General features: G+C 35.0%; 4 protein-coding genes and 1 non-coding gene across 9 annotated transcripts in view; 3 read left to right on the forward strand and 2 right to left on the reverse strand.

Moving 5' to 3' along the window:
* The window catches only part of LOC115964080 (CBS domain-containing protein CBSCBSPB1-like), a 7265-nt gene extending 1097 nt beyond the window's left edge, over nucleotides 1-6168 (forward strand). Inside the window, exons 3-15 of one of the 4 annotated variants that reach the window (XM_031083384.1) lie at nucleotides 1215-1383; nucleotides 1513-1645; nucleotides 1753-1920; nucleotides 2026-2104; nucleotides 2232-2345; nucleotides 2524-2590; nucleotides 2784-2889; nucleotides 2972-3039; nucleotides 4185-4294; nucleotides 4381-4523; nucleotides 4919-5004; nucleotides 5101-5190; nucleotides 5667-6168. In XM_031083384.1, the coding sequence (XP_030939244.1) occupies nucleotides 1215-1383; nucleotides 1513-1645; nucleotides 1753-1920; nucleotides 2026-2104; nucleotides 2232-2345; nucleotides 2524-2590; nucleotides 2784-2889; nucleotides 2972-3039; nucleotides 4185-4294; nucleotides 4381-4523; nucleotides 4919-5004; nucleotides 5101-5190; nucleotides 5667-5846 (1513 nt within the window). In that variant the 3' untranslated portion in view covers nucleotides 5847-6168. The remainder of the gene's footprint in view (nucleotides 1-1214; nucleotides 1384-1512; nucleotides 1646-1752; nucleotides 1921-2025; nucleotides 2105-2231; nucleotides 2346-2523; nucleotides 2591-2783; nucleotides 2890-2971; nucleotides 3040-4184; nucleotides 4295-4380; nucleotides 4524-4918; nucleotides 5005-5100; nucleotides 5191-5666) is intronic. The other 3 variants (XM_031083386.1, XM_031083385.1, XM_031083387.1) reach the window with 3 other exon arrangements.
* A 32624-nt stretch (nucleotides 6169-38792) lies between these two features.
* LOC115963703 (non-specific phospholipase C6) lies at nucleotides 38793-41512 on the forward strand. Its single transcript, XM_031082821.1, has 3 exons — nucleotides 38793-40204; nucleotides 40703-40879; nucleotides 41078-41512. Exons 1-3 carry the CDS (start codon nucleotides 39073-39075, stop codon nucleotides 41374-41376), a joined length of 1608 nt encoding a protein of 535 aa, XP_030938681.1. The 5' UTR covers nucleotides 38793-39072; the 3' UTR covers nucleotides 41377-41512.
* A 2567-nt stretch (nucleotides 41513-44079) lies between these two features.
* LOC115963704 (mediator of RNA polymerase II transcription subunit 30) lies at nucleotides 44080-47408 on the reverse strand. The gene is made up of 3 exons (XM_031082822.1): nucleotides 46864-47408; nucleotides 44800-44895; nucleotides 44080-44544 (listed from the first exon to the last, which is right to left on the reverse strand). The coding sequence occupies exons 1-3, from the start codon at nucleotides 47233-47235 to the stop codon at nucleotides 44446-44448; spliced, it is 567 nt and encodes a 188-aa protein (XP_030938682.1). The 5' UTR covers nucleotides 47236-47408; the 3' UTR covers nucleotides 44080-44445.
* On the reverse strand, nucleotides 47385-47466 carry TRNAS-UGA. Its single transcript has one exon. It is a non-coding gene; the product is annotated as a tRNA-Ser (tRNA).
* Nucleotides 47467-51997: 4531 nt separating this feature from the next.
* Nucleotides 51998-57293, forward strand: LOC115962475 (thylakoid lumenal 17.9 kDa protein, chloroplastic). 2 transcript variants are annotated; one of them, XM_031081320.1, is made up of 5 exons: nucleotides 51998-52321; nucleotides 52770-52884; nucleotides 55878-55947; nucleotides 56643-56835; nucleotides 56984-57293. In XM_031081320.1, the coding sequence occupies exons 1-5, from the start codon at nucleotides 52035-52037 to the stop codon at nucleotides 56988-56990; spliced, it is 672 nt and encodes a 223-aa protein (XP_030937180.1). In that variant the 5' UTR covers nucleotides 51998-52034; the 3' UTR covers nucleotides 56991-57293. The 2 variants fall into 2 exon arrangements, with proteins under 2 accessions (XP_030937180.1, XP_030937179.1); XM_031081319.1 differs by having other exon boundaries at nucleotides 56643-57293.
* The last annotated feature ends 14796 nt before the right edge of the window (nucleotides 57294-72089 follow it).

A 72089-nucleotide genomic window follows, 5' to 3' on the forward strand; every position in this document is an offset into this window, starting at 1 on the left:
AAATAAACCAGAATAGCTAATGTAAGATCCCAACAATCAATTTAAGGAAAATAGATAAAGGTAAAATTAAAAGTAAAGTATGACGGTGATGATGCAATGGTGGCACTGTGGTAGAGAGTTCAAAGACGAAAGTAAATAATGACGACTAGGGTTTCAAGTGATAGAAAGAAGCAAAAGACGAGGGCAACAGAAGGCTGATGGTGGCTAAGAGAATACGGTGAGATTGAGGTTTGAGAGGGAGAGGCGGCCATGGGGCTTGGGAGAATGCAACTTGGAAAAAAAAAAGTTTATTTACCTACATTTTTTATTGTTAAATTGGTAAAATAACATTTAGTTAAATGGGTTTCATGAGTTGGACACAAACCCAACATGTTTAATAAATGGGTCAATCGTGTCAACCCGAAATGCCACAAGCCCGTTAAACCTCAACCCATAACCTGCTAACTTCCTGTTGTGTCAGGTCGTGTTATGTTCGTGGGTTGTGTCGGATTTTGCCACCTAGCCCACCCCTATGTATGAAAACACTTGCAATAATAATAATAATAATAATTTGTTTCATGATTCTTTGTACTTTAGCTGTGATGAATTAGCTTGGATGGGGTTTCTGAAAAATGTTCTTAAGAATAGAGGTGAATAGCCATCTTATATTACGTAGTAAATTTGAATCGTTAAATATCATACATATTGTGATGAATTTGAATTCAAGTTAGTTAGTAGCTATGTATTTGTAGTGTTGTAGGCCCTTAAAGTTGGATGTATCACTTTTTCAATGAATTTTCTGTTAGGAAGAGTTATTGTGAGTTCTTTCATGTTTCTGTGTTTATGAGTCAATCTTGCCAAGAGCCTTGTAGCTCAACTAGCACCTTGTGTGTTTTCAATGGAAACATCTTGGGTTCAAATCCCCCCATCCTCTCTTTTTTGTTTGCTAAACACTTCATGTCCTAAGGCTTTTAGAATTATTAGTACTTTTATTTTGGTCTCGAGAGTTGAATCACTTGTCCTCTTTAACAGCTTAATATTATGGAGCATGCACATTCATGTGTCAAACAAGATGCTTATTGAAAACAAAGCACTATTGTAAGCATACAGATAGGCACACACAGCTACATCCACACCAACTCTACACCACCATAAAAGCCAGATGGCTAATAGGTCAACTCAATTTAACTTTTGTAAAATGAAATTCTAGTAATAAAATTTCCGTTTCTCAACAGGGGGCTAACTGTAGAGCGTACTGTGAAACGACTGCGGCTGTCAAAAGCCCTAACAGTACCCGAAAATACAACTCTTCTTGAGGCTTGCCGTCGGATGGCTGCTCGTAGAGTTGATGCTTTGTTGCTAACTGACTCCAATGCATTACTTTGTGGAATCCTTACAGACAAGGTATGACTTGAATTCATTGTGCAATCACTTCTCCAAGAAAAGAAGTGTCTTAAATGCTAGGTTTACCTGGATTTTAAAGATTGTAGTGATATGTTTCATTTAACATTTAACTATTTTTTGTGGTTGAAGGATATAACAACTAGGGTTATTGCCCATGAGCTTAACCTTGAGGACACACCTGTTTCCAAAGTAATGACAAGGAACCCAGTATTTGTTCTTTCTGACGCTCTTGCTGTGGAAGCCCTCCAGAAGATGGTGCAAGGTTGATAGTAATTTGAGAGTCACATCCATTATTTTTTCCTTTGTAACATAGTAAATACTGTTTTATGTCTTGCTTTTTGAACATGAGCCTTATCTCTGTCTCTACAGGGAAATTCAGACATTTGCCTGTGGTAGAGAATGGGGAGGTCATTGCTTTACTTGATATAGCAAAGTGTTTATATGATGCTATTGCTCGTCTGGAAAGGGCAGCCGAAAAGGGAAAGGCTATTGTTGCAGCTGTTGAAGGTGTTGAAAAACATTGGGGGACATCTTCTGGTTAGTAGAGTTATGTAGAATACCTTATTATATGGTTTTGTAATAGTAATTTAGATATTCTCCAGAAAAACAAAATTCATTCTATTATCTTTTGGTTATGTGCAGGTTCCAATACCTTCATAGAGACACTTCGAGAGCGGATGTTTAGGCCGTCTTTGTCGACCATCATTCCAGAGAATTCAAAGTAGGTAATATCTCTTTAATTTCTTATGTGGTTATAATATGGTTATACAGTTATGCAAGCTATTTTGTCAACTATGTTCTTAAAAGCCAAAAAGTTGCTTTATTAAACAGATGGTGTCGTCTTTCAGGATTGCAACAGTTTCCCCAACAGAAACAGTTTTAGTGGCAACTAAGAAGATGCTTGAATTTCGAACAAGCTCTGCAGTTGTGACAATTGATGACAAACCACGGGGAATTATAACGTAAGTCTCTTATTGATAAAGCTGCACTTCACCCTTGAGCAGCCCCCAAGAAAAAAGTTCACATCACCCGTCAATTATCTGTTTCTTAGAGAAGAATTTTTAAATTTTATCATTGTGATGCATCTTAGTTGCTTTATAATTAATACATGTCATAATTTTTTCATCATACTCTTGTCAGTTCAAGGGATATCTTGATGCGGGTAACAGCACAAAATCTTCCTCCACAGTCCACTTTAGTGGAGAAGGTATTGTTTCTTACATCTGAGAAAATTTATTTGGGTCACTGTCTCAGGAAAAATAGGAACTTTTTACTGTGGGTCTTTTTTCATTGCTAGAAGTTGGAATATCAGCTACTGCGAAGGGGCACCTAGGCTTTGGTTATACAATTAATAAAAGAATATAACTTGATTCTTGGTGCACCATGCTTTTGATTTACAGGTCATGACTCCAAATCCAGAATGTGCAACAATAGATACACCAATTGTTGATGCACTGCATACAATGCATGATGGGAAGTTTTTGCATATTCCTGTTGTAGATAGAGGTAATACACTTCTATGAGTTTAGAACAAAAATGCTTTGTAAAACTAGTGTAGTTTCTGATAACTATTGGTTGATGAATACAGATGGAAAAGTAGTTGCTGTAGTGGATGTACTACAGATCACTCATGCTGCTGTATCCGCAGTAAGTCAAGTCTGTACCTTTCTGGGACTACATAATGCTCAATTATTTTTAAGTTAACACTGTTTGTGTTAATCTTTCATGAATTTATGGGAGAAATGTCCCAATATATGCATACAATCACATTTCAGCATTTTCAAAGAGAACCAAACCCTTAGGAGCACTCATGTCTTTATTGTAGTTTTTATTTGATTATTGTATTTAACTAATAAATTGCTAGTTTTATTGAGGAAACATCAATTAACTTTTTTTTTTAATTTTAATTAACCACTATTATAATAAAATAGTTTTTTTTTTTTTTTTTCAAGATAAAGGGGTTGAGGGACTAGACCCCTTGAAATTTCCCTCACAAGGGTGCCAATTGGCATAATATATAGTTTTCAATGTTATCCTGAAAGTAACAGATTCACAAATATTCAGCATGTTTAGCTGTCTAGGATGCATTATGATGCCTGACCAGGTGCCATGCCTCTACATGTTTGTCCTAACCTAGAACATGTTGCCTTCACTGTTTAATTTTAAGTACTCTGTTGTGAGGAACAAGGGAGTGCACCACTACTGAATGGTTGATGGTTTAATAGAACTAGAAATATAGAGCTATTCTACCAATACATGCATAATTATTTATAGTGACTTATCAGGAAGATAATAATGGCAAATTGGCATCTTATGCTATTCGCTAGGGTGGCAAGTTATATTTCTTTCCTTAGTTAAAAGAATAATATGGCACTAGTTGCCAACAAGTTATGCTCCCATCTTATATGCCGCTTCTTTCACTAAAAGCATGTGTTTGTAATTTTGGAAATTAAATTTCTATTTACTTCCAGTCTCCGCTTTTTTTAGTACCCCGTCCTTCTGTTGCCCATCTAATTTCAGACTTGGGGTGATTCAGAAATTTTCTTTGAACTGAAAATTTTGGAAGTAATGTTCAGTTATGCATACAAAAGATATTATTTAGCAGGCACCTTTAGAAAATTACTTGATCAAAATAGATACCAAAGTTGTGCTATGGATTCTCATTTTGAAGAAGCATATGATGCCTCCCCAACACCACACCCCCCCCCCCCCCCTTTTTCTCCCCCTCCCTTATTGGACTTCTTGAAAAACTGAGTGTTGTGGAGGATAATATGGTTTTACCATTTTTGTTCACTAACTAGGTTGGGGGTACTGCTGGCATAAGTACTGAAGCAACAAACAGTATGATGCAAAAGTTCTGGGATTCTGCCATGGCCTTAACCTCTAATGAGGATGAAGAAGATGCACGAAGGTTATTTACATGCAATTGTAACATTTTTATTATAATGGTATTATTCTCACATGGCCATTGATATGTACTGACACATATTTTTGAAGTCTCAGTGAAGGTTCCTTAAAGTTGGCTTCAGAGGGAGGAACAGAGACAGGACGAGCACTTTCCTATCCTTTGTCAGCCCCCCCTAATACATTTGCTTTTAAAATCCAAGATAAAAAGGGCAGGATGCATAGGTTTACTTGCGGTATGTTACTTGCTTTGCTTATCATATAAGGCACCCATGAAATGGTTATAATATGTGGTATTTCATTTTCCATGTGACACACATAGCTTCTGGATCTGATCTTTGTCCCCATTTGGTCCACCTGAGTGACTCACTCGAATAAATGGCTCTGTGTTGGTCCTGAGTTCTGAACTTGGCTGTCCACTACTGTATATATAGCTAGTAACGCTACACTGTTAGGACTATAGTAGTCTGGAGAAAGGACACGGGCTGCTAGATCTTTATGTTTTTTGAATAATGGATAAGGATTTTTGTTTAGGAGATTATCCGCCCTAGTGTTCATTCTCAGCATCTAAATATAGCAATGCACTTATATTTGGTAGTTGACTGGGTTTTGTCTTGTTGCTTGACTTCAGAGACACATAGTTTGGCAGATCTTATAGCCGCGATCATTCAGAGGGTGGGGGATGACATTGACCCCCACAAACTACCTCAGCTTCTGGTATATTTTAAGATCATCATATTTCACTTTCATTTGGTTGGATTTTTTATTGTCCCTACTCCCAATTTAATGCTAATTGTTAGCCACATTCTGTAGTATGAAGATGAAGACCAGGATAAAGTTGTACTAGCATCGGATAGTGATCTTGCAACTGCTGTGGACCATGCAAGGTCAGCTGGTTGGAAGGTATGATTGATCTGTCTGTTGGTCCTTAATGCAACCATTGGGTGTTATCCTATAGAATGAAAGGACATGTTTATGGAACATTAGAAGATAGTTTAAAATATAGATACCCTTTTTTCTTTGGGAAGGTACCTGTTTTTTTGGGTGATCTTCAAAAATGGTCCTCTCCATTGGGTTTGAAATGGACATTATCCATTTCATGGCTTAGATTTAGATTCTCATAAATCTATGGGGTACATAGTGCCATGTTGTTTTAAATCTCTTTCCACCAAAAATGGAATGAGAATTGAGTTTAATCACATGGTACAATATAAAATGGACTATCTCCATTTCAAACCAAATAATGAGGATTTTGGTCTAATTTTCTCTCTAGCATTTTTCATTCCAAGCACAATGGACTCTTTCTCCATAGAAAGGACTTTTGTTTTGTTATAGCTACTCAAACAAACTTTGACATTTGAGTATTTTAAACCTTCCAGGGCTTGAGATTGCATTTAGACTATTCAGGAAAACGTGGTCGTGGGAGAGCTTACGGTTCGGGAGCTATGGACTTTGCTGAAACACATGCAGACGCATGGGCTTCTGCTTACAGTGCTGTCGCAGCTGGAGCAGCACTTGTTGCTGGGTTAGGAGTAATGACATATATGAAGAGGTCCTAAATATTGTGAAACATGTTAATTCTATAAATGAGTTTTCAAATTTTAGCATGTCTGATTTGATCCTAGACTAGAGAGCCAAAATGGAATTGGTTGTGAGGGCATGTCTTGTGCTTGATACCCGTTCTCGTAGAACTGTATACATAATACATGAGGAAAATCATTTTTTGTGTACTGGCTAAGTGGCTATTGCACTGGTTATATGCGTGACACTTTGGTGGCTTGAGTTCTTGTCCACTAAGGTATTGCAGCTTCGCTGACCTGTAGTATAATTATAACAATAAATGGTGACATCAAATCTATACTGTGTTTTAGATTTCTGATATTCTAAATTCTTAACATATTAGGAAACCATGGATCTCTAAAAAAAACCCAAAATTTATTCGAAGTCAATTTCACTCTTCACCTTATACTATGCGGTTAGCATTGATCCTCAGTCTGCTTGGGATTTATCTAATATTAGAATCTGTATTAACTCTTTAATATTTGTGTTTTTGTCACTTCTGCTAGTGTTATAAGTGTTTCTCTTTTAACTTTTTTTGACCAATTATATTAAGCAGTGTGGGAAAACCTACGCAAAGAATATCTAAAGGGGACAACTTTTTAGAATTTGTTAATGGTGGAAGGGCCCATATCATACGTCTCTTTTTGTTTGAAAGACTTTCTTGGCTTGGGTCTTATTCCTATTTTCCAATTGGGTGGCGAATACATCAAAGTTTCTTTTAATGAAATCTTTTAAAGATGGAAAAATGTGAAGGAAACACATTTCTATTATTAACTACAGAGGTCCGGTTTTAAATCCAAGGTAACACATTTCACGTGTATGAACTATATAAATAACAAAATGCCGAACATCACAAAAATAAAATAAAAATAAAAATAAAAATAAATTTGCTAGTGCACATGAACTATTTATGTATGTATGGACAAAATCTAAGTATAGTACCTTAGGTGTTGTTTCTTACGTTCATCTCTTAAAACTCATTCATGTGGCCATTTTACTAAAAAATACACTATCATCCATGAGAAAAAATTCACATGACAGAATTTTAAAAAAAAAACTTAAAAAATAACTTTTAAGTACTGTACCTAAATCTTACTCTATATATATGCATGCCTTATTTTTACATGGTTTTGTTGGGTTTTGGAATTTGAACTTTGTACTATATATAGTATATTGAGGAACTGAAATCCAATATTTTATGATATAGACTGTGTCGTGGCTATGGTTACTGCTATGATAGGGCCTGTACAAAAATAAAAATAAAAAACGTGGCTAAAAAACCCTTAAAATGCCGGTATAGACCGTAATTTTTGCAAAGTGCCGCTAAGTCAGGCAATTACAGTAGCGTTTTTCAAAAACTCCGTCATAGTTTACCCATAAACGGTGTCTAAAAAATACGGTTATAGACCTGTTTTTTTGTAGTGCGGCATGTTTAAGCATTGATGCTGCTGATTTGCTTAATGTCTCGTGATTATGCTATATATCCAGTACTGTTGTATTTGGACATGGTATTTTCTTTTACCTGGTTATGATAGAATATAATTCTGAAGAGTTGATCTATGCGCTTATTTGTCAGACGAATCAAGGGAATACTTAGTATTATGAAGATCATTAGATCTTTGTAACTCCAGTCCGTTGCGAATATGATAACTATTTTACATCTGGGTGGCATAATTTTGACATTCCAAAAAGGAAAAGTCCATTGGAGGAAGAATACGTAAGTTGCCACTTTGGGTTATTGAACACTCGTTGTTGCTTTTGAAGCATGAAAATTGTGTTTAGAATTGATCTTTTAATTATTACTTTCTAATATTGAATCAGGTGAAAAAGGTGGGAATTGCATTATTCAAGTTGCCCTCAGTTGGCGTGGAACCCCCTCAAGAATACAGGGATATGTAAGAGTCATCGCCGAATCTAATAAAAAGGACTCTTCTTCCTTTTCACTTCCAACAATTGCAACTTTCGAATGCTAATAATTGTTGTTTGTAAGTGAAATAGCAAGAGAGAAATAATAAAGAGGGGAGTGTGTAGAAAAGTGTGTGTAATGTTTTAAGTATTAATAAAATTGCTATTTTATTCGTAATTAGTCGCAAACTTATGCATAATTATCTTTTAATTGTGGTGTAATATATAATTTATTCTCTAAAATTTGTTGAAGGTAATTTGTTCTCCTTAAAAATTCAACAATTTCTAAAATTATTTATCATTTTTCTATCTCTACTAATATATTATTTTATTATTTTGGCTATGTTTGATTAATATTACTCCTTTATGAGATGATCTATATTCTTAGAAATTATGTTATATTGTGCTATGTTTTTTTTTTTAATTTAATTTAATTTAATTTTTTTATGTATGACTAAACTTTTTAAATTTCAAATAAATGATTCAAATTGCTTATTCTCTTATCATGATATTAATCAAAACTAATAACAAAATTACCTTTTAATATTACTCAAATAATTGATAGACACGTTCAAATTAATAGCAAAAATTGTGTTTTGATATAAATTCAAATTCTCACTTCCAAAATAAGACCAAATTATCTTACTCAAACAAAAATCAAACCAAAACTATAAGAGGGAGAGATATTACTTGTGATGGAGAACTAAAAAATATAAGGGTATGTGATGCAGGACAACCTAGGCTTCCCACCTAGATTAGTTCTACCATAAAACCTTAGGCTTCCCACCTAAGGTGTTTGGAATCACCACCAAACAAATCGATGAAAATAATCTCAATAATAATAATAATAATCTGTAAAAATACAAAAGGAACCGTCTGGAGCTTTATATACAGCTTCTAGGAATCATAATGATAAAGATAAACTCTCCTAAACAAATCCTAAACAATCTCAAATACTAATACGATAATCCTAACAATCTCAAATACTAATCCAATACTAAAGATAAACCCAAATAAAGATAACATAAATGATAAAGATAATCTCCACAGATGTGCCATCATGTGGTGTCCGCACCAACTCCCCTGGGGTGGGAGAAACTCGACCCCGTCGAGTAAAGCTCATAAGGATCAAGTGACATCAGAACAAACTCCATCAAGCCACAAGCTCACTGGATCAGCATGGTGCCTCCGTCGACGCTCATATGTGCGAGTGATAGGAGGTAGAGATGAGGTGGTAGCAAGTGTATCCAAGTAAGCCTCCAAAAGAGCAGGATCAAGCTGCTGCAACTCCTCTCTGGTGATCCATGTACAGTCAGAATCAGGCCTTCCTCGCCACCGAACCAAGAAGCGCTAAACTGTTCCATCCCTAGTGAAAAGAGACTGCTCATCCAAAATAACATCAATAATATCTTTATGTGCCTTTTGGAAACAAGATGGTGTAGGGCTAAGGACAGGGTTAGCCAAAGAAGAAGAGGGAGGATCATCAAAAGGGTTATAGGGAATAACTGTTGGACCTTTAAAAGCAAGTAAATCAGCAATATTAAAAGTAGAACTAATACCATAATTTGAAGGTATATCAATCACATAAGCATTAGGTCCAAGTTTCTTTAATACCTTGAATGGGCCAGCATTGCGGGCCTGCAGTTTCTTAACGGTTCTTGAAGGATACCGTTCAGGCCTGATACGAATCATAACATAATCTCCTACATCAATAAATGACGTCGATGTAAATCAGCCTGAGTCTTATACTTAAGATTACTAGCATGAATTTGTTTGTTGATCTCTTTATGCAGCTCATGCATGTGACTAGCAAACTCTACTGCAGACACAGAAACCCTATCATGTGAGGACATTGGGAGAAGGTCTAAAGGTCTCCTAGGTGTATAACCATGAACAACTTCAAATGGGCTCATACCTATGGACCTATTGACTGAGTTATTGTAAGCAAATTGGGCTACAGGGAGTATAGATTCCCAAGTCTTACCATTCTCACCTATGAGACACCTTAAAAGATTTCCTAGATTCCTATTGACAACCTTAGTTTGACCATCAGTTTGAGGATGGTATGTTGTGGAGAATTTCAACTTTGTTCCCATCATGTGCCAAAGGGTCTTCCAAAAATAGCTCATGAATTTAACATCCCTATCTGACACAATTGATTTAGGCAACCCATACAACTTAACAATCTCATCAAAGAAAATCTTGGCTACCTTGGATGCATCAGAAGTCTTAGAGCATGGAAGAAAGTGTCTCAGCTACTTCTTGATTGATGACTCTACTTTGATGACTCTACTATTTAGTTCTCAGAGATGACTCTACTTTTGATGACTCTACTATTTAGTTCTCAGAGATAACTCTACTTTGAGTACTAGTAAGATTCTTAGGTGATTTTCTCTGACGTTTAGGTGATTTTTTTTTTTTGAGGTTGCTTTATTAAATGGATTTTACTAACATGTGCAAAATTTTGGAAAGGGTCCGGTTAATGTATGCTTTAATAAATTCATTTTTGGATAAGTTTTATTGGAAACTGAAAAAGTTGTCAAAACTTTTTCAATTTCTGATAAAACTTTTTTAAAATTGGTTTAATCTTAGAGAACCGGTCTACCACTACAAGGATGGAATCAAACTTCCTAAGGGTACAGGGAAGACCTAATATAAAGTCCATGCTAATATCCTACCAAGGACGGTATGGAATTGGTAAAGGAGTGTAAAGGCCAGTATTTTGCTTGTAATGCTTAGCCAGTTGACATTGACGACATTGACCAATTATTTTGGCAACATCTCTCTTAAAGCTTGGCCAATAGAATTGCCTCTCTACCTCTTCAATTGTCTTATCACGTCCAAAACGTCCTGAAAGTCCTCCCGCGTGTACTTCCCAAACCAAAAAGTCTCTAACTGATGTGCGGGGGATACAAAACTTATTGGCTTTAAACAATTAGCCATCTCGGAGGATAAAATCATCAACAACCTGAAGATGCCCAGTCTTAAGTGTAGTGTACACTTCTCCAAAATCTGGGCAAGATTCATACTTTTCTTGCAACTTCTCAAACCCTATGACTTTTGTGCTCATCACAGACAGTAAGGTGACTCGGCAACTCAAAGCATCAGCTACCTTATTCTCAACACCAGATTTATGTCTCAACACAAAAGAGAATCTTTGCAAAAACTCAACCCAAGGGACATGCCGAGCATTTAATTTCTTTTGGGAATTGATGTGGCAGAGAGCATCATGATCCGAATAAATGACAAACTCATGGGGTGTCAAATAATGACTCCAATATCTTAAAGCTTGTACCACAGCATAGAGTTCTTTGTCATATGTTGAATACTTCTTCTTAGCCTCATTTAATTTCTCACTAAAGTAAGCTATAGGGTGACAATCTTGGCTAAGAACTCCTCCTATGCCTACACCAGACGCATCACATTCCACTTCAAAGACCTTATCAAAGTCTGGTAGACGCATCACCGGTGCTTCTGTCATCTTCTTTTTGATTTCTTGAAATGCTTTACCAGCAGCATTGGACCATTGGAATTCGCCTTGCTTCATACAATCAGTGATTGGTGCCATAATTATACTAAATTCACGTATGAAGCGGCAATAGAAAGTTGCAAGCCCATGAAAACTGCGAACCTCATGAATGTTCTTGGGTTCGGGCCAATCCACTATGGCTTTGACCTTTTGTGGGTCAGCAAAAACTCCTTTAGATGAAACCACAAAACCTAAGAAAATGACACTATCAGTGAAGAAAGAGCATTTCTTTAGGTTGGCATACAAGTTTTCTCTCCTCAAAGTGGAACAAACTTGTTTAAGATGGTCCAAATGTTGCTCTTTTGAGTTACTATAAATGAGGATGTCATCAAAGTACACTACCACAAATTTGCCCATGAAAGGCCTTAGTACTTGTGTCATCATTCTCATAAACGTACTAGGAGCATTTGATAACCCAAAAGGCATCACAAGCCACTCATATAGACCATCCTTTGTCTTAAAAGCAGTTTTCCATTCATCACTTGGGCGAATCCTAATCTGGTGGTATCCACTTTTCAAATCAATCTTCGAAAAGATTGTGGCTCCTGACATCATATCAAACATATCATCTAACCTAGGGATAGGAAAATGATACTTCACAGTAATCTTATTGATTGCGCAACTATCCACGCACATTCTCCAGGATTCTCTTTTCTTTGGGGTCAAGAGTGCAGGGACTGCACATGGGCTTAAGCTTTCACGCACAAATCCTTTGTGCAAGAGCTCATCCACTTGTCTAACCATCTCATCATGTTGAGGAGGGCTCAATCATCACTTTCTTCGGACTGTGCTAGAGCACACCTAACAACACTCATTACAGAAGTATCAAGACTACCTTTGTTGAGGTTATCAAAAGATGGTAGGGCTCTAATGCAAGCTAATTGGGTGGGATCATCCTCTCCTATTTCTACAATGTCTTCAATGTTAGGCTCATAGACTACTTCTTCTACCTCTTCCTCTCCATCCAATTCTTCAATCAACAAAGTCTTATTAGGACATTGGGCAGCCATATGACCAAAGCCTTGACACTTAAAGCACTGGATTCTAAAATTTGGCCTAAATGTCTCTCTAACCACACTCTTCCCTTTGTCTTTTGGACGTAAGGGCCTATTGTTGGGATTGGGTCTAGTTTGAGGACCTTGTTGGTATCTACCTTGAGGATTTTCTTCTATGTGTAAGGGTCTGTTGTTGAGATAAGACCTATTTTAGGTACCTTGAAGGTATCTACCTTGGGGACCATCAAAATTGTTGCGAGGCAACATGCGATTGTCAAATCTCCTTCCACCTTGGGGCCTAGGGATTAGCTCTAAATCTTGCACTAAGGTATAAGCATCATCAAGAGTTGAGATTTGTCGAGCCACCAATTCTCTTTGAAGATCATAATTGAGACCTTTCCTAAATCTACTCAAGGTAATTGGCTCATCCTCAGTTGCATTGCTACGTATCCTGTACTCTTCAAATTGTTCTACATACTCAGTAGCAGACCTATTGTCTTGTCTCAAATCATGCCATTGATCCAACAAGTTGCCTTGATGAGAGACTGGGAAGTACTTTTCATTGAGCTTGGCCTTCATTTCTTCCCAAAGAGTTATGGGTGGTTGGCAGGTCTTACGGAGGTGGTTGACAACACTATCCCAATGGAGTTTTGCTCTTCCTACAAGTTTCATTTTGGCAAACCTAACCTTTCCATCCTCAGACAGGTCATACCACTCAAAAAAATGCTCCATCTCTCGCATCCAATCATTGTAAACCTCAGGGTTCCTAACACCATCGAAGGTAGGGGCCTCTACTTTGATATGCTTAGCGGAGTTGTCTTCATTGTCTCTATGGTCTTGCCTAGGGTGAGGGCCATGCCTATTATTATTTCTTCCATTATGTGCATTTTCCTCATCATACCTAGCCTCTAAGTGGCCTAGACGGGTAGTAAGCTCTGCAATGGCTTGTCTTAATTCATCTTGGGGAGGAGGATCCATGTTTATGCGGGATTGTGGACTAGACTGGGATTCAGAACTAGACTCTGATTTGGAATTAGACTGTTCTTCAGAACTAGTTACTAGACGACCACTACGCAAATGCATGCAAAGAGATCAACAAACTAATTCTAGCAAGTGAATAGTAAGGATAATACTCAAGTTAAATTATATGTGAAGAGAAGTCATGAATTCCATAGGTTGTTGCATTCAAGCAGTACTAGCTTCAACAAGAATTAAATTAAAAAAGGACCTAATTATGACAATGTGATTAGGCTAGTTCAACCACTAATACTGAGAAGTAATTACTTTAAAGGATTTTTTTTTTTTGGGTTTTTTTTTGTGTTTTTTGTGTTTTTTTTTTTTGGCTAAAATAAAATACTGAAAGAAAATAAACCAGCAGCTAAAATAATAAATTCATATGAAAATTTAAGCAGAACAAAGGACAAAGGCAGTAGCATGTTACTGAAGGTAAAGTTTGAGGCACATAGTAGACATATTGATATTAAATCTGAAAGTGCATTTCAATCCATTAAGTTTGGAGAGTCCACACCTTGGTTGGGTTGACTTAACAATTTGGGCCTCACTGGACAGTGGGTCACGCTACTAATCAATGGGGAAATTGGGCCTCACTTGTTGGTCGTCACGTGGAGTGCACTGGACCTTCCTGAAGCTTCTGCTTGATTTGACTTGAGTTTTTTAGTTTTTTTTTTTTAATATAATAATACAATAAAGAAATAACTAGAATATAAAGTTAAAGTGTTATCTGCCAAGTCCAAAACTAAACACCGAAACTAGAGAAACAAAGGGAAACTAAAAGAGAAGAAGTGGTGGAGCAAAGCACGAAGCATCTTTGGGGTCGACGGCGAAGAGATGGCTGGGCTCGTCAGCAATGACTGTCAGCGGCACTCGAAGGTGGAGATCGGAGCTGGTGAGTCAGATCTCAGAACCCGGGAAGCGGCATGGTGGAAGCGAAGGTGACTGCGTATCGGCGGCGGGTTGTGTGATGACGTCATTCTATTGGTGGGATCGGCGGCTTTGATGGTGGGCTTTCAACTCTCTTTTGTCTTTGTCTCTGATCTGGTGGGAGTGAAGTTGTGAATCTGAATTTTTTTTTTTTTGGGTTCTGTGATCAGAGGCGGGCACGAATGGTGGTCAACGGTTTAGGAGGTGTTGCTGGCTTCTTTGTTGGCTTGGGAATGAAAAACTCATGTGGGGCTGCAGGGTATATACGAATTGCCGGGGTTGGCTTGCAGATCTCGTGAGGTAGGGATTTGGGTTGCTTTGGTTTGCAAATCTCATGGGGTAAGTATTTGAGTAATGGCATGTCTGGAGGTTTATTTGTTTGTTGATGGTGAGTGTGGTTGTGGGATGTCAGTCGTGATTTTGGTTACTGAAAAGGAGATCGGGTTGGGCTCTGATACCAAGTTGATGCAGGACAACCTAGGCTTCCCACCTAGATTAGTCCTACCGTAAAACCTTAGGCTTCCCACCTAAGGTGTTTGGAATCACCACCAAACAAATCAATGAAAATAATCTCAATAATAATAATAATCTGTAAAAATACAAAAGGAACCGTCTGGAGCTTTATATACAGCTTCCAGGAATCATAATGATAAAGATAAACTCTCCTAAACAAATCCTAAACAATCTCAAATACTAATACAATAATCCTAACAATCTCAAATACTAATACAATAATCCTAACAATCTCAAATACTAATACTAAAGATAAACCCAAATAAAGATAACATAAATGATAAAGATAATCTCCACAGATGTGCCATCATGTGGTGTCTACACTAGTATGGCTTCAGTCTAGTGCCTCCAGTGCACTGGACTCATTGCGATCATGACACGTGTCTATTTTCGGACACGTGTCATGATCGCAACGAATCCAGTGTCACAGGACACTGGACAGAAGCTAGACCCAAAATATAACACCAAAATGTATCAAAACCAAATACAATTATAAGAATAAGAGCAGAACAGCTTCGTTGACTCCTGTGCTTATATATTGCTCATTTTTTTTGGGACACGTGTCATGATCGCAACGAATCCAGTGTCACAGGACACTGGACAGAAGCTAGACCCAAAATATAACACCAAAATGTATCAAAACCAAATACAATTATAAGAATAAGAACAGAACAGCTTCGTTGACTCCTGTGCTTATATATTGCTCATTTTGAGACATTCACCGAAAATGATAATGACAAATGGGCTTTTAAGTTGTAGGGATCAAGTATGTTGAACATGCTTGAATAAAATTCTTTATGAACTACCCTTTTGCAAAATTGAATGCTTCTATGAGAACTCGGGAACCATTTATTCGATGAAATTATACACTTCTATGAGAACTAGGGAACCATTCAAGCATATATATATATATATATATATATACATATATATTAATATATATAGCCTTTGAAGTGATTCTATAGGTGACACCAACACAATTAATTGTAAATATTACAGTACCAAATATTGGTTGCAAGTTAAATGCAAGGGCAAGGAATGCAAGTGTCTTTCACAAAAAAAAGACACGTAATTCAAGTTTGGAAATTAATCTCTTAGAAAAGGACCGGCCGCTGGAGGGGTGGGGCAAAATTTTTTTACTTTTTAAAACTTTTTTAAAATATTGGCTTATATCAAAAGGTAACTTTTTAATTTTTGTTCTGAACCATTTAAAAGGTATTGCACCAAATCTCAATCCGGTTATATCAAAAGCCCTAAATATTGCACTTGATCTCAGTCTTGTTAAGTCCGCCTACTAATTAATCAACTCTCTCTCCTCACAAAATGAAAGCTTAATACAGTGTAAGACCTTTTTTATTTGTTTAAAATTGCATGGTCCAGTGGTTAGCACTTGGCATGCAGGATTAGGCAGAATGGGGAGACAAACTTGCAGGGAAAAATAGACGCATGGGCTTCTGCATAGAGTGCTGTTGCAGCAGGAGCAGCACTTGTTGCTGGGTTAGGCGTATTGACATATATGAAGAGGTCCTAAAGATTGTGAAACATGTTGATTCTATAAATGAGTTTTCAAATTTTAGCATCGCTGATTTGATCCTAGACTAGAGGACCAAAATGGAATTGGCTGTGAGGGCATGTCTTGTGCTTGATACCCGTTCTCGTAGAACCATATACATAATACATTAGGAAAATCAATTTTTGTGTACTGGCTAAGTGGGTGGCAATTGCACTGGTTCCATGTGCGACACTTTGGTGGCTTGTATTCTTGTCCACTAAGGTATTGCAGCTTCGCTGACCCTGGAGAATGCTTATAACAATAAATGGTGACATCAAATCTATACTTTTTTTTTTTTTTGAACAAAAAAAAGGCTCATACGACACGGTATCATTATCTTAGCTCACTTAAATATGAATTTTATAGCATGGGACCACTGAAGCTACTTGGAGTTATCTATGTGGGCACAAAATTTTAAATTTAAGCGCCATGACTCAAATCACAACCTTTGGACTTGCAAGGGTGATGGGCTGCCAACCTTCAGTGGTAGCATCAAGGGTCTGTTTGGATAGAACTTATTTTGTGAAACTGAAAACTAAAAACACTGTAGTAAAATAATTTTTAAATATGTTAATAGTACCGTGGGACCCATTTTTAATGAAAAATTGATAAAAAAATGAAATTTGTAGGTCCGTGAACAGTGCATCAGTGCATCCGTGAACAGTGCACGGATGTACTGTTCACGGAAAACTGGTCAAATGTTGCGGCTACTATTCGTGCACTGTTCACGAAAAACTGGTCAAATGTTGCGGCTACTATTCATGTACAGTACATGAACAGTAGCCGCTTGTGAGGGGGAAAACGCGTGGAAAAAAAAAAAAGAAAAAAAAGAAGGAGAAAACGCAGAAACGGAGCAAACACACTATCCAAACATTACCCAAATCTATACTGTGTTTTAGATTTTGGATATTCTAAATTATTAATATATTTGTAAACTATGTATCTCTTTCTCTCTCTAAAAACAATAAAAATAAAAGAAAAAAAAAAACCAAAATTTTTTCAAAGTCAATTTCACTCGAACCAATGGTTGGGAATGGGGGTATAAAATAAAGTTTGTCTTAAAACTATACTGTTAGTATTAATGGTCTGTTTGGGATTTATCTAATATTAGAGTCTTTATTACCTCTTTAATTTATGTTTTTGTCACTTCTACCATTGTTATAAGTTTTTTTCTTAAACCTCAAGAGGTTAACTTAGCAGTTTCTATGGCCTCATAATATTTATGAGATTTTGGATTTGAAACTTCTTGCAAGCATCTTGAGGCCATCCTCAAGGGACTCCTTCCTTAATAACACAGTGTGTGTGGGACGGAAGACTGCACATGCTTAAGAAAATAGTTAGATACTTAAAGATGTCTGTCTGGATATCTTGTTTATCCCAAAAAAAAAAAAAAAAAAAGTGATTCTCTTAACTTTTTTTTTACCAATTATATACAATAAATCAAATTATATTAAGCAATAAGCAGTGTGAGAAACCTACGTATCTAAAGGGGATAACTTTTTAGAATTTGTTAGTGTTAGACTATCCCCATGTCATACGTCCCTTTTTGTTTGAAGACCTGGGTCTTATTCCTAATTTCCTATTGGGAGGCGAATACATCAAAGTTTCTTTTAATGAAATCTTTTAAAGAGAGAAAAAAAAATGTAAAAGAAGGAAACACATTTTTATTATGGGAAATGTTAACAAATGTCCTAAGAATATTAGTTTAGGAATTATTTTTAGAAATATTTATGGAAAAATAATAACGCAATTAATTTTTTTTGATAGCTTTTTATATTTCTCATAAAAAGTGGTATAAAATTTTTTTCTAGTATAGTTTATTAACAACTACTCTAAGAGCATCTATTAACATGACCTTTTTATTATTGACTACGGAGGTCCAATTTTAATCCAAAGCAATACATTTCACGTGTATGAACTATATAAATAACAAAATGCCAAAAATAAAAAAATAAATTAATAATAAAAATAAATTTGCTTGTGCTATACATGAACTATAGATTGCATTGCCCTATTTGCATTTTTTTTTTTTTTTTTGAGAAACTTAATAGAGTTTCAACCTATAGTGTTTGCTTATGATAATTGTACTCTTTATTATCATACCAAAATGTCAATCATTTTTTGGTGTAAACGGAAATTGAATCCCAAATCTTTTATTTAACCATCAAAGACTTTACTAGTTGAGCTAATTAAAATTCACCTATTTGCATAAATTAATTGCAATTTTTTTTCCTTTTTTTGTTTGTTTGAGAATCATTAATTACAACAAATTGAGTTAAGGTTGGGGCCTTTATGGAAAATTTGTACTTACTTGGCAGAGTTTTAACGTATAAGGAGTTATGGACAAACCCCAATCTGGGCCTTCCACCCCATCAGGGTTGGATTGCGATTCAAATTCCAGCACACATTGTCGGTGTGTGGGCTCCATTGGGCCATGTCCACTTATTTTCCTCTTACATTATTTCTTCTTCTTCTTCTTCTTCTTCTTCTTCTTCTTTTTTGGGCGGGGGGTGGGGGGTATAATTTAGTCAATTTACCTTTCTTCTTGACACTTTGTGGTAGAAAATTTTGATTCTGTCCCTTAAGTTACAAAGAACCATCCCGACTATAATACTTCATGCCTTTATTTTTTTAGTGTTCAAATCCACATTTTTCATTGTAAAAAGTATATCTGAATATGTCAAAGAATAACACTCAGATTATTTTGATGAAAACTTTATATAAAGATAGTTTTTCATATTTTTTAGTGTTCGGTATCATAAAAAAAAAATAGTAAAAGAAAAATTATTTTTGGTCAATAAAAAAAGTATGACTTATTTTTAACGATTGTTTTTTCCACTAAATTTTTTTAGAAAACAACTCTATCTTATAGCAAGCTAAATAAGAGAAATTATAAGATTATTTTTCAGCTCATTTAAAATTACTAACAAACATTAAAAAAATGATATAATTTTATCGAAAATACTTTTTAGAAAATAATTTATTTTCTTGAAAACATCATCACCGAAACAAATCTAAAATGATCCAAACTTAAAACAAATTATACAAGCTTCACGTGCATGTCTAGGCGGAGAATTCAATAGAGCACCATTGTTACTACAGACGTACGGAGCCATCAAATAGCTCCTTCCCTGGATAGGACGAAATACTATAGAAATTTGCTTAATTTCTTATTGAATGACACTTGGGTATGACGTGTATACTTTGCATGCTTAGACATCTATGGCTTGTTTGGATAGAAGGGGAAAGAAGGGGATGAAGGGGAGTAGAGTAATGTTAGTTAAAAATAAGTTAATTTTATAATAAATCTACTCTACTCTACTTCTCCTCCTTCTCCTTCAATCCAAACGGACCACTAGTTTTTCAATTGCTTCTTTCGTCGATTGCAAATTACATTTTTAACGTTACGTACTTATATAAATAGAGCTAGTACGTAATAGAGCTAGTATTTTCATCTTCAGCAAAAGGAGAATTAAGCACCACTCTCAGATTCCTCCTACTAACTATATTCATTGCACAAGCTTGGTTTTTGATATCTCTCTCACACACAGCTTTGGGCGTGGATTCTTGGGTTTCTAGCCCCTTGTTCAACAACATGATCATAGCTTTGTCCATCAACATCATCATAGTTTCTTTCTTCTCTACACTCCCAAATGTGTGAATTCAAAATCTGTGCTGTCCGGACAACAAGAAGATCAGTGGTACTGTGGTCCAAACGCCTGTCGCCCCACTTTCGTGGGCTTTATAAATACAACCACGCTTGAGTGGGAAGGCGGTTGATTCAGGGACAACAAGGCTAGGTTGGAGTTGCAAGACACGCGAAATGGTGTTGCCACCGTTTCCCTCCAGGTCTGCATATCCAATTAGTTACTACCTTTACTGTTTTACATGGTTTTGTTGGGTTTTGGAATTTGAACTTTGCACTATAGTATCTAGAGGAACTGAAATCCATTATTTTATGATATAGATCAACATGTTTTAGCATTGTCTCATGATTATTCTGTATATGCAGCATTGTATTTGGACATGCATGGTATTTTCTTTTTCTTGGTTATAATAGAATATAATTCTAAGAGTTGTTTATCTATGTGATTTTTTGTCAGACGAAAGACAGGAATAATTGGTATTGTGAAGATAAATATATGTTTGTAACTCCATCTCGTTGTAAATATGATTACTATTTTAAATCCGGGAAGCATAGTTGTGACATTCAAAACTGGGAAACACCATTGGAGGAAGAATTCGTAAGTTGCCACTTTGGGTTATTGAAGACTCACTGCATGTGTTAGTTTGTTTTGAAGAATGAATATTGTGTTTAGATTTGATCTTTTAATTATTACTTTCTAATATTGAATCAGGTGGAAAAGTTGGGAGTTGCATTATTGAAGCTGCCATCACTTGGTACGGAACCCCCTCAAGGATATAGGGATACGTAACTATGTAAGAGTCATCACCGACTCTAGCACAAGGCCGGTGATACAAGCAAGGTGCCAAGAAAATATGAAGAATGCCAAAAAAAAGACTCTTTCTTCCTTTCACTTCAACAGTTGCAACTTTCGAATGCTAATAAGTGTTGTTTTTGAAAGTGAAACAGTAAGAGAGAAATAATAAAGAGCGGAGTGTATAGCGAAGTATGTGTAATGTTTTAAGTATTAATAAAACAACTGTTTTATTGATAACTAGTCGCAGACTCATGCATAATTGTTTCCTAATTGTAGTATAATTGATAAGCATGTTCAAATTAATAGCAAAGATTGTGATATAAATTCAAATTCTCACTTCCAAAATAAGACTAAATTATCTAAATCAAACAAAAATTAAACCAAAACTATAAGAGGGAGAAATATTACTTGTGATGGAGAACTAAAAAAATACAACACCAAAATGTATTAACGCCGAATACAGTTGTAAAAAACACAATGATTCATCAACCTATGGAGTTGAAATAAAGAATAAAAAATTGAGAGAGAGAATAATCATTTTTCCAAGAGAGAATGTGAGAAAGAATAACAAATTTATAGAAACTAAGATGAGAAGAAAAATAGTAAAAATAGAAAATATAGTAATATACACCGAATTATCTAAGTTATGCTATGTAATATATAACATTATATTCTTGTATACTATCTTTATAATGCAATAGGATAAAATTTATGAAAACAAATAAAATACAAAAAATAAAAACTTAGAAACACAAAACTAAATCACATCAACCCAAAGTATAGTTCTAAAGAACACAAAAATTACTTATCCTAAAGTAGAGATGTAAGATATAAAAAAAATACACACAAAAAAAAAATTAAACAAAATTGAGAGAGAGAGAGAGATATAAACTTTTTTGTGGAAAAATTATTGATAGAATAGCAGAGAGAATCACAAATTTATAGCAAGTAAATGGGAATAAGAAATGTCAAAAATAATGTAAGGTAAAACGGTAGAGAAAGAGTGACATTAAGATGGATAATAGTAGGGAGATGGAAAGGTAAAATGGATGGAAAAAGTTGGAAAAAGTGCAATAATATATAAGTTGAGAAATTAATAAGAATAAAAATAGCTAAGAGATAGAAAGTTTTAAATAAATGATAATATGGCTACTGACATGGTTCAATAAAAGTGTACCAGAATTTGTTTAAAGTCAATTTCACTCTTCACCCATGGAGGGGGGGGGGGGGGTATACAAAAAAATTTTTCTTAAAACTATGCGGTTAGTATTGATACTCATATAATCTGTTTGGGATTTATCTAATATGAGATATTAGTTTATTACCTCTTTAATTTATGTTTTGTTCACTTCTGTCAGTGTTATAAGTGTTTTTCTTAAACTTCAAGGGGTTGGCTTGGTGATTCCTAAGCCCTCATGATATTTATGAGATCCTAAATTTAAAACTTTTTACCTGCATCTTGGGGTTACTCTCAAAAGATTCATCCCTGTAATAACCCTTGTGTGTGGGATAGAAGGACTGCACATGTTCAAGAGAATAATCAGATATTCGAAGAGATATAAATACTTTGTTAAAAAAAATAAAAAGTTTCTCTTAACTTTTTTTTGAACAACCATATGCCATAAATGAAAATTATATTAGCAGGTGGGAAAACCTATGCGAAGAATATCTAAAGAGGATAAACTCTTTAGAATTTGTTAGCGGTGGAAGCCCCATGTCATACATCTCTTTTTGTTTGAAAGACTTTCTTGGCATGGGCCTTATTCCTAATTTCCAATTGGGAGGTGAATACATCAAAGTTTCTTTTAATGAAATCTTTTAAAGATGGTAAAAATGTGAAGTAAGGAAACACATTTTTATTATTAACTGCAGAGGTCTAGTTTTAAATCCAAGTTAACACATTTCTCGTGTATGAACTATATAAATAACAAAATGCCGACAATCACAAAAATAAAATAAAATAAATAAATTTGCTAGTGCTATACATGAACTATAGATTAAGCTGCACTATTAGCATAAATTAATTGCAACAGATTGAGTTTTTTTTGGTATTAGAGTTTCACTTAAAGTAAATTATGTTGATCAATTTTGTTTTTTTAGAAAGCTTCAACCAAGATACCAATTGATTTTTGATAGAAGTAAGGATCAACTCTCAAATTTCTTATTCAACCATTAGAAACTTTATTGAAAGCCACTCATTAGATTGAGTTAAGGTTGCAGCTTTGATGGAAAATGTGAACTTACCTAGGCAGAGTTTTAATGTATATATAAGGAGTTATTATAGACACACCCACTAAAGCCCCAATCTGGGCCTTCCGGCCCATCAGGGTTGGATTGTGATTCTAATTCCAGCACACATTGTCGGTGTGTGGGCTCCATTGGACCATATCCACTTATTTTTCCATCTTACTTTTCTTCTTCTTTTTTTGATTGAAGTTATCTTTCTTCTTGACGCTTTTGTGGTAGAAAATTTTGACTTTCTGTTCCCTTGAGTATTCATGTATATGATAAGCCTTATCCCTTAAGTTACAAAGAACCATCCTGACTTTTAATACTTCATGCCTTTATTTGTTAGAACATAATCAATCACCTTAAATCATGGTTTTCTTTTTGAGACGCACTGAAAAAAGATTTGACAACTTTTTTTTTTTTGTACAATTCTGAAAGATGGTATATAGTTATTGATCTATGAATTATTATAAGATATGTAACAACTTATTGTATTTATTCTATTTCTAACCCTCTGATTCTTTAGATTAAAGTATATTTGAATAGTCAAGGTTTTTGTAGCTCATCTAGTTAGTACCGGGCATTCATATCAGCTAGTGCAAAAATTTCTATCTATTTTAGTATAGAACTTAATTTTTTATTTTGCATATCTACTTTTCAAAAATACTCACATCAGATTATCTATTCTATATTCTATTTTATTTAAACAATCATTTTTCAATCTTTGTTTATTATTATCTTGAGAGAGAGAGAGGAATTTGATAAGATAAGAGGTGAGATTAAAACGTGAATGTGTAAATTTGACACATTTTCTTATTATACACTTACTGATGTGGTTAAGTCCACATTTTTACCACTCACATCCTTAATACGATGATCACTTTACAAATAAAAGTACTTGTGAAATATAAAAGACAAAACCAGGATTCAAGTTTAAAAAAAAAAATTTCAAATACATATATACTTAATTTAAACATATATACTTAATTTAGACTACAGTACAATTTTAACTATCCCAACAAAATTCCGCGTTTTCCAGCTGCAAAAAAGTACATAAATATGTCAAAGAATAAGAGGCTCTTACAGTCCCGCGTTCACATTACACTGTTCAATACTATATTATATATTGTTTCTTTTTGTATCTTTTTTTTTTTTTGTTTCTTTTTGTATCTTTATAGAATAAAAGCACGGCACTGTACAGTCCATGACATGAAAATCTCAAATTATCCAAACTTATTATAACATTTTTTACACGCTTCACGTGGTTCACTTTGAGTGAGAAACTGATGAGAATTCAACAGAGCACCATTGTTACTACAGCTTCAATTAATTAATGTCAGTGGCAGTGACACCACAACAACAATTTTCCCGCGGAACCGTGTGTAAATCAAATGTTGGTGTTGAATAAAGTAGAACTTATTTTCTTAGTGATAGATGCGAAGTGTGGTGGTGTCTTTGTCCACAATTCCACATGATAGTCACTCAAGCTAAAGCAGAGCAGTGCATGATATAGTGGACCGACAAAGTGGTTGACAGTGATGTCTACATTATTGAAGTTACTTGTGTTGATTGAATTCAACAGTGATTGCTTTTTCTTCCCTTCAAAAAAATACAAAAATAAGGTTCTTCTTTAAAAAAAATTCTTAGTTATTGATTGATGTGAATCCTTCGAAATCACAAGAATCTTTTGAGTCGAAATGAGATTCAAAATCAACATCGTAAGATTATCCGTACTTAGCTCACTTCTCAGTTCTCACCTATTGTTTTGAAATATACTACAGGGCCTAGTGGTGAGGAGTTAAAAAAGTGTAAACAATCCGTTTGGAATACTCTTATTTTATTAAAACTAAAATATGATAGATAAAGATAAAAATTAATTAAAATAATACAATGAGACTTATAAATAGTACTAAAAATTACAATAGGATTTATGAATAATAGTAAAAATAAGCTGAATAGTAAAATAAATTGACAAAAATAATCTTTACCAAATGAACACTTAAAAGTATTAATTATACCTGTAAAAGTGATTTTAATCCAATCATAATTATTAATTTGTTTGTCATAATAAAAGTCATCTTCTATACACAACTCTCACCTCTGTAAAAGCTAGGTGATGCGTAAATAGTTTGGATTTTTTTTCAAAATAACATAAATTTTCAAACAATTTTATTAAAGAGCATGTTTTCAAAACTATTTAGGAAACTAACATCTCGAGTGCAAACAACTCGATTTTGGAGTGCTAAAATCGAGTCCATTGAACTCAGTTTCATTTAAATTGAATCGAGCCTTACAGACTCGATTTCTCAACCATTCTCTTTGTCACACTCCATCAACAAACCCAACGAAATTCACAGAGAAACATCAAGAATCAAGAAACGTGTTTCCTCAACAAACCCAATGAAACATCAAGAATCAAGAAACCCAAAGACCAAGAATCAAGAAACCCACCCAAAGATCCAGAGAGAAACATCAACAAACCTCGTCGCCGTCGCCTGGAGCCTTCGCTATTGCCGCCTGGGTTCAATTGTCGCCACCTCTCTGGTTTGTTTTTTTAGTCTTCATGGAAGGTTTGTTCTTCGTGGATTTCTGTTTGGGTTTCTGTCTTCAATCTTCATGATTTCTGGGTTTGGGTTTCTGGTTGTGATTGGGTTCAATCGTCACCGCCTCTCTAGTTTGTTTTTTAAGTCTTCGTGGATTTCTGTTTGGGTTTTTGTCTTCGTGATTTCTGGTTGTGAGTGAGAGACAAAGTGTAACAGAAAGGCATGGATGAGAAATTGAGTTTGTAGGACTCAATTTCAACCTAAATGAAATCGAGTTCTACAAACTCGATTTAGCACTCCCAAAATCGACTCTGTTATACTCGAGATGTTAGTTTCCTAAATAGTTATGAAAAATTCTAACTAACAAAATTGTTTGAAATTAATGTTATTTTGAAAAAAAATCCAAATAGTTTCACACCTTCCATCCCTTCTCCCTGCGAAAAATGTTAATTCTCATATTCAAATTAGGACATGCTGCTTCACCTGCGAAAATAATTGTCTCATCTGAATTGCTTGTGCTAATGTGGAATTGTTCTAATCTATGTATTGTTCTTCAATAAATTTGTAGAGTCAAAGATGATTTGGGTTTTAATTTGGATGTTAATAAAATTACTATAATTTAAACGTCTAATATATTTTTTTATCAATTACTAAAACTTTAAGGTTTAATAAACATATTTATTTGGCACTAATAACAAATTCCGTTGTCTCAATAATAAATATTAATAAGATTCAAGTGATACACCATTGGTAATGACAATTATTAGTGGTGAGAATTTCTTCTATTAGGGAGATCCTTATCATGGAGGGGTTTTGAGTGCTAGTGTGGATTATTAGATTGAGACCATTCCTCCTCTATGACTTCCTGCGAACATTGATAGAACACCGTGTTCCTTTTTGATGATCCTTGGAGGGACTATTGAGAAGGCTCTAATATTAAAGTTAGCGTATAGTGTGTGAATTATCAAGTGTTTAAGTTAGGAAAATTGCATACTTTGTCTTAGGAGTCCAAATCTTTTGTCCCACTTTTCTCTAGAGACAGGGTCCCTATTTATATTGGTTTGGTATTCTTGAATTTGCTCTCATCCTAGGGTCTTTTGAACCTGTTGCTCTAGCAATTTGACTCTTATCCCATCAATTCTACTCGAGCCCATCCCTTGTCAAGTAAAGTATGTGATTACACGATTAATGTAGATTAAATTGCTTGCCTGTTCAACACGTTTCCTAGTTCTTATTTTTGGATTGAAATCAAATGCAATAGCAATATGCACACTGTGCAATTCACCTTAAGTTATGAGAGAGAAGTTGAAAAAATAAGTGAAAAAGTAAAATGGTAAAAAATGAAAGGTTAAAAAAAAATTATTTAGGAGCTAAGATTAAAAGTAACTTTTGAAACTTTCAATCTCAACATTTTATTTGCAAATGCACAAGCTATTGCACCTAATTTCAATCTCTTCTTTCTATCGCATTACACAGATTGATCTATATTGCCTTATTTGACTATCCTTTTAAGTGCTCATAGACCTTAGAAGGGTAGAAGGGTAGTCAAGTATGTCCTCATTGGATTAGTCTCTTCAGTAACTTCTGTTGTATCCTATGAATGTGATTTGAATCCTACATTTTCCTCTTCAACCATCTATGAACTAATAATAATAATAAAAAAGTCACTTGATTTTTACGTACTTAAAGTCACTTACCCTTTATTAAAAACCTTGTAGCTGAATTGGTACCTCCTTATACACAAAGCGCTTGGAGGTTTAGGAGAGAAAGGGTTCAAGCTGCGGGATTAACAACATATTATAATTATCTCTCAAAATTTTTTTTTATAAAAAAAGTCACTTACCCTTGTTTCTTTCTTTGAGAGGAAAAAAATCCATTAAGAAGGCACAATGCATACAAAAAGCCAGTGAGTCATGCTTGATTGATTGTCCAAAGCAAGCAATTATGATTGTCAATTTGTCCTAAATAGTCTACGCGTACGTTATGGCTCTATTGCTTATGGGCGTTTTTTTTTTTTTTGGGATAATTATAAGAAAAGGTTCAAACTTGATTCTTTTTTGATGAACAGGTTCAAACTTGATTCTTTTTCTAAAGGGTAACGTCCGAGTATTCTTGATGTTTATGGCCATTGCTTGTAAATTTGTAAAAACTAATTATTATTATTATTATTTTATGAATGTTAATATGACATATTCTAATTAAAGTATAATAAAAATAATATTATGAAACTGATTCTGACAGTGAAATGGATAATTATAACTATAATAATGGTAACACAAATAATTGGAGTAATTTAATAGAAGATAAAATCAACCGACAGACTAATAAACACAATAATAGTTTTTTAGACAAAATTAATAGAAAATTGGAAGCCTTGGAAAATATTGACAGATTTGCTATATATACTAAAGTTGAAAAGAAAAATGATAGCTTTTTGGACCTCTATGAAAGAATGAAAGCTTTAAATTCACATTATAAAAAAGAAATAGAATTTGGACCCCATCATAGATCATCTTTTACAGAAACTATGACAGATAATTGGTTTAATAATAGTAATTCAAAAGAAGTTATAGATAAGAATTTACAGATGTTAAAAACAACTGATAAAAAAGTTGACCCTATTAAGGAAAGAGTAACACGTATAAAAGATACAAGTACTATAGAAAGTATCAGATAGACAGACAGTGGAAAAGATAGCTTAATAGATAATGATAATAATACTTTAACAAATTCAAAAGTAACTGACAGAGCTATATCTATAACTTACAAAGACAAAGAAAATGACAGACTAAAAGAAATTTCTAGTTCAGTACTAGACACAGATAGACAAAGAAGCCTAATAGAGACAGACAAGAAAGAATCTCTATATGAGAAGTTGATAGATAATGAGAAAGTAATAAAGACAAATGATAGAAGAAGAATTGAAAGACATACAGATGAAGGTGTTATATGTAGAAAGCTAGAAAAAGAAATAGTGATAGATGATAGTTTTAGAAATCATGATGATAGCTTGAAAGAATTGCATGAAAAACAAAATAGGAAAGATGTAGGGAAAGTAAAGGACATGCAAAAACCAAAACCAAATAGTAGTGAAGAATCCCTACGTAGGAAGATAGAAATAGAAGAAAAGATAAGACATGAAAGAGAAAAAGTCAAAGTCCACAATAGTAGGCAAAATAATTATGGTAATAGTGATAGTGTAGTAAAAGTAAAGATGGAAGTAAAAGACAAAAAGAGTAATAGTTTTAAAGAAGAAATTGATGAGAGACTTAAAATAATTGACAGAACTGAAAACCACAGTTTAATAGAATTGGCTAAAAAGATAGAACTTTTAAGTTTACCTTTAGAAACAGACAGATTAAGAGACATAACAGTTTTAAATATTACAGAGTTATCAGATAATGAGAAAACTGACAGACAGGTTAATAATACTATTTGTCATAAATGCAAAAAATATGGACATACTAAAAAACAATGTGACAGACATAATAGAATTATTAAACACATTAGTAAATTAGAATTTGCGAAAGATATAATAAATGAATTAATGGAAATATTTAATGTTAGTCAAAAAGAGATAGATCAAGTAAAGAAAGAGTTAAAATCAACCAATCCACTTAAAATTAATAAAAGAAAAAGAAAACAAAAAGACATAATAATGAAACTGATAGAAAATCTACCCAATCACTATAAAGACAAGAAAGAATATTTATTAAAATTGAAAGACACTATAGAAATACCTATTGCTTGCATTAGGTGCAGGAAATATGGTCACCATGTTACGGATTGTAGAAAGAAAGAAAAAGACAAGAAAGAAAAGGTAAAAATGAAATTAATACAAGATGGTGTAGAGATAAAACCAATAGCTCTACTGACAGAAGAAGAAATGGTAAAAAAGGAAATTAAAGAAATTAAAGAAGAAAATCTGACAGACATAAATGAACATAATATTGTAAAAGAATTTTCTAATTCCATGATAGACCCCCTTGTTCCTCCTACAGATAAAGAAGTTACAGATATTAATGTTTCAAACAATAGTAATAAATTTGATAGACAGAATTTCTTAAGTTTAATTGACAGAGTAATTCTCCAAATACGGTATACAGAAATTACTAAACAGTTTTCTTTGACAGAAATTGCTTTGACAGATTCAGGTGCTGATATAAATTGTATACAAGAAAGATTAATACCCTTAAAGTATTATGATAAATCATCTGAAAGATTAATTTCAAGGAGAAAAACTGATAATTAATTATAAAATACCTAATGATTATATATGCCATGACAGAATATATTTTGAGACAGCCTTTGTTTTAATTAAAGACTTTCCTTCTAAAATTATTTTAGGAACTCCTTTTATGAATTTAATTTATCCCTTTTTAGTGACAGATGAAGGAATTAAAACTAATATATGGGAAAAAGATATATTCTTTAAATTGATTTTACCACTTGTCCTGAAAGAAATACACTCTTCCAAAAAGGTTACTATTTTAACAGATATCAACGATAGAGGAATCTATAGAACTGAAAGAAGTTTGTCATCTTTAAAGACAGAAATGCTACTTGTTAATCAATTGACAGAAAATGACAAAAGGAAAGATAAACAAGACAAAGAGACAGAGATATGTTTTATTCTCCTATTGCTTTCTTACATAAAATCCAATCTACAGAAGAATTCATAAAAGACGGAGATATGAATATAGTCTTTTGTAATCAATATGTATGGATTAATAGTTTATGGACTGACAGATGGCAATTTGAGACTATTGCCCCCACACAAAATATAGATGGTACAACAACTATTATTTCTTTTAATGACAGACATATTGATAGACTGATAGAAGTACTAAATGACAAAGGTATACCCTTTATAGCATTTTTAAATATTCATATAACAGATATTTTAATAAAAGAAGCTTTGACAGACTCTCCTTTATTAATCATTAAAGAAAACATTAATTATGGTAATTTCTTGAATAATGACAGATTTAATTTCCTAACAGGTAGAATTAATCCCTTGATAGATTGTCCTATTAATGAAAGACTTTACGAAGAGATATATAATAGTACATGCATGGATAGAATCATACTAGATTTAAGGAATCTCATTTACCTTGACAGATCCCATCATGACTACTCTAATATTATTGCTACTCAGCAAGAGCACAAAAGTGTACAAAGAAAAGTTTGTTTTATAAATGTTGTTTGTTTTGTAAATGCTTTTATTACTTTTCTTATAAAATATTTCAAAAGAATTTCACAGAAAGACATTGACAGAAGAATTTCAAAAGAAGTTTTTATTTGTTCCAAATATAATCCTTTCCCAAAAACCCAATTGCAGACTACCATGAGTAAAAGATTCTCTCAGACAGACAAGGGCAAGGCACCAGCGGTGCAACCCAGAGGTTTCCGAAAGCCCTCAGTCAAAATTTCGGATATGCATGAAGGCGTCTCGAAAGAGACAATATCCCTTCAGGATACACTGCTAACAGAGGCAATGTATTCATGTGGTGATAAAAGTGTAATTTTGCAAAAAGTGCCCGACAGTGATTTTATGTTTCAAGACGGAAAATTTACAGACCTTCCTTTTCATATTAAACTACTTCTTGATAATTTACAGGCAGCATTCACCCTCAGACAGAAACCCTTATTCCAAATGACCCTTCAGGCTTTGGAATTACATCTTGTTAGCACCGGGGCATTTATTGAAGCACTCGGTTGTCAACTCCCTGGCAAGGAGGATGGAGATTCAAGCTCCACAAAGACAGAACTACAGTCTCTAAAAAGCTATCTTATGGGAACAAGCTTTTCAAAGCTCCACCCTAAGATTCAGCAAATAACGAGACTTGCTATTAGAACCTTACCCCCTGAAATCCAACAGAATATATTAACTCATAAAGCTATAACAAGTTCTTATGACAGATGGATGTATCTTTTTAAAGTATTAGTCTCTACAGCATTTATCAGAACAGAAGACATGACAGGTGATATATGGTTATCTCATAAGGCTAAATGGTATGACAGTTTTGGAAATTCAGACAGAGTTTATGAAAGAACAGGAGACAGATTTGATCCCTACCCGGGATTACTTATCAACACAAAGACAGAAGATCCAGTAATCTGTGATCCTTTATGGTTATCTGAAATGCTAGAAGCAGGGTTTATCAGCAAATTAACCATTACTTCTGCAAATCAGATTAGTTTATTTCCCATAGTCATCCAAGAAGCAGCAGCACAGATTGAAGGACTTAATTATATGAAGATGGAAATCTGGAGTACTCTTCCAGTTTGGGACAGTAGCTATTATATGGAAGTTCAGCCAGCACATATTTTAGTCCTTATCCATGATTGGTGTGGTATCCCTGAATATAACTGGTACACAGGAGATACTTATTTATCATTTGATGATCCAGGTGCTCTGGCTCAAGAATGGTCTAATTTCATGAGTAATAAGATTTATGAAGTACAGAAAGAATTAGACAGAGGTTTCCATTTATATGGCTACACTGACAGAATAGCTGTGTATGGCCCAAAACCTTCAGCAGGAAGGATCATTGGGAAAAGAAGGATTGTTAAAGACCCCAGATTGATGACAGCCAAGGATCATGTTCCTGTTTTCGTTCCTATTTCATACTGTGCCCTATGTAATGATTATGGAGTGCTCCACGAGCATGAGCAGTATGAGGATAACACTGATCCGCTAGATTATGATAACTACGCGGATACAGATTGACAGAAGGCACAGACAGACAGAATACTCTTCCGACAGACAACAGCGACAGATCACTATTCACCAGCGACAGATCATTATTCATCGACATGCATGAATAGCTTCCAGACAGATCCATTACAGTCCAAACAGATGCAGACAGATCCAGAAAGATATTTTCAAAGATATTTTGGCAGAATATTATTCACATGCAGACAGACTTTTACTGTTCAAGATTCTGCCGACAGATTAACTTGAGTTCACTTCACCTAACTCAGGTTACTTTTGAAGACTTACGATAGTTCACTTTATCTATAAATAGACAGACTTCGAAGGCAGAAGACAGGTCCAGAATTAAGGTCCAAAATTTTAGGTTCAAAATTCCAGGTCCAAAACTTAGGTCCATTTCCAAGGTCCAATCTTCAGAAAGACTTTAGCTTTCCTTTCCCTTTCCCCGAAAGACTTTTGTACTCTCCCTTTAGAAAGACTTTTGTACTTTACTTTCTTTTGTAATCTTGTAACCTTACCTTTCCAGACAGACAATCTTGTAACCCTTTACAGATTTTACTTTGTAATCTTGTAACTCTTCAGACAGCTCTTATTTTCAAAGCTTGTAAGAAAGACAGTTTGTTTTCAAGTTTAATCAAAGACAGAAGTATTTTCAAGTAAGATTTTATTTGTTTCAGTTTTCATATTCCATACTCTGTTTTAATCTATTTTGACTATATCTATTTTGCTATCTTCTTCTTTATCAACTATTTTATCATTGTTTATGCTTCTATATTACTGCTGTGCTCACTCCTGGGTAGTCAATGGTATCAGAGCCATGGGTGGTAGGTGTATGAGTTTTATTTCTTTGCAATTAAGAAGTTACTAGGAACTTATATTACTACATAGCCACTACTTGCTCCTTGTTAGCGTTGGTCAGCCTAGAGACTCGTTGGCAAACCATAGTTTCGCGTTGGTCAGCCCCTTTGTTGTAGCCGACGGACAGGCGTTGTTTGGGTGGTCCCGCAATGGAGTTTCCCGAGGAGGTGGTCCCGATAGCAAGGATACCAGTGGTTAGTAATAGTTCCGCCAGTAATTATTAATTGCTTAGAAAGAGAATAAATACATTTATCAGTTCATCATCTGTTTGCTTGTTCACACTTAGGCTAGGCACACACTAATTTGAAACATGGACTATGATGATATAGTTTATGATGAAGGCTATAGCATGACAGATATAGATGATAATTGGTCAAATAGTGATATGGATTATGAAACTGATTCTGACAGTGAAATGGATAATTATTATAATGGTAACACAAATAATTGGAGTAATTTAACAGGAGATAAAATCAACCGACAGACTAATAACCACAATAATAGTTTTTTAGACAGAATTAATAGAAAATTGGAGTCCTTGGAAAATATTGACAGATCTAAAATATATATTAAAGTTGAAAAGAAAAATGATAGCTTTTTGAACCTCTATGAAAGAATGAATGCTTTAAATTCACATTTTGAAAAAGAAGTAGAATTTGGACCCCATCAAAGATTATCTTTTACAGAAACTATGACAGATAATTGGTTTAATAATAATAATTCAAAAGAAGTTATAGATAAGAATTTACAGATGTTAAAAGCAACTGATAGAAAAGTTGACCCAATTAAGGAAAAAGTAACACGTATAAAAGATAGAAGTACTATAGAAAATATAGAAAATGACAGACTAAAAGAAATTTCTAGTTCAGTACTAGAGACTGATAGACAAAGAGCCTAATAGGGACAGACAAGTTGATAGATAATAATAAAGAAATAATAAAAAAGGGAATAGTAAAAGAGATGAAGGAAATATATGAAAGACAGAATAGTGAACAAACCAATTCAAAAGATAGAACTCTACGTAAAGGCTTAGACATAGTAAAACAAAGAAAGATGACAATGATAGAGAGAAAAGATGATAGTTTTAGAAGTGATAGTTTTAGAAGTTATGATGATAGTTTGAAAAAATTACATGAAAGACAAAATAGTAAAGATGTAGAGAAAGACATGCCAAAAGAAAATAGTAGTAAGGACACACTACGTAGGAAGATAGAAATAGAGGAAGAGATGAGACATGAAAGACAAAAAGAAAAAGTCAACAATAGTAGGCAAAATAATTATGGTAATAGTAATAGTATAGGGAAAGTAAAGATGGAAGTAAAAGACAAAAAGAGTAATAGTCTTAAAGAAGAAATTGATGAGAGACTTAAAATAATTGACAGAACTGAAAACCACAGTTTAATAGAATTGGCTAAAAAGATAGAACTTTTAAGTTTACCTTTAGAAATAGACAGATTAAGAGACATAACAGTTTTAAATACTACAGAACTATCAGATAATGAGAAAACTGACAGACATGTTAATAGTACTATTTGTCATAAATGTAAAAGATATGGACATACTAAAAAACAATGTGACAGACATAATAGAATTATCAAACAAATTAGTAAATTAGAATTTAAGAAAGACATAACAATTGGATTAATGAAAATATTTAATGTTAATAAAAAAGAAATAGATCAAGTAAAGAAAGAATTAAAATCAACCAACCCACTTAAAATTAATAAAAGAAAAAGAAAACAAAAAGACATAATAATGAAACTGATAGAAAATCTACCAAATCACTATAAAGACAAGAAAGAATATTTATTAAAGTTGAAAGACACTATAGAAATACCTATTGCTTGCATTAGGTGCAGGAAATATGGTCACCATGTTACGAATTGTAGAAAGAAAGAAAAAGACAAGAAAGAAAAGGTAAGGTTACAAGATTACAAAAGAAAGTAAAGTACAAAAGTCTTTCTAAAGGGAGAGTACAAAAGTCTTTCGGGGAAAGGGAAAGGAAAGCTAAAGTCTTTCTGAGTATTGGACCTTGGAAATGGACCTGTAATTTTTGAACCTATATTTTGAACCTGAAATTTGAACCTGTCTTCTGTCTTCGAAGTCTGTCTATTTATAGATGAAGTGAACCATGGTAAGTCTTCAAAAGTAACCTGAGTTAAGTGAAGTGAACTCAAGTTAATCTGTCGGTAGAATCTTGAACAGTAAAAGTCAAAAGTCTATCTTGAATAGTCTGTCTGCACGTGAATAATATTCTGTCAAAATATCTTTCAAAATATCTTTCTGGATCTTTCTGTATCTGTCTAGACTGTAATGGATCTTCCTGGAAGCTATTCATGCATGCCGGTGAATAGTGATCTGTCGTTGGTGAATAGTGATCTGTCGCCGGTGAATAGTAATCTGTCGCCGTTGTCTATCGGAAGAGTATTCTGTCTGTCTGTGCCTTCTGTCTATCAATCTGTATCTGCGTAGTTATCATAATCTAGCAGATCAGAGTTGTCCTCATCATGCTCGTGGTACACTCCATAACTATTACATAGGGCACAATATGAAATAAGACGGTAAATAGGACCACGATCCTTTGCTGTCATCAATCTGGGATCTTTAACAATCTTTCTTTGCCCAATAAGCTTTCTTGCTGAAGGTCTTGGACCATATACAGCTATCCTGTTGGTGTAGCCATATAAGTGGAAGCCTTCTCTGTCTAATTCTTTCTGTACATCATTAATCTTGTTACTCATGAAATTGGACCATTCTTGAGCCAGAGTACCTGGATCATCAAGTGATAAATAAGTATCTCCTGTATACCAATTATGTTCAGGGATACAACCCCAATCATGGATAAGAACTAAAATGTGGGCTGGTTGAACTTCCATATAATAGCTATTATTCCAGGCTGGAAGAGTACTCCAGATTAGTAATTTCATATAATTAAGTCCTCCAATCTGCATGGCTGCTTTTCGGATGACATTAGGAAATAAACTGATCTGATCTGCAGAAGTTATGGTTAATTTGCTGATAAACCCAGCTTCTAGCATTTCAGATAGCCAAAAAGGATCACAAATTACTGGATCTTCTGTCTCTGTATTGATAAGTAATCCCGGGTAAGGATTGTATCTGTCTCCTAGTCCTTCATAAACTCTGTCTGTATTTCCAAAACTTTCATACCATGTAGCTTTATGAGATAGCCATGTATCGTCTGTCATATCGTCTGTCCTGATAATTGCTGTAGAAACTAATACTGTGAAAAGATGAATCCATCTGTCATAAGAACTTGTTAGGGCTTTATGAGTCAATATTTTCTGTTGAATTTCAGGAAGTAAAGCTGTGATGGCAAGTCTCGTATTTTGCTAAATCTTAGGGTGGAGCCTTGAAAAGCTTGTTCCCATAAGATAGCTTTTTAGAGACTGTGATTCTGTCATTGTGGAGCTTGAATCTCCATCCTCCTTGCCAGGGAGTTGACAACTAAGTGCTTCAATAACTGCACCAGTGTTAACAAGATGTAATTCCAAAGCCTGAAGGGTCATTTGGAATAAGGGTTTCTGTCTGAGGGTAAAGGCTGCCTGTAAATTATCAAGAAGTAGTTTAATATGAAAATGAAGGTCTGTAAATTCTCCGTCTTGAAACATAAATTCACTGTCGGGCACTTTTTGCAAAATTACACTTTTATCACCACATGAATACATTGCCTTTGTTAGCAGTGTATCCTGAAGGGATATTGTCTCTTTCGAGACGCCTTCATGCATTTCCGAAATTTTTACTGAAGGTTTTCGGGTACCTTTGGGTTGCACCGCTGGTGCTTTGCCCTTGTCTTTCTGAGAGAATCTTTTACTCATGGTAGTCTGCAATTGGGTTTTTGGAAAAGGATTATATTTGGAACAAATAAAAACTTCTTTCGAAATTCTTCTGTCAATGTCTTTCTGTGAAATTCTTTTGAAATATTCTATAAGGAAAACAATAAAAACATTTATAAAACAAATAAAATTTATAAAACAAACTTTTCGTTGTTCACTTTTGTGCTCTTTCTGAGTAGCAATAATATTAGAGTAGTCATGATGGGATCTGTCAAGGTAAATGGGATTTAGAATATTCCTTAAATCTAGTATGATTCTGTCCATGCATGTACTACTATATATCTCTTCGTAATGTCTTTCATTAATAGGACAATCTATCAGGGGATTAATTCTGTCTGTTAGGAAATTGAATCTGTCATTATTCAAGAAATTATCACAAATAATATTTTCTTTAATGATTAATAAAGAAGAGTCTGTCAAAGATTCTTTTATTAAAATATCTGTTATATGAATATTTAAAAATGCTATAAAGGGTGTACATTTGTCATTTAGTACTTCTATCAGTCTATCAGTATGTCTGTCATTATTATTAAAAGAAATAATAATTTTACCATCTATATTCTGTGTGGGGGCAATAGTCTCAAATTGCCATCTGTCAGTCCATATACTATTAGTCCATGCATATTGATTACAAAAGACTATATTCATATCTTCGTCTTTTATGCATTCGTCTGTAGATTGGACTTTTTGTAAGAAAGGAGAATGAAAACATATCTCTGTCTCTTTGTCTTTCTTTTTGTCATTTTCTGTCAATTGATTAACAAGTAGCATTTCTGTCTGTAAAGATGACAAACTTCTTTCAATTCTATAGATTCCTCTATCGTTGATATCTGTTAAAATAGTAACCTTTTTTCACAACAAATTTTAAGTGACTAATTGTTATTAGCTTTAATCGAATCCACTATAAAAATTATTTTTTTATCTACTAGTAACCGTCAGTAACAATCTATTATAATATTCCCACAACTAACCTTAGATAGTTAGTTGTTTTTAAGTTATAATTTCAACACACAAATAAACAGGCCAGCAATTATAAATAAATATAATAAATAAAAAAGATAGAGATACAGCGTCAGTCAAAGGTGGCTGACATACTTGACATTCTACTGCGCTAGATTAGAGTAGTCGGTTCATAATACATTTACGGAAGGCAGTTACCAAAGTCAAATACCTTTTGACATTCTTGCTCTGTTTCCATACAAAGTACGTTCATTAATAGTTTCAGCCAATTCCTAGGTGTTGCTTTCGATTTCCTTATCAATCAATTTATACGCATCATGACCTATCAAAAAAAAAAATTTTATACGCATCATCGTATCAAAAAAAAAAAAAAATTACACGCATCATATTTTTAAAATAAAAATTCACACAATACTTATATCTTTTGAGAAAATGAATACTTATATAAAAAAGAAAAGTGAAATTTTATAAAATTGTACATTCTTTTTAAAAGAAAAAATGATAAATTTTATAGTTCAATTAACATTTTATTTAATGCTTTTAATAAGGATGTCAAGAGTTTAAAATTTAGAATTTAGTTTTTTTCTTCTTTTTTTAATCTATCAAAAGAATACAAATTCACCAGCAAACTGTTCATGTTCCGCTTTATAATCCATCTAATTTTGACCCATTAGTATCAATTTTTATTCTCTCAACTAGGCCATTTTGCCTATTCAAGATCCTAAAATCACGTATCATGGTGTGTAAAACTGTGATCTTTACACTATACTGGTAACTGAAGCAGTGAAAGACGTGTGGCTGTTTTGATAATGACTATGTCACAGCATAGCAAGTAGCAACAGTGCAATACTTTTTACAGTTTTACTTTCCAAAAGAAGACAGATCATATCTCTCTTTTCCTTTATTCCTTTCTCCTTTATCAAAGCACCATTTTTAAAGCAAGACCACAAAAACCAGAAGCTTCTCAATTCATTTACTCAGTCTGTACTATACACCCCAAATCAAAAATTGTAACTCCCTCTCTCTCTGAAAAATATCTGACAAAACAGTCATGTCTGGTTAGAACTTAGATTTAGATTCTTCTCCACACACCACTTTGCTTTACTATCAGTTCTTGAATCCCCCATAACCAAAAAAAAAAAAAAGAAGAGAGCAAAAGCAAAACACCCACTTGCCAAAAACACTCATGTATTTCACAGAGCCAAGTATGGGATTGGGAGGTTGTTCCAAAACCAAGCCAACAAGTCCACCTTCATTGGCCTCAATATTTTTCTTGCTCTTGCTCACACTCTCAAATGTTTCCTCAGCAAACCCACCACCAAACCAACCCATCAAAACCATTGTGGTTTTGGTCTTGGAAAACAGGTCCTTTGACCACATGCTTGGGTGGATGAAAAAAGCCATTAACCCATTAATCAATGGAGTCACAGGTGATGAATGCAACCCTTTGTCCACCAATAACACAACCCCAAAAGAAGAGTCCATTTGTTTCACTGATGATGCTGAGTTTGTGGATCCGGATCCGGGTCATTCATTTGAAGCAGTGGAGCAACAGGTATTTGGGTCTAGTTCAATTCCCTCTATGTCTGGTTTTGTACAACAAGCATTGTCCTTGTCACCAAACCTCTCAGAAACAGTTATGAAAGGCTTTAGGCCTCAATCTGTGCCAGTCTATGAAGCTTTAGTACGAGAATTTGCTGTCTTTGACAGGTGGTTCTCTTCAATTCCTGGTCCAACACAACCCAATAGGTTGTTTGTGTACTCAGCTACTTCTCATGGTTCAATAAGCCATGTTAAGAAGCAGTTGGCTCATGGGTACCCGCAAAAAACCATCTTTGATTCACTTCATGAGAATGGTATGGACTTTGGAGTTTATTTCCAAAACATACCCACAACGTTTTTTTATAGGAATTTGAGGAAGTTGAAGTACATTTTTAAGTTCCATCAGTTTGATTTGAAATTCAAGAAAGATGCTAGAAATGGTAAGCTTCCAAGCTTGACTGTGATTGAGCCAAGGTATTTTGATCTTAAAGGAATGCCTGCAAATGATGACCACCCTTCTCATGATGTGGCTAGTGGGCAAAAACTAGTTAAAGAGGTGTATGAGGCATTGAGAGCTAGTCCTCAATGGAATGAGACCCTTCTGGTCATTACCTATGATGAACATGGTGGGTTCTATGATCATGTCAAAACTCCTTATGTTAATGTTCCTAACCCAGATGGGAACACAGGGCCTGCTCCTTATTTCTTCAAGTTTGATAGGCTTGGTGTTCGTGTGCCAACAATTATGGTCTCTCCTTGGATCAAGAAAGGGACTGGTAAGCTCAAATTTTCATGCTTTAACCTTTGTTTAGTTTGTCAATCCAGTTAAAAGTCTTTTTGTGTTGAACTGTTGATGTTAGAAATTCGTTGAGATACATAGAATTGTGTTTGGTATTTAATTGCTTTTGAACTATATTATTATATTATAGAATGCTAGCTTTTACGGTTGGTAAGGTTCCAATTCTATTTTGATATTGCTGAGATAAAGTTGGATTAGGTAGTGCTTAATTTTGGTTAATTTTCCAAATGCTTGTCTTCTGTACACATTTGAGTATTTGGGTTGAAGTCAAATTTATTTTACAAGTTGGAAATTGATTCTTGATTAACACCAGAAAGGGTGGTTATTGATGATTTGGTTGTTATAGTGCTTTAATTGCTACCTAATGCCTTGGTCCATATTTTCGCCTGAGTGTTTGAAGCTTCAAACTTGAGTTTACATGTTTTGTAGTCTCACTTTCACTTTTTATTGTACTGATTTGCATCTGTTTTCACAGTGATAAGTGGCCCAAAAGGGCCTGCTCCAAACTCTGAGTTCGAGCACTCTTCAATCCCTGCCACCATTAAGAAGATGTTCAACCTCTCCTCTAATTTCTTGACTCACAGGGATGCATGGGCTGGGACATTTGAGCAGGTTGTTGGGGAATTAACCTCTCCTAGAACTGATTGCCCAGGTATCTATCTTACTATTTCAGGCCCATTGTAACATTTTGAGATTAATTTCAATGCACTAAAACTTAGGTACAGTTCCTTAGGTGCTTTAAGTATTGTAACTTAGATTCCCTAGCTGAATTTGACCATCTTTTTTATTTTAAACGTTTCAAGATATTTAAATAAGAAATCTTAGCTAGTGTATTATGCATTTATCACAGAGACCCTGCCAGATGTGACACCACTGAGGACCACAGAAGCAAAGGAAGACAGTGGGCTATCGGAGTTTCAGGGAGAGGTAGTTCAACTAGCAGCTGTTCTTAATGGTGACCACTTCTTGAGCAGCTTCCCAGATGAAATGAGCAAGAAGATGAATGTGAAAGAAGCTCATGAGTATGCGAGGGGTGCTGTTTCAAGGTTCATAAGAGCAAGCAAAGAAGCCATCAAGTTAGGTGCAGATCACTCTGCCATTGTAGACATGAGATCTTCCCTCACCACCAGATCCTCAATTCATAATTAATCAATTGGAATCCTCCTAGATCATGTATTTAGAGTCCATGTCTTGCTCAGATATATATCCAGTATAGTGAAGTGGAATTTTAAACAAGGGGAAGCAAAGCTTTTCTATAGTGATTTGAGTAATTCCCATTGTCTCATTTGCGTTATGTGGTCATGAAGGCAATCTTTTTTTTTAAAAAAATGTTAAGAAATGGTCCCTAAAGCAATTTAAAAATAAGAACAGAACAACTTCATTGACTCCAGTGCTTATATATTGCTTATTTTGAGAAACCACCGAAAATAACAATGACAAAAGGGCTTTTAAGTTGTAGGGATCAAGTAAGTTTGAACATGCTGGTTGAATAAAATTCTTTACGAGCTACCCTCTGCAAAATTGAACGCTTCTATGAGAACTCGGGAACCATTCATCTGCGAAATTATACACTTCTATGAAAACTAGGGAACCATTCAAGCATACATATATCGCCTTTGAAGTGATTCTGTTGGTGGCACCAACACAGTTAATTGTGAATATCATTTTACCAAATATATATATATATATATATATATATTTATATATATTTTGGGTAGAAACAGAGGTCTTATATAATTATAAACAAGGTTTATACTTCATACATCAACAGCTATAGCTACCTTTCGGGCACATAGGCTATTACTCCCTAGGCTGATCATATCCCTTACATAACACGAATACACAAAAGTAGGGAAGGTTTCATATATAAGCAAAACTTGCTGTTGGTGGTTTCCCTATTTTGCAAGACCATCGACGCACTCATTTGCTTCATGGTATGTGTTGTGCACTTGAACCTCCCATGCTTGTGCCATAAGGCTCCTGCAATCACATAATAAAGGAAACATGTCAAGAGGGAAATTAGAGTTCTCATTAGTTAACTAGGTTAAGACTATCATAGAATCAATTTCAAGGTGGATAAATTTAACTCCCAAGTCCCAAGCCAACTTAATCCCCTGACGAACTGCTCCTAGTTCTACCACATTATTGGATGTAATGCCCAAATTCAAAGAAAAACCCGATATCCATCTCCCAGAGCTATCTCTCAAAAGACCTCCTGCCCCTGCCATTCTTGGATTACCTATAAAATTGTCATCCGTGTTGAGCTTTATAAATGGTTCAGCTGGAGCAGTCCATGTAACTAGTTGATACACCTTATGTTGCAAGTTAAATGCAAGGGCAAGGAATGCAAGTGTCTTTCACACCAAAAATGACAAGTAGCTGATTCAACTTTGGAAATTAATCTCTTTAAAAAACGGGGGGGGGGGGGGGGGAAGGGGTGTTAAGGCGGATTTATATCCGGTGCAATCCTCCACACATCTTTAACTTTTGTGATTTATGGCTTATATTTAAAGTGGGGGTGTCCACGGGTCAGTTCGGATCGGGTTTATGGCTAACCCGAGACCAACCCGATAGAATCGAGTGGAGAACGTTTTGACCCACTGCCAACTAGCGAGGGAGTCAGATCGAAACGGTCGATTTTGCACTAGAAACACGGTCGGTTCGATCGAAACCGTCCACAGTGGAAAATTCAACCAAAATAGTTGATTTTAGGCCAAAATGCGCTAGATCCAATTGATATCTCAACGAATCTGATGAGATCTCGCTAGATCTGGTGAGATTTCCACCAGATCTGGCTGAGATCTCACTAGATTCTGTGATATCTCCCCAAATCCAACCAAAATCTCAGAACAATCTAAGGTATTCTGACCAAAAACTCGTCGAAAAATTCTAATTTTACTAGATTTTGGTAAGGCTCCAGTCAGGTCGGCTGAGGCGGGTTTTAGAAGAAAGTACTCACCATCCGACCTGCCGGACTCAGTTTCTGGGCTTTGTAATCCGCTGCTGACCACTGAAGCTCATGGATCGATCGCAGGTGGGTCGGGTCTGGTCAATTGGATCGGGTCCGAATTTGGCTAGACACCCCTAATTTAAAGCTAACTTTTTAACTTTTGATCTGAACCGTTTAAAAGATATTACACCGGATCTCAATCCTGTTTAAGGCTGTCTACTAATCAACTATCTCCTCACAAAATGAAAGCTTTATAGAGTACTACCTTTTTTATTTATTTAAAATTGTGTAGTCCAATAGTTAGCATTTAGCATGGACGATTAGGCAGAATTGGGAGACAAAACTTGCTGGGAAATAAATGTGCGAGCCTCTTTGAATTCCTAGCATTCGTGGCACCCAAACAAATTGTGTACATCCTACAATATCCATGGCTTCTAACGTGCAAAGCAAGATTCATTCTTAAAAATTGACTTCCATTTTAACGAATTGCAAATAAAAAATAATTAATTTAGTTGGCTTTAATGCAGATATACTCAATCTCGATAAAATATCCATGAGAGAGAGACAGAGAGAGATAGGGATGAGGGACACCACGAAGCAATTAGCCGCAGCCGCCCATGCAAATCAGAATAGCATAAATCAATGTCCTAACAGCATTGCCACTCTCATGTAGCTCTGTGGCTACAGAGCTGGCCGCAAAATGATACGATGCCAACGCTAACCACTTGCTTATTCACGCAAAACATATTGGTGCTCATGTTTATGTAGTTTTCTTTAAAGGATGTTTATGTAGTTTTCAGAAGCTGCTGTCTTGAGGAATAGATCAACCTGACCGTTGCATAATGGAGCCAGACGAGACCAGATCCCCAAATTGCAGTTCTTATGGCTCAAACTCCAGGAACTTATACATCAAATTACGCATTAAAATCTAGCTGAGTCATTTCGTACATAAATTGAATGAAAAATCTCATCACATTAATGACTACCAAGCATAAACTAGACTATTCAAATCCAATCCTTTACAGCAAAATTAGGATATACAAAATCCTTCGCTTCACTATTTCTCATTCAAAATTTCTCTGAAATAATCCTATTCCTATGTGAAACCTGATCATCCTCCTTTTAACTTCAAAAATGAATATATCTCTAAGTTCAACAGAAAGAGAAAGAAAGTCGGGATGGAAGCATCATCACCTCATGTGGAAATATGGGCTAAGTCAATTCTTAGGCAGCACCATTATTTAGGACGAAGATATCTATACTGAACTTCAGACAGCACAAGGACTTTGCCATGTAGATATGTCAGTAATAAGATCTCGTAGCTGATCTATGAGAACCTTTAGATAGTTGTTCTTGTTTGCAAGCTCCTACAATCAGGAACACAAGTAAAAACAGAGTAAGAGAAGATGAGCTCTCAACAGGTCAACAATTTCAGAAGAAGCATGGACCCACTACTGTGAGATGCTGATTTCCTTAAATATTCATTATTTGAAGCATAAACCCATCCCAGCCCCATAAAGGACAAATGTCCAAGCACCATTCTAAGAAAGGAAATTTGATACAACATAGCCTTAAAACCATAAGATTTCACCAATATAAGTATACAACTCAAAGAAAACTACCTTTCTTAGATTAGAGGCTCGCTCTTCTAACTTCTCAATGTCAGCCTCTGGGGATAGCGGGCCGCCTGGAGTTGAGTCCATTTCAAATGCTTTCGACTGTTTCAACATGACTAAAATTGAGTTAGCTCAAGTTAAAAGTTGCACAAAGCAAACTCTACATTTCTATTGCTTCCAAAACATCTCATTTCGTAGGAAAATAACTTCAGAATATGATTTATTAAATTTATTAACAAGATACAAAATTAGCCGTGGAAAGACAGTGGCAGTAATTCAGCAATGGCCATACTTGGTTTGCTTACTCTCATCATTCAAACAATTTAGGATTTCAAAAGAAAAACACTCCAGTCTTCAAAAGTGGAAAAAACATAGCTTCTCACTAGAGTTAAACTTAAAACCACTCTCTCATTCACGGTATAATCCAGTCCTATGATTTTGAGGTGTTCTGCATTTCCTACCTCCTCTACAAGTGATTTCTTCTTTTGCCTTTTATAATTAATTTGTGCCAAAGTTTTAGCAGAATAATCAACAATCAACCCCCACGCCCCAACTCAAACCAACCTATAAAAATTATTATTTGTCTAATATCTCATTAGAAATCTAGCAACTTATGTCTATTATATACATTATCAATACAATAATATTTTTACCCCTATAATTGATCCCAATCTCCCAAAACGTTTATCACATATTACCTAAAAATTGACCTTATAATTCTAATAAAATTTCCCTGCAAGACATACTGTAAAAAATCAAAATTTATCAACCAAATGCTTGCAACAAAACAAAGTTGTGAAACAACCAAAGGCTCACAACAAAACCAAATGGCAAAACAGTGAGATAGGGATTTGAGCTTTTAATCTTCTCAGTGCAGCTATATCCTCACATTAAACTTACTAATAAAATTTTACAGCAAACAAAAATTATCAACCAAAGGCTCACAACAAAAGCCAATTAGCAAAACAGTGAGTTAAAGTTCTGAACTTTTCACCTTCTGAAAGCTATATCCTCAAAATATACAACTCGCAAAATTTCACATAACCAAAATTGTCAACCAAAAGCTCACAACAAAAACTAATTAGCGAAACAGCAAGTTCAAAGTTTTGAACTTTTCTCCTTTTGAGACCTAGCCATTTTCCTCAAATTTTTAAACTTACCAATAAAATTCCCAGCAAAGCAAAACCTCAAAAACCAAAATTATCAACCAAAGGCTCACAACAAAAACCAATTAACTAAACAGCAAGTTTGAAGTTCTGAACTTTTGTCCTTCTGAGACCTAGCCATTTTCCTCACATTAAACTTGCTAATAAAATTTCCCAGCAATCAAAGCCTCGAAAACCAAAATGAACAACCAAAGGCTCACAACAACAAACAATTAGCAAAACAGTGAGCTAAAGTTTTGAACTTTCAACTTCTAAAACCTATTTCTTTCACATTATACCTCTAATAACATTTCCAATCTTAACAAAACCTCAGAAACCAAAGTTGCAAAAAGCTCAAAATTCACAACAAAACAAAAACCGAAGGCTCACAACAACAACCAATTAGCCAAACACTGAGCTAAAATTTTGAACTTTCAAATTCTAAAAGCTATTTCTTTCACATTATACCTCTAATAACATTTCCAATCTTAACAAAACCTCAAAAAACCAAAATTGCAAAACGCTTGCAACAAAATAAAAACCAAATAGAGAAACACAGAGTTAAATTTTTGAACTTTCAACTTCTAATAGCTATTTCATTCACATTATAAACCTCATTGACATTTTTAAGCAAAACAAAAACTCAAAAACCACAATTGCAAAAGGCTCACAGTGATTCACAACAAAACAAAAGCCAAAATTATCAACCAAAGGCTCACAACAACAACAATCAATTAGCACAACACAGAGCTACATTTTTGAACTTTCAAATTCTAAAAAGCTATTTCTTTCACATCAAAACCTCTAATAACATTTCCAAGCAAAGCAAAAAATCAAAGACCAAGATTGCAAAAAGCTCACAACCACAAAACAAAAACCAAATCAGCGAAACAGTGAGCTAGGGTTTTTGGAAAGAGTTTTTCACCTTGTGCGAGTTCGGAATCGCGGCGAGAATCGTACGGAGCGAGTTCACCGAGTTCTTATACCGACCCCGAGCCTCTTCGAGAGCTCCTCCACTTCCGCCGCCGCCACTCTCGCCGTGATGCGCGGAATTATCGGAAGAAGCCAAGTCGCCGTTTACGACGACGCCGTTTGAGGATTGGGAGGAAGGACCGTTCGTAGTAGTAGAAGAAATAGTGGAGGTGCACCACAAGGAAGGGTTGCAGAGCTCGTCGTTCATGGAGGTGAGGATTTGGAAAGCGGACTCTATGGTTTCTTCCAGAACCTTCTGGCCATCCATGGCCAGCTCTTGTGTGCTCTTAGAGCTCGTTATCGCGGTCGCTGTTTTGTCTTCCATCTGAGTTGAGGATCTGTTTGGTTGCCGAGAAAGTTTCGCGAGCAAAAAGAAATAGTTTGTGCTTATTTCTGAGAAAGAAAAAAAGAAAAATTTTCCTGCGTTTTTTTCTCAGCTCCCAAACTGAGAATTGAATGAAATAAAAGTAAAAACGTCGACAGCAGGGTTCGAACCTGCGCGGGCGAAGCCCAACAGATTTCAAGTCTGTCTCCTTAACCACTCGGACATATCGACGTTGATGGCTTAAGTTAGTATGAAAAATTAAGATTAGTAACGGAAAAATTTTGGACCCATTTGATGTGTTTTAACAACCATTTTTAGTTTTTTTGAAATACGTGTGATGAAAAAGTGTGTGAAAATACATATAATATTGTTTAAAATTTGAAAATATGCGTTTAAAATGGTGTACCAAACAAGGTTCATTCTCATTTTTGCAAATGCTCGCATTGGTTCACTAGTGACACTATTTTTATTAACATTTAATCGTAATATACAATCGAACAAAATTTGTATCTTTAGATTTATTGAAAAAAAGTATTGTATTTTAACTTTGTTTAAGATTGCAAGTCTTAAGCGATGAATAATTACTTTCATATGAATTTGCTACTATTTACCTATTTAATATTCACTGTTTCACTTTTAACAGATATAGCATAATAGCATTTGGTTGAAATTTTTTTGTTTGTTTTGTGTTTTTCATATTTTTTTTATGCTACATATGAATTGGAATAAATTGATAAATGTTGTCATGTGTTTGTATTTGTAAAAGAGCTGTTATATGATAATTGAAAAGATCAAGGGCGGCGCCACCTTGACTTGAATTTATATATATATATATATATATAGAGAGATGGGTTCAAGTTACACCTGGTGTAACTCTTGTGAAGTTACACCTTTTTTCCACCGTAGATTTGTAAGTGATCTAATGGCTAAAAAAATATCATTAAATGCTATTACTTTCCATCTCATTCATAATTAATACTAGTATTTTTTTTCTCTGTCTTTATTTATTGTTTTTTGCTTGATAAAAAGGCACACTGCCATTTTTAACCACTTGCATTTCTGTACTTGAAAAAAAATAAAATAAAGCTTTTGCTTGATTAAAGGGCCGCAATGAATAATTGCTGCCCCAGAAACTGATTCTGAAAAGTGATGCAAGATTGGCGCCTTTCGAATTCCAACCATTTGGGCTAGTTCTCTAGCAGTGGTAATGTAATAATCCTACAGAAAGGTGAAATGAACACCACAGTTTAGTGATGCACCATTGTAAGAAACATGAAATTTTTTAAAGATTAAAAGAAAATGATGCGTGCAACATATATTTGTAAGAGTATTGTTAGATAAAACATGTATAGTCTTTTTCATTAAGAATTACATGAAGTGTGATGCTTTGGTACGTTTTCTTTCGAAACATATTTAGCTTTTATCATGGTGAAGCTGTCAAAATGCAAAATAAAATTGTAAAACAGGATTTGTTCTTCACTCGACCGATTTCTGTCTCTTCTTCTTGAGTTCTTGCTGTAAGTTTTCCATTATCGATGTTAGCTTCAAAATTTTCTTCTGTAACTTCTATCTGATTTATCTTACAGGGTCTACTAGAAAAACAATAAATAAGGAGAGAGAGAAAATACTAGTATTAATTATGAATGAGATGGAAAATAATAGCATTTAATGATATTTTTTTGGCCGTTAGATTACTTACAAATCTACGGTATAAAAAATGTGTAACTTAACAAGAGTTACACCAGGTGTAACTTGAACCCATCTCATATATATATATATATATAATTGTAGGGACGGAGTTTGGATTTGACCCAATATAGGATTGAATTTAGCCCAATAAGCCCAAACAATGAATTTGTAAAGTGTGGGTGAAATAACTAGTTCTATTCAATAAGGAAAACGATAACAGTTATTGATTTAAGAACATCAAACACAATTAAGATAAGAAAATTTGTCCTCGGCACGACCTGAGGAGCTATGTTACAATGTCTTATTGATGAACAAGATTACAAGAGTTCAAAGGATTATTAAAAAGATTTCTTAGTTTTTTTTATGATGTCTTTTTTTTTTATGCCACCTTTCCATGCTATATACTATAATCTTAGTATCATCTCTACCATACACGTGTAGGTTAGATTCTAGGAACTCATTCTTGTCCCATCCAACACCTCCCAGAACCTTCAACTAGCAACTGTAAGGCTGCTTAATCACTGTTCAGGTATCACCTCCACATTAATGCGGTCAGAGAGTTAGTTGGGAGACATTTAATGTGGAGGTAGCTTTTGAAGATATTTGTTTCCTCCATTTGCTCATCCCTTATCTAATGTCCGACTTCTAGTTGTGATGCAACCTTGAAGAATGTCCAGGATGATAAGACATTCTGACTAACCTCGGATCTCCGTTTCCAAGATGACTTTTCTACTCGGATATATTTTGGACTATCATACACAATCCTTATTTCTTCTTCTCATACCATTCTCATAATAGCATTATTTAACCATCCTTGGATTTAGTTAATATCCTCGGATTGGACCATAGGCCCAATTCGTACAGCTTTAATAGTACCTTCTAACTAATTAGCCCACACAATAATAATTTAAAAAAAAAAAATTTGTCTATCTTTCAAAAAAAATTTGGGAACACCCTCAGTTTTTTTATACTAATAATATTAAAATTGTGTCTATAATTTGTTCTACATTCAATGGATGAATGATTGCTTGGTTGGGTTTATTGAAAGAGATGTAGCTTATAACATTGATAATGAGACTATCATGCAATAATTTCAAATTATGAAAATTTGTAGAAGGCAATTGTAAACTTTATATATTTGTGTGTTTTTTTTACTATTGTTGTTGTCAATATATGAATTTCTCTTTTTATTAGATTGTATAATTTATACTTCTTAAGAAACACCCAAAGAAAAATTCCTAGAGCTGCCACTGGAAAAGATTACCCATTTATAATTTTAGTCTTATAATTTGTTACATAATGGGTTGGAAAAAATAATTCCAAACCAGTTTTGAGCCAAACTTTGTCCATATTTGATATTATCATCCAACATGACATGACTTTTGCTAGTGTAAATGAGAGAAGTTTGCCATTTAACATGATTTTAGCAACTATTTCATTGGTTGGCATGTTTTCAAAACATTTTAGTCAACTAGCATTTAAAGCCTTAGAGGTCGAGTTCAATGAAGAAACTTAAGTCTTAGAGACTCGAGTTCCAAGCTAATGTGGATAAAGCATATAGAGAAAGAAGCAGATTGGAGATCTAAAGAAGAAAAAGAACCCATAACCTAGCATGCACGAACCCATATCCAACTGTAGAAACTTGAGTTATAAAGACTCAAGTTCCACGTGGATTTTTTCTTCCACATTAGTTTGCCACCACTTGGAACTCAAGGCTTAGAGACTTGATTTCCTTCACTGAACTCGAGTTTCAGAGTTTCGAGATATTAGTTTAAAAAATAGTTTTACAAACTTGACAACTAACTAAATTGTTCAAAAAATAATGTTAAATGGAAAATTTTCCCGTGTAAATGGGTTTATATCAATTAAGAGTTTTGTAACTTAATAGCATAGTATAGTTTCTCTTATGAAGAGAATTTGGATTCAAATCTCACTTTGCCACTTGATTTAGAGGATAAATAAATTTATTTAAAGTTTATAAACTAAATTTATATAATATTTAAAATTTAAAACATAGCATTTATTATTACTATACTTCTATTGAGCCATATCAGTATAACATTTTAGTCCATTATATTTCACTTTAGTCCATTTCAGTCTATTTGCTCTATTTCAGTCTACTTAGGTTCATTTTAGTCCAATTTAGTCCATTTTTGTCAACTTTCATCCATTTTGATCCAATTCAGTCCTATTCGATCCATTCAGATCAGTTCAGCCAATTCGATCTATTTGCTCTCTTTCGATCCATTTTGATCCACTTCAATGAAAGCTGAAACATTTTGCATCTGGATTCTAGACGCCTCATCTAGCCAACAAGGCAACAACTGAACTCAATCATTTGGATTCTATCGCATTTCTTTTTGTTTTGTCTCTTCCTCTCCCAAAAATTACAACTGAACTCAACCATGAACCGTCATCATGTTTCTTTTTCTTCTTAGTATCATTTAGTTTAGAAATTATTTAATTTTTAGGAGAACAAAATTATCTAAAATAAAATTTAAAGAGTAAAGTATTTATCATGTCACATTTCAAAATAATTATGGGTGAGTAAAAAAATGTATAGAAATACGTATAATGTTATTTAAAAACTGAAAACATGTATTTAAACACATGTACCAAACATAGCCTAAATATTTTCATGCATCACATGGATTTAAGACTAGTTAATTATTATTGCACACGTTTAGTTATACGCTGCTGTACACATTTTTACTAAGTGTATGTTTGGATAGTGCGTTTCACGTCTGCGTCCGCGTATTTCTTTTTTTTTTTTTTTTTTTCAGCCGCATATTGTTGACTTTTCAGCCATGAACAGTGACTTATGTACTGTTCATGGGCCCCACAAACTTCACTTTTTATCAACTTTTTCATTAAAAATAGGTCCCACGGTACTATTTACACATTTAAAAATTATTTTGCTACAGTGTTTTCAGTTTTCAGTTTTCAGTTTCAGCAAAATAAGTTCTATCCAAACAGACCCTAAGTGTCGCTACACAATACGGAACAATTACCACTCTAAAATAAAGTCAAGAAAACGGCACCGTTCTCGGAGGACATAAAATAAAACCGAAATGGCTGGTGTTTTGAAAGGATAACAGACTTTCACAATCATGAATTTGATTGGTCATCTTCTCCCTCCACTTCCTTCAACTTCTTCCAAGCCTTCAACCCCCAAGACCTCTCTTTGCCTTCAAATCCCAGAAACTACTTCACTAAATCCAAACCCAAAACCCATTCTCTTATCAAAGCTACTCTCTTTAGCTTTAGCTGCAACTTTAAGCTCCCCATTACCTTCTCTGGCAATCCCTTCTTTCAACTCTCAGTCCTTTCAACTCCCTCCTAGTCCTACCACTCCATTCTCTGAGTCCAAGACTTTGGAGACCGGACTCGAAAATGGGTACGTGTTGAAATTCATTTTTCTTTAATGGGCTTTGCTCTTTTTGTTGAATATATATTTTTATAGGTAGTTACCATCGGACTTGAATCTATGGCTATGTTTGGATACATTTTATTATAATGCTATTTTTATTGTTAGGCTAAGACATCAATACGTTTGTTTTTTGGTTACATACTATGTTGTGCATTTATGTGTAACGGGTTTTGCTCTTCTTGTTCACTTATAATAATATGATAACATTAATATTCCATATGTCATATGTGTCTAACTTTCATAACTTGTTTGTATTTTAAAGAATTCCCAATAAGATTAGAAAATGGCTTTCACTGATTTTCATTTTTATATTCAATGACACTGCTTTTTTGCTTAGTAGTCAAAATATGACCCTTATGTGTTCAAATTTCAAGGTTTGCTGTCAACCATTTGAGAAAATGTTATGTTCTTGCAGGAAAATCAGACCTTGCCCATCAACAAATCCAGGTTGTGTATCAACAAATCCGAAATCATCATCATTTGCCTTCCCTTGGACAATTCCTGAAAATTCTTCAGGCAATGCAATTCAGGTTCTAAAGATATATGCATTCACTTATAGGCAATTTTATTTCTTTTGGATAAATCTTTAATATTCTTAAAGAGCAAAAAATTTACAGCCTGGACACTCAAACTAAAAAAATTGCATAAACAAAGACTCCTCACATATTTACAAGTCCAGAGCACACCATAGCTCATAAGACACCTGATCCTCATGAATTCTAAACAGCAGACTTTTTAAGAGAGTCCTTACTAATGACAGAGTAGGGTATTTCCCATTTACAACACAACACTGTATTAAGAATAGAATTCCTAATGATGTGTAACATGCTGTCTAAAGATGTGCCTTGACATGAATTCTGGCATTCCTTTGAAGCCAGACATGATAAATGGCTGCTCCCAAGGTTATCTTGCAGCATACAGCTCTAAACTTTTACTTCTCAACTGCCTCAAACCACATTCCATGATTTTCTTCCATCTCAATTTTCAGATTGATTACAAGACAGATGAATCTCATTACTTCCTTCCAAATTCTTCTAAGAGAATTTAAATAACAAGTGGTTTCTGCTCTTAATTCCATTTGTGCAGACAATACAAGCTGAGTCCCCTATAAAGTCCTACTCTTTCAATCTGTCCTGGGGTTATCATGCAACCAGGCTACCCAAATAGATCCTGCTTGTGCAAATAAGATCCAGATATGTTTCAAGATAGATGCTTTATTCCAATACTTGATTCTTTTGGGACCTAGACCACCTGATTTTTAGGCACACATACTATTTCCTAAGAAACTTTACTACCAGTCTACCAACAGTAGAGTTGTCCTGTCCTTGCCACAAAAACCTGTTAAGATTATTCTCAATAGCAGTGACCTTTTTAGGTAGAATGAAGATACCTGCTCAGAAAACTTGAACACTAAACAAGACCGATTGAATAAGTTGCAGTCTCCCTGCAAAGGAATGGTGTTTTGCTGTTCAGGCATTAATCTTTGTTGTAATCTTTTCAATCAAGGCCCTGCAATCTTGAAAACTCAATCTTCCATAAATTAAAGGGACTCTCAAGTATATGACAGGGAGTTTTCCTTCCTTAAATTGAAGAGTACCAATTATGTGCTGCTTCAAATGAGAAGGCTTAACCGGCACAATACATATCACTCTTCTCAGCATTTGTAGCTAGGCCAGATAAGCCCTTAAACTCCTCAAGCACATATTTAATTAAGAGAATTGATGGCTGATCAGCATTCGAGAATACCCTTAGATCATAAGCAAAATAGAGGCAAGTCAATTGTGGGCTTTGGCAATTTGGACGAAACTTGAAAGCTTGGAACTCCTGAACTTTTGACTGCAATAGCCTAATACGTACCTCCATCACTAGGACAAATAAGTAAGGAGATAATGGATCTTCTATCTTATTCCCTTCATTCCTTTAAAAAAAAAAAAAACAACCGAGTTATCATTGAGGACAATAGAAATCTTTGGAGTGGTAATGCACTCCACCCAATCAATGTATTTCTTAGAGATACCTACATTACATGGCATTGTAAAGTGAACCCCAATCAACTGAGCCGTATGCTCTCATGAGATCTACTTTATAAGTGCATCTAGCTTTCCCTTTATCTTTATGATAGTTTTGTACTATTTCTTGTGCCAATAGGATGTTTTCAGAGATACTTCTTCCTTGAATGAATGCTATCTGATTCTTACTAATTAACCCAGTCAAACATTGCTTCAATCTATTACCCAGGAATTTTGGGAAGACATTTGTAAATGACATTATAACATGATATTGACCTAAACTCACCCATTATTGATGAATTGGTTACTTTAGGGACTAAAGTAATTATTGTATCATTTATCTCTCATAGGAGTCTACTTAATTCAAAGAGAGATGGAATTGCCTTAACCACATCATCTTTCACGATTGACCAGGCTTTTTTCAATAAAGTCGGTTGTAAATCCATCCGGACCAAGTGATTTGTCCCCAGCCTGAGAAAATAAAGTTCACTGGATCTCCAATTCTGTCATATCATTCTGTAAAATCTCCTTCTGAGCATCAGAGATTTGATCCCTCAGAACTTGGTTGACTCTATTGATCTGCTTTTCAGTAATGCACTTCTCTGAAAAACCCAACAAGTGCTGCTAAAACTCCACAGCCGTAATTTTAAGTTGATCTGAGTTCTCCACTTTATTTCCATCTAAATCATAGAAAACTTGATAAGTTCTTTGCATTTCTTTTTTTCACCACCTTATTATGAAAATAGGCAGTATCTTGATTCCCTAGGTTTAACCACTTGTTTTTTGTTTTTTGCTTCATAAAAGCCTTTTCAGTATTTCTTGTTGATATACACTCTTGCAAACTCTCCTCTTAAAGCATTAGAGCTGGATTACCAGGATTCTGCTGCAAGCCTTTCTGAACAGTCTCTAGGCTCAACCATGGTTGCTATACTTTTTGAGAGATACTCCCCTAAATATCTTTGTTAACCTTTTTTAATATTGTCTTCACAGATTTCAGCATCACATACCATCTGTACATAGGGGTGACTTGTACTTCTATATCCCGTGCTTTTTTTAATCCAAACCAGAAAATCCCTGTGGTCAGTCCAATAATTGAAAATTTTAAAAGGTATTGGGACCAAAGTCTTTGTTATCACTCATGGAGATTAGAGCTGGCAAATGATCAAATACTCCTGGAAATAGAAAATCCACAATAGCTTGACCAATGGAAGCAAACCATTTCATACTCCCAATAACCCTATCTAACTTTCTGACTACATAACTCCTTTTTTCTTTATTGTTGCTCCATGTTTAGATACAACCAATGGAAGGGTGATACACTACCTCAATATCATAGAGGCACTAACCAAACTTCATATTCATCAAAACACTTAACAGCCATTTTAAATTGAATATTCCAAGATTTCATGAACTGGAACTTGCTTGGGTGAAAATATTTTTTCTTACAAATTCTTTTTCATTTTGAGATGTAGCTGTACATGACTTGAAGCTTTCTTGTTCTAAATCTTTTGCAGAAATTGCAAGAAGCAATCCTGAAGACACAGAAAAATGCAAAAATTCAGGTTGTTGAAGATACACCCAACGGTAACTAGACTGAGCTCAACCATAATAAATGGTTTCACTCATAAAAAATTGATGACAGTCAAACTAAGGCTTAAATAGGGAAGGGAAGAGAAATTATGAACCAGTCCAGCCTTCTCTCATAGCTGTTTATGCATGAATTCAAAGTCACCCACATACACTGAACAAGTTGATTTCTAAGTGTTATGAATAGCAGATATTATATTTTAAGCAAAAGTCTTTAGACATGAAGCAGAAAAGGATTGTTTTAAAAGTTTAGGCCTTTCCTATCCTATTTCTACATGTGCTCACACACCCACATTGACACATAAGAGATTTGCATTTGTAGTGTTATGAACTGTATCAATCATTATCAAACCAGGGCCATTAGATGAGGATGAGAAGATAGATTTCAACCAGTTTGGGCCTTTATTTATTTATTTTTAATTCATTCCCCCTTATGGAAAACCACCTGTAGGATTTTCACGAATATGTTACTTTGTTCAAACCATGAGCATTATATGGGGAGTTGGGGTTAAATTTCATGGCCTTTTCTATTCTTATTTTTAAAACTCTTCTCTCCTACCTAAAAATACTAGTAGGAGCATTCAAGTGGCAGAAGGGGGAGGGGTTATTTTCTTTTTTATCCCCCCTCCCCCCAATCATTTTAGTTCTTTGCTTCTTATGTGAGGCACTACTGATAATAAGGGTAAACACAGGCCAATATTTACAAGCTGAGGTTGATGATGGAGGATTTGGCCGGGATGTGCTGGAGTTTTTGGTGAAAGGGGATGTAGTTGCATATAGGTCTATAGCCACCAAAGTAACGTATGTGTACCCCTTCACAACGGCTTTAGGGGATTCAAAGGGACAAGAAGAAAGAATGAAGAAGATTATAGATCAGCTGGGCTGGTATGCTCCAAGTTTTGATACCATGGATTAGTATCATTCAATTTTCTCAATACAAGTAACAAGTAATTTCAGTACGAGATCATGTTTATTCTAATTTATTCATTGGAGTATTGTTGATTTCATCTCTAACTACTGGTCATTTCCGTAGGATATGATAGCAGAGGATGCAGTCTTTCAGTGTATTTACTAATCATATTTCTACATGAAGCTTTTTGATTAGTCATGTTTCACGATGGTATATTCTTAATTATAAGGGGAAGAAAAGCACAAAGAGGCTTCTAGAAAGTATGGACTAGAGTAATTTTTGGTAAGTTGAATTGCCTGGCATGCTCTTGAGTGTATATACATTGTAATAAGTCATGCTAGAGTTTCTTGTCATAGCTCATGGCAATAGTCAAATGGAAATATTGAGTTGATTATGCCTTATGTTAATGAGTGTCTAGGAAATAGGTCCAAGAGATTTTATGAAAAGGATAGTAGTATATACCATTGAGAAACAGTAATTTAAGAAAGATCTGGTAATTATGTCTCATTTTTCTTGTTGTTGTCTGTTTGGTAGTTAGACATTTGGGTTCTATTATAATGTTTCTTGTTAACTTCTGGTTTCACTCAGTGGAGGCAGTGGGATCTAGCTCCATGTTTTGTCGAATCTTGTACTGATACAATTTCAACTCTTTCCTGAGTCCATGTGTTTGCTTCTTGTTTCCCGTTTTAACATTTTTTTAAGCATCAACATTTTTCATAATTCTATTTCACATAAAAATCCTTAACTGAAGCCATGTTGACATATGTGCATTAGGAAATATTTGGGTCTAGTTGCTTAATTGATGTAGCATAATAGCATATGTTTTTGTGATTATTCACGAAATCCTGCAATTAGTACTTGGAAAAAGTAAGTGTAGATTCATGAGGCTTTTGGCTTGAGGGGGAGCAACCTGAAGGGATGCAATAATCATATTAGGTAGATGTGTCAAAGTGAAAGAGATTGCTAACTTTGTTATAAGTGTGGTTAATATTATTTTTTTTTTTTTTGCAAAATAGTTGAAATCTTGGCAATTTTTTTCACTAGAAAACTGAACTTTGACTATGCAGTAGTAGTAGCGTACCTAAATACCTTTCTATTTTCCTGCTTGTATGGTTTACTTCTTCTATAAAGGGAAATCATAGGCAAAGGTAGATCAAGTAATTTAGTTTGGAGATATTTTTCTAGTTAAAGACTTTTTCTTTTATTAGTAGGTACACGCTACACAGTGGAGAGGTGGGAAGTCAAAATCACTTGCGTGTAACCTGATCTTAAATTTTATGCAAAACTTGAGATGAAAATGATCATATTGATTTGGAAAAAATCATGAATGATGATAACTTAGAAGGAAGATACAAAGGTTAGGAATTGCCTCAAAATTATAATTTGACATGATATGAGTTTTCTTAAAGTGAAACAAAAGTCTATGCCTTGTTAAAGAAATAATTTTGTATTTCTTGTCAATAAAAGAAGGTATTCCAAAGTCTACCGAGAAATAGGAATTGAAGTCTTATATATAGATAGTGCTGCAAAGAGTTCCGTAGGTTTTTGTCCAAGAGATCTTCCTACATGGGAAAGGAGAATATTCTCATTTCTCATAAAGAACATGGTGTGATAGGTTTTTGAATGTATGTGTTTTTGTGAGATTTGTGAATATTGTTTATGAGATGTGTTAGTTTGAGATTTGGTGAAAGTGATTGTAATTCATATCATTGACAATAGATTTTGATTGGTGTTTGTAGTAAACGCAGGCACAAAATTAGTAGAACTACAATAAATATTGTTGTTTTGCGAGTGATGTTTCTATTTCTTATTTATATGAATAGTTCCCAAATTCAAAAAAAAAAAAAAAATGTAATCAGAGCCTCCTCTTCCACAAGATAATATAAGATATATTCTAGTAGAAGTAAATTGATAAGTAGTAAGTTACATGTTATAAACAAACTTTGATATATTTATGTCAAAATGATTGTGACCTATGACATTTAACCACCCAAAGAAAAAGTTACATTATATACACGTGTAGGGACGAAACCAAGATTCAAACTTAGGGGGGCCAAAGTTCTTTATTCAAGAATTTTAAAAAGTTAGAATATTAATACTAAAGGTTGACAAAGATGTATTATTAGTGTGGGGCCAGGAGACTTATGATCCGGCCCACGCTCTACTAGGGCCCAGGGCCCGTGCCTAGGAGGGTATTTGCCGAGAACGAATGGGGAAAAGCCGAAATGCCGGGGGCACAGCCGAGGATGATCCTGTCCTCGGCACTCCAAGACTTCAAAGGGAAGAGCAACATCTCGTTGAGGGCTGCCCCCAAAAAGCCCCCTGAAGGAGATACGATTAGAATGGGGCCCACGTGGGGGTACGGTGCGAAACTGGTTTAGGGTAAATACGTCCCCTCCGCATTAAATACACCCGCCAACGTCCTAATCATGTTAATGAGAAAAGACGCCTGGACAAGGTGGCTTCGATCATCGCAACTAACAAAAAGTAAGAAGGGACAGCTGATGGGACGGGTACTGAAGTAAGCACCTGCCTAATCAATAAGTGGAGGGCTAAGATCAACTAAGAATGACTATATAATGTGAAGGTTGATGCACCAAGAAAAAGGCTGGGAAAAAAGGCTGGGAAAAAAGGCCTAAAACTAGAGCCTCCCAGGCCGCCTCAAGGAGAAGGACTCCTTGAGCGAACATGGTTTAATTCTGTATAAACACCACGACTAACCACTGTCCGGTGACCAAGGCTTAACCTTTCAAACCCACGCTCTATAAGTGATATTGTTTGGGCCTTTTTACGTGCGAACCCAACATTATTATGGGTCGTTACTAATTGTGTCCTTACAATTGGCGCCGTCTGCGGGGAAGGCTTGTGTCTTGGCACAGGTGGTGGGTTGAGCCAATCCTTCACATCATTTCCAACAGCCGGATGTAGTGTTCTAGCGTAAAGTTCCACTAGGGGCTATGTTTCTTCACTAGGGACTGCGCTTCGTAACGTCAGCAGCACGGATGGTTCTAGGGGCTTGGCCGAGGAGCTAATCCCTCTAAACCAAGGTCCCACGCCATAGCCGAGGGGTTAATTCCCCCTACTACTTAAAAAATCAAGTTTTGGACAGAATCAAGGTATTGCATGGTCCTCGGACTCAAACTTATGGAGAAACCAACTACTTAAAAACTGAGTTTTTGACAGAACCAAGGTATTGCATGGTCATCAGACTCAAACCTATGGGGAAATCAACTACTTAAATATTAAGTTTTGGACAGAATCAAGGTATTGCATGGTCCTCGGACTCAAACCTATGGGGAAACCAACTACTTAAATATCAAGTTTTGGACAGAAACAAGGTATTGCATGGTTTTCGGACTCAAACCTATGGGGAAACCAACTACTTAAAAACTGAGTTTTGGACAGGACCAAGGTATTGCATGATCCTCGGACTCAAACCTAAGGGGAAACCAACTACTTAAATATCAAGTTTTGGACAGAACCAATGTATTGCATGGTCCTCGGACTCAAACCTATGGAGAAACCAACTACTTAAATATCAAGTTTTTGACAGAACCAAGGTATTGCATGGTTATCGGACTCAAACTTATGGGGAAACCAACTACTTAAATATCAAGTTTTTGACAAAACCAAGGTATTGCATGGTCCTCGGACTCAAACCTATGAAGAAACCAACTACTTAAATATCAAGTTTTTGACAGAAACAAGGTATTGCATGGTCCTTGGACTCAAACCTATGGGGAAACCAACTACTTAAAAATCAAGTTTTGGATAGAACCAAGGTATTGCATGGTCCTCGGACTCAAACCTATGGGGAAACCAACTGCTTAAAGGAAATTTGGACACCAGCTTGGTCCTAATGGCACATATGACATTTCAGGTGATGCCTATGTACCCGCTGAAATAGATCCAGACACGAGTTCAATACCCTATGGGTGCGGGCGTGCTAGTATTCTGAAATAGGATCCTAAACATGTCATATGTGCAACCATGCATACATGTTACGATAATTAGTTCAGAAATCATAAACAGTAGTAAGTATCGACGATGGCAACTGACAAGTAACCAAAAGGAAAAATGAAGAAAAGCATTTCATATATGTGGTCAACAGGTTCAAACTACCAGCAGACTACAAAGTTTTGTCAATAAAAAAAAAAGGAAACTAATTAATCATTAAACTAAAACCAAATACGGAGCCTGGCCGGGGTTTCTACTTCTTCAATTCTACTTCGATCACATCCTGGGAAGGCGAAACGGGATCAGTTTCGACGCCCTGAAGGACAGTCCCTTCTGGGGAAAACTGAGCAGGATCGGTGTTGGTGCTCTTGGGGACCACAGCGAGGGGAATTGCCTGTAGGGACTGGGCAAGTATGGCTGGCTCTTCGGCATTAGGCATCTGAGCGCCGACCACAGGCTCAGCAACCTCTTTGGGTACCTCGGGATCCATACGCTCAGATGCTTCTATCACATCCTGAAGCTCTCCCCTTTTAAGCGGCTCGCCAAGAGAGGTGCCGACCTATACAACTTCCGACTGAATGACCCTTCCCTCATGTTGGTCGCTCACAACCTCGGAGCTGATGGAGGTGGCCTCACGGATGGCTGTAGGGTAGAATATGTTCCCCACTTTCCACAAATCAGATGAAACATCCACCCCAGCTCACTTTAAGGCCTCTTCCCAAACCTGGGAGTAGTAAAGCCTGCATACTTCGGGAATTTGGGCTTTAAGGGAGGCTTGGGTGTCAGCTACCCCCGCGTTGTAACCCTTATCCTCGGCTGTTTCCTTGGCAGCCTCAGCCTCGTTTCTGGCAAACTCAGCCTCCTGCTTGGCCCTCATGGTTTCGTCCCGGGCATACTCCGCCACACCTTTGTCATTCTCTACCAAGATCAGTCTTTTATTTAAATCACTGATCTGCTCCTTGGCTATTCGCAACTGATCCTTGGCTTCGAGCAGACGTTTTGTTTGGTCCTCGGCCTATTTTTGGGCGCTAGCTAAACCCGCCGAGGCGCTATCCCTATCTCGGATAGCTTCTGTTAAGGCAGCCTTGGCCTTGGCAAGGTCATTCTCGGAAGCTTTGAGAGTCCGTGTGGCCTCTAAGCGCTTGGAGCGTTCATTCTCGGCCGCCTTACTCTGCTTGTTCACTTCCTCCTCCATCCTATAGGTGGCTTGGAGAGCCTGTCAAGGGAGATAAATACATCGTGAATGACAGACCGGGAGTAAGAGTTAATAAAGTTTTAGATTTCAAGAGCCTTACCATGCCCAAGCACCTCTTCATATTGAGGAAAACCTCCTGCATCCTCATTTTCTTCAACCCATCCACGTCGGTGGGAAGTAGCATGGTTCTCCCTAGTGCGTCTGCCACATAACCACCCTCGCCATCTCTAAGGTCCCTCATGGACGCGGTTTCCAGCAGTGGCCCCCCGTGGAGCATTGGGGCGGGAAGCCAAGCACTTGGCAAGGATTGGGCCTCGATCACCTTTCCCTTGCCTTGGGAAGATTGGGTTTCGGTCTCTTTACCCTTACTTTGGTACCCAATCTTCAATTGTTTCGCATGCGGGGCTTCCTCCCTCTCCTTAGAAGGTTGAGATTTTCTCCCATCCATGGTTTCCTTACCCTTGGGACTCCTCTTTCTCTTTGAATCAGTGGTTTCCGGCCGAGAAGGCAGAGCTGGTTGGGGAGGAGCAGGAAGTTTGGGGCGGGGGGATTGTGGTTGTGACTTTGTGGAGGATGACCTAGTCTGGATAGTCTGGGGCTGAGGAGGTGGGGACGGAGCATTGGATTGCAGCGTTCCCTACGCACCCTTCCCCGGTTGACCCTCGAGGAGGTCGAATAAGCTGGTCGGGGGCCTTCTCTTAAGTCCCATCTCGGCTTGGGAAGATGTGCCTACTGATGACAATTCTACCTCGGACAAGGCTGGGTCACCTATATCACCAGAAGGATCCTCGGATTGGTCGGTTAGGTCAAATACCCCAAATCCCTCCTCGGACTGATCTAATTCGCCTTCGTCCTCCGCTCCTTGATGAGATGAGGAGAGATCCACCAGTGGGATGCCCTCTGGGACAGATGATCCTTCAGAGATTAAAAATCCTGACTCGACCACGGTAATTTTTGGAAGCCGAGGACGGCTGTCGCTGATCACGTGCCTAGGGTCGGCAAATGACTTTTGAAGGGGAGCATACCCTAATATTTTGTGAGCGGCTCGGACTTAACCATCTTCGTCATTTACGAAAATTGCCGCTTGTAGAACAGTCTCCAAGTCCACCCAGTTAACTCGGTGAAAATGCCGTTGAAAAGCGTGGGGATCTGCAAAAAAAGAAAACACATACGCATGGTTAGTTATCGAACCACATCAGATTAGAATGGCGCAAAGGGTCGGCGCCCTTCCATTCCCTATACCCCACCTGGTTCTCTTTCTACCATGGGACACGGATTGCCATCATGCCATTCATCGGAGACGATAAGGAAATCCTTATTTAATCCCTTGTTGGAATCAGGGAGGCATTGAATTAGTCGAACCCTTTCGTCTCTCGTCTTCATGTAGTAGGATTTCCCCTTCAAATTTTGGAGATTATAGCACCAATTCACGTCATGGTGGGTCAGTCTTAGCCCCATCTTTTCATTTAAAGCATCCACACAACCCAAAATCCTAAACATGTTGTCGGTGCACTGGGTGGGGGCTAATCGGAAGTGCCTGAGGTAACCATTCGTTACTGGCCCCATAGGGATTCTCATACCCCCCATTACAAAGGCGAGGACGGGAATTACCACCTCGCCTATTTCCCTCTTATAGTACCACTCCCCCATCTTACAATGCCTCAGACTTACGTTGGGAGGAATCTTGTAATCGGCGATGAACTTTTTCATCGCCTCTTCAGTATCGACTAATTTCCTCAGTCTCAATTTAGTCATCTCTACGATTTACTAAACAAACTCAACCAGTGACGAGAGAAGAAAGGGAACCAAAGAAAAATAAATCCATAAAAGAAAAAGCACGAGTTAATGGATGGAGGCAGGGAACTTACAGAAAAGAGGAAAGGCGCTTCGGAAAGACTTTTTGTACTGGAGATAGACTTGAGTTTGGACGAAAGTTCAGATGAACCCAGGGTATACACGCTAGAACTCTTAAGTGCAAAACTGAAGAGACAAATCCGTTCCAAAAAACATTTATGTTTCCTATTGAGAGTAACTGCACGAATTTTCCCGCCCATAAAGGCCAAGGAATCCCCACCGTTAGATCTCCATCATGCCGTAGAACGTGGGAAACACAGAGCCGCTCGCATTTAATGAGCCCACGCTTTACCTTCCAAAGTCTTCAGGAACGTGTCTCGGGCAGACGAAAAGTCTCGGGAACCGATAGGTGATAAGGATTGACAGGCATTGACAGATGTCTGATGTCATCAAAACCCTCCTATCCGTTCGAGGAGCCGGATAGCAGGATTTTGAGGGGCTATTGTGGGGCTAGGAAACTTATGATCCGGTCCACGCTCTACTAGGGCCCAAGGCCCGTGCCGAGGAGGGTATTTGCCGAGGACGAATGGGGAAAGGCCGAAATGCCGGGGGCACAGCCGAGGATGATCCTGTCCTCGGCACTCCAAGACTTCAAAGGGAAGAGCAACATCTTGTTAAGGGCTGCCCCCAAAAAGCCCCCTGAAGGAGATACGATTAGAATGGGGCCCACGTGGGGGTACGGTGCGAAACTGGTTTAGGGTAAATACGTCCCCTCCGCATTAAATACACCCGCCAACGTCTTAACCATGTTAATGAGAAAAGACGCCTGGACAGGGTGGCTTCGATCATTGCAACTAACAAAAAGCAAGGAGGGACAGCTGATGGGACAGGTACTGAAGTAGGCACCTGCCTGATCAACAAGTAGAGGGCTAAGATCAACTAAGAAGGGTTATATAATGTGAAGGTTGATGCACCAAGAAAAAGGCTGGGAAAAAAGGCCTAGAACTAGAGCCTCCCAGGCCGCCTCAAGGAGAAGGACTCCTTGAGCGAACATGGTTTAATTCTGTATAAACACCACGACTAACCACTGTCCGGTGACCAAGGTTTAGCCTTTCAAACCCACGCTCTATAAGTGATATTGTTTGGGCCTTTTTACGTGTGAACCCAACATTATTATGGGTCGTTACTAATTGTGTCCTTACAATTAGCATTAATTTTTTTTTGTATTTTTTTAAAATCAATAATAGATATTATAATCAAGAATAAATTAATGCTAATAATGCATCGTTAAAGTAAATTTTTAAAAGACACCAACTGATCCAAGTGAGCAGTAGATCTTTAAAAAAATAAATATTTTTTCATGGATTGAGTTAAAGACACCAACTAATCCAAGTTGCTGATGACACTAATTGGTGTGTGGATGGAGTGATTAGCAGCATAGAAGTTGTCTCTATAACTATGGGATGGAGTTACTTGAGAGGGACAAAAAACTCTCAAACGAGAGGTAGAAATTGGGTAGAGGTTATTGGGTTTTTGTGAAATGTTTTGCTAGGATTTATAATTGATTTGTTATATATAAATATATATATATATATATTTTAACTTAGACCGTGTCCAAAGAATTTTTTATTATTATTTGAATATATGAATTGTTTTGTAGATTCTCCTTGTTGTCCGGATTTGAAATTGTCCAAATGTTTAGCTAAATGTTTTTCTTGATATTCTTGGGACAACTAGACAAGGGATGATTTGATAATGTTGGGAAATTTAGACCCCGATTGATAGAATTAACAAGTTTTAAACTCAAATTGTTAATTAGATTTATATTGACTAAACCTTTTAAAAACAAACTGACATCAATATCATGTCAAAAATCACGCATAGTGGAAAAGTAAAAAAGACAAGATATGATGATTCAGAAAAACCAATGAAACAAACTAGTTTCATAGTAAAAACCTGGGGGGAAAATCTTCCCAAAAAGTAATTTACTATAGTAAAGAGAAGTTTCAGATCTAGTACAAAACCTTTGTCCCTAAACTTTACAATTCCCGTAGATGAACTTATAATAAAAATCTTCTACTGCTTCAAAACTTTTGAACTCTTCAATATATGAACGCCACCATTTTGCATGGATTTCAGTACGTGACTAACCAATGATGCATAACTCCTAGTACGTGACTAACACACCAACTTCAGAACCTTTGAACTCTTCAATATATGAACACCACCCTTTTGCATGGATTTCAGTTTGTGACTAACCAATGATGCACAACTCTTAGTACGTGACTAACACACCAACTTGAAGAAGATTGTTGGTTGCAAAATTCTTAACTTCATCGATAATGAAAATCAAGAAGCACTTGGTTACAAAACCTTAAGACGCAAAGACGCAGTAGTTTCTTTCAGAGAGAATAAGACACTCGATCATTTTTTGCATGTGTTCTCCTTGTATCTTCTTATGTGATGATCTTTAAAATAAGCCTTATATATGTATAGGGTTGTGAGAAAAAAAACCTTACACAAATACATAAGCATGAGTCGAAAATCAAATTTGGAAATCTGAATTTCATAATTCTCGATGGATACAATTGTCGAGCTATCTGTCAAGACCTCGATAGATATGTTATCTGTCAACAGCTGTTGAGACTCATTAAACCTAGATAGATGCTATCTGTCGAGAGCTGTCGAGAATCTGTCCAGCTTTAATGAACAGCCCTTCTTCACTTGTTTCTTGACAGATTTGCATGGTTTCAATATTAAACTTGAACTCTTGTTCCTTGAAGTATTAAACACATCCTAGATCTACTTAATTACAAGTAAAATGCGTTTTGTCAAAGGATTAACCAATTCTAAATAACATATGTTCTTAACATGATTTACATATGACCTAACAAATAATTTTTTTAATTTTTGTTTTATGGATCAGCTTGTAAATTGTTTGGGAGAGAGGCACCAAGTATATTAATTTTAGAGGCAAAAGTACATTTTTTATGCTAATATATATACTAGGGAATTTTTTTTCAAATGTTGGGGGGGGGGGGGGGCGATGGCCCCCCTCAGCCCTAAGGTCCGTCCTTATACACGTGTTTAAGTAAGTAATAAGAAGACAATTTGCATGGTCCTATAGAAGTAGTTGGACATGTGATACAGTCAGTTCATAACATTGAATAGGTGGCCCAAGTGATTGTTATATTTAGAGTAGATACAAAGTGATTGTTATATTCAGATCATGAATGATGATAACTTAGAAGGAAGATACAAAGGTTAGGAATTGCCTTAAATTTATAATTTGACTTGATATGAGTTTTTTTTGAAGTGAAATGAAAGTTTATGCCTTGTTAAAGAAATAATTTTGTATTTCTTGTCAATAAAAAAAAGGTATTCAAATTCAACTGAGAAATAGGAATTGAAGTCTTATATATTGATAGTGCTACAAAGAGTTTGGTAGGTTTTAGTCCAAGAGATCTTCCTACATGGGAAAGGAGAATATTCTCATTTCTCATAAAGAACATGGTGTGATGGGTTTTAAATGTATTTGTGAGATTTTTGAATATTGTTTATGAGATGTGTTAGTTTGAGATTTAGCGAAAGTGATTGTAATTCATATCATTGAATAGATTTTGATTGGTGTTTGTAGTAAACATAGGCACAAAATTAGTAGCACTACAATAAATATTGTTGTTTTACGAGTGATGTTTCTATTTCTTATTTATATGAATAGCTCCCAAATTCAAAAAAAAAAAAAAAAATGTAATCAGAGCCTCCTCTTCCACAAGATAATATAATATATATTCTTTTTTTTTTTTTGAGAAAAATATAATGTATATTCTTTTTTTAGAGAGTTTTAACATAAAGATTTTACCAATTGAGTTAACTGGAACTCACTTATAGTAGAAGTAAATTGACAAGTAGTATATAGAATAAGTTACGTGTCATTAACAAACTTTCATATATTTATGTCGAAATGATTGTGACCTATGACATTTAACTACCCAGAGAAAAAGGGGCGTTATATACACGTGTTTAAGTAAGTAATAAGAAGACAATTTGCATTCATAAAAAAAAAAAAGACAATTTGCATGGTCCTGTGAAAGTAGTTGGACATGTGAAAGTAGTTGGACAAGTGATTGTTATATTTAGAGCAGATATGAATTACTCATTTACTTGTTATTGCCACATTGAAAACTCATCCAAAAACAGTTTGGTGAATAGTTTTTTTTTGGTATAAAATTTTTAAATTCTAAATTGGTCATCATAAGAGAACAATGGTATATGCTTATATAGATTACTAAAACTAAACCCTAACCCTAATTGATTTGGGTGAAAGCTCAATTATTGAGTTATGAAAATACCATTAATTCTAAAATAATTTAATTAAAATACTAATAACAAACACTAATTGGTTGACTAAATTTGATGATCCTTTCACAAATATGAATTGGCCATAATGGTCAACACCTAATTACATTACAAGAACAAAAGGAATATACAGTAATGCACATGGCGTTTCAATGGTCTAAATCTAATGATAATCCTATGATTGACATAAGAACGAAACTTATACATATATATATATATATATATATTAAACATATCAAATCTTCTAAGTATTGTTGTCTAGCTCTTGCGTGTTAAAACTGATATAGTGATGCACAAAATTTCTAGCTGGCAGGTACATAAATATTGATTATTCTTTTAAATTTAGATAAGTCATCAGGCTGAGGCACCACACATTCACATCAATTAAGCTGTCCACGTGAACATTTTTTTTTATTTTTTGATAAGACGTGAACAAATTTTCTAGCTTGTAATTCAATTATATTAAATTCTTAATTAACTTAGCTTAACCCCAAACATAAATTTATTAATGTCTTGATTTAATAATAAAAAAACGACCATTATGAAACATATCCCATAAATTCAAATATATATAGAGAAAATTCTTCTAGTTTAACGTAAGTATAAATGATAGAGAGGATAAACCATTCATAATGCGCTATTACAACTATATACAGAAGTACCATATAGCTGTTCTACAATAAACTTAATAAAAAATGGACCACTATGTGCTGCTAGTTGTCAGGGATGGAACTGCCTCCCCCCTCCAAGCCTTTGAAAAAAAATCACATAGTATCTATATTTACACAAAAAAGTTTACCTTTAACTCTAAAATTTATATACTTGGCCTCCCTCCCTCAAAAAATTGACAAGTTGACCCATAAATCTCAAAAATAGATAACAAGAAAAATCTTTTTTTAAAAACACATATCTTGATAATAAGAAAAATCTTTGGACAAATCATAAATATGGTCTAAGCAAAAACAATAATAACAAATCAATTACAAATTCTAGCAAAACAAATCACAAAAACTCAATAACTTTTACCCAATTTCTCCATCTCATTTGAGAGCTCTATACCCCTCTCAAATGACTCCACCTCATAGCCACAGAGACAATTCTTATACAACTGATCGCTCCATCCACACACCAATTAATCACCAACAACTTGGATTAGTTGGTGTCTTTAACTCAACAAGTGGAAAAAATTTATCTATTTTTTGAATGGTAGAAGTTTTTTGATTTTTAATGTTTTATTAACTTTGGAACACACTTGGCATACATGCATAAATGGTAATACATGTGTGAAACAACAACAATCTATTGTTTTGTGCCTTACCTAAATTGCCACCAAAGCATGTATGAGATTAGTCTATTGGTAATAAATTTTGTGACTTAACTAAATTAATGTAATGACGGGAAAAACTTTATTATTTACTTAGTTAAAGACTCAAAGTTACCGCCCATTATCATGTAATTGTTTAATAGTTCTCTTTTAATTTTTTTTTTACTATTTTTTCAAAGGAAAAAATCTCAACCTTACCAAGACACCAATAATTGTCTTACCCTTTTTTTCGCTGAATATTAATGCATGATATTTATTAACCATTATTTTATCTGTTTTATTAATATAATGCTTGACATAAATTTCAACTTTTAACTATAGTTTTTTTTTTTTTTAAGAATCTTTTAACTATATATATATATATATGTGTGTGTATATATATATATATATATATAGCATTATGAAGTTATTAGTTATAGAATTATGTGAAAAAAGTACATAATTTTTTTTTAATTTATAATGTCGATAGAATGAAGAATCGAACTAATCTTGGTAAGACCTTAAAATATTAAAACGTGCCAATTGGCTTATAAAACTCTTGATTATAAATTGTTATTTGTGATTTTTTTTCAAAATAAAAAATACAAATAATTAGAAAATTAATTCTAATAATGCATCGTTGTCAACCTCTAATATTGATATTTTAATTTTTTAAAATCTTTGAACAAAGAACTTCAGCCCCCTAAGATTGAATCCTGATTCTGTCCCTGCTAGTTGTTAAGCCATACATTGGTTTATATTTTTCATTTTCTTTCTCTTTTCAAATAATTAATTAATCTCATCCAACTTACAAGTATATATCCTATGAAGAATGGGATCCATCAATGAGAGTGTAACACCCAGATCCTAGAAGCTCAAAAGATTGATGTAATGGGGATTGAGTGTCTAGAAGTAATAAACTTCTCAATCTTTTCGTCACTAATCTATCCGAGAATGTGGTGGGATTAGCAATTCATCCTCGAATTAATGATAGAGAGGATGTTTATGGATAAGCTACTGTTTTTGAAACAAATTGTTACACATTAAACAATTTTTTTTTTTTTTTTTTTTTTTTTTTTTTCTATTAAATTTTCTGGCATTAAAAATACTAATTCTACATTTAATCCAACAATGTTGTATTAAATTTATCAAAGCACTTCAGAATATACTTTTTTTTTTTTTTTTTTTGGTGCCAAATATACTGTTTTGCAAAAAAAAAAAAAAAAAAAAAAAAAAAAAAAAAAAAATACTGAAAAACCTCCCCCCAAGCTTAATTAGTTAATGTCTTTTTGGAACTCAAGTTTGCTAAGTTCCAAGTAAAACTCGAGTTCTAAGCTCAATTTGACTTATCTTGGAACTTATTTAATTATGGAAAAATGTTAAAGAATGCCCTAAAATCACTGGTTTAAGAACTATATTTAGAAATATTTTTTTAAAAAAATGATAAAATAATAACTAAATAATGCCCTAAGTTTGGGTGGAGGCTTCTCAACAATTTTTTTTTTAAATTAGAATATTTGTATGTATATATATATATATATAGAGAGAGAGAGAGAGAGAGAGAGAGAGAGACTTCTCCTTCTGTTTTTTTTTTTTTTTTTGGTGATGCAAAACATATATGAGCTTCACAAGATGTTGAAACATGAATGCACTTATGAATTATCCTGAGATATAAACAGAAAAAAGGTGCTCATTTTACACGGATGAGAAGAAAAAAAAGTCTCTAAAAATTAAGAAAATCAAGAGACAAGTTGGTCTTATAAAGTAGCAATGTACTTGGATTATACATGATATATCATATATATTAAGATCAAGTGTAGTATCTAAGATCAAATGTGATATATCATATATATGGTCCCATACTCCCCTTACATATTCTAATTTTTTTAAATGAGATCTGTCTTCTACCTTCCATTTAAAAAAAAGGGTGATTTAACACGTACGGCCATTGACTAATAGAAATAGAATTGTTGGGCCTCTGCATTATCAACTGGGATTATAATATATATATATATATATATATATATATATTTAATATATTTTGTTGAGAAATCATATATAATATGATATGTGGCACTATGACCTTAAAGAAAAAAAAAGGCTCATCCAAGAAAATGGCCAAACTAAGAGTGAATGGAAAGAGACATATATTTTGTTGAGAAATCATATAGTCAGAGCATTCTCATCAACACTCTCATAAAAAATGTCATTTTGACATATCAAAAACCTACTTTATCATTTTAGCACATTATTTTATAATATACCATTTATCAAATGTTCTATTCTTCAATTCTATACATTAAAATAATATATCCAACACATTAAAATAATCTAAAAAAAACTTTTACAAATATATATATACACACAAAATCCTCCACTACCCACACCCATAGATCAACCGCCATAGCCCACAACCACCGATCACCCCCACAAAATCAACCACCGACCACCATCAGCCCCTACACACACAAAAAAAAAAAAAAAAAAAAAAAAAAACCACAACATCAACCACCACAACCAATATCAACGGTGGCACTAGTGAGACCCATCCACAGCCACAAATCTCACACCCACAACCCGATCTCACACCCATAACCTGATCTGAGACCATCCCAAATATC

This window comes from Quercus lobata, chromosome 10 (assembly GCF_001633185.2).
Source record: "Quercus lobata isolate SW786 chromosome 10, ValleyOak3.0 Primary Assembly, whole genome shotgun sequence".
NCBI classification, from domain to species: domain Eukaryota; kingdom Viridiplantae; phylum Streptophyta; class Magnoliopsida; order Fagales; family Fagaceae; genus Quercus; species Quercus lobata.

Coding starts and splice junctions, on each gene's coding strand:
- LOC115963704 (XM_031082822.1), bottom strand. CDS start 47,235: ATGGAAGACAAAACAGCGACCGCGATAACGAGCTCTAAGAGCACACAA. Junction 44,896..46,863: donor CGATTCCGAACTCGCACAAG/GTGAAAAACTCT, acceptor ATGTTGAAACAG/TCGAAAGCATTTGAAATGGA. Junction 44,545..44,799: donor GAGCCTCTAATCTAAGAAAG/GTAGTTTTCTTT, acceptor TCCTGATTGTAG/GAGCTTGCAAACAAGAACAA.
- LOC115963703 (XM_031082821.1), top strand. CDS start 39,073: ATGTATTTCACAGAGCCAAGTATGGGATTGGGAGGTTGTTCCAAAACC. Junction 40,205..40,702: donor TTGGATCAAGAAAGGGACTG/GTAAGCTCAAAT, acceptor CTGTTTTCACAG/TGATAAGTGGCCCAAAAGGG. Junction 40,880..41,077: donor TCCTAGAACTGATTGCCCAG/GTATCTATCTTA, acceptor CATTTATCACAG/AGACCCTGCCAGATGTGACA.
- LOC115962475 (XM_031081319.1), top strand. CDS start 52,035: ATGAATTTGATTGGTCATCTTCTCCCTCCACTTCCTTCAACTTCTTCC. Junction 52,322..52,769: donor GAGACCGGACTCGAAAATGG/GTACGTGTTGAA, acceptor ATGTTCTTGCAG/GAAAATCAGACCTTGCCCAT. Junction 55,948..56,642: donor TGTTGAAGATACACCCAACG/GTAACTAGACTG, acceptor GGGTAAACACAG/GCCAATATTTACAAGCTGAG.